This window comes from Caloenas nicobarica, chromosome 5 (genome assembly GCF_036013445.1).
Source record: "Caloenas nicobarica isolate bCalNic1 chromosome 5, bCalNic1.hap1, whole genome shotgun sequence".
In the NCBI taxonomy this organism is placed as follows: domain Eukaryota; kingdom Metazoa; phylum Chordata; class Aves; order Columbiformes; family Columbidae; genus Caloenas; species Caloenas nicobarica.
Genome location: NC_088249.1, coordinates 7,965,607 through 8,037,695, shown reverse-complemented (window position 1 = coordinate 8,037,695; position 72,089 = coordinate 7,965,607).

The following is a 72,089-nucleotide window of genomic DNA, read 5'->3' as shown; positions in this document are numbered from 1 at the left end:
AGGTAAAAGTTTGACACAGTCTATAACCCTTTGGTCCCTGTTAGCAATCATCTAGGGTAATGATTCATTTTGAGCAATATCCAGTACCTAGACACAGGAGATTTGAGGGGTTTGCTTATTTTTTTTTCTTCACATGAACGGAAAGTTTTTGAGTGTCATTAATGAGGATATGAAATGACAGCAACACTAGCAGAGTGAAAGGTGGCAATTTCTTGGGCAACGGAAGCGTCATCAGGAGTATATTGTTTTGTGGATAATTGATCCATAATACAGACCACACAAAAGGCTCTGGGGCTACCTTCAGTTGTCAAATTATGTTTGCTGTTAGCAGAAAGCTGCAGCAAATCTAAGACCATAATTTTGTGCTCATGCAACATTGTGAAAGCTCTCACCTGAGCAATCAAAAATTTACTTCTGAATACCCACAAAATTATGCAATGCAGGTATTTTTCAGCATGCAAAGCTAGGCATATTCAGCCAAATGCTGTGGTGCTCAACCTTATGGGCATGAACTCAACAGAAGATACTGAAGCTCTGGTCCCATCCTACAACACTTTGGAAATTTTCGCTCCATCACACAGAATGTGACAGAACCGAACCCCCTCAAACCAATGTTTTTCAAACTGTAGTCTTATCCATGTGAATAATCTAAGTTGCGTTGGCTGAATGCAAACCATGTATTCCCATACACACAAAACTTCTAGCATGTAAAAATGAATTATTATTTCTTTTTGCATCCCAGACCAGATTCAGGTCCAGTGAATTTAAGTACCTCTGGCTTTAACTTAAAGGTCAAAGGAAAATGAGTAATGAACTAATTCTTAAACAATGCAAAATTCAGAAATGTTTCTGGTGTGCAATGTATGTGGCTGTTACCCTCCTTGTGCCATTAAAGTTCATAAATACAATGTAAAGGAAATGTCCTTTCATCTAATATTAACAATCAGAATCTGAAAAAAAAGACCCTTGACCTTAGCATGAACAGAATTCAAATGAGTAATAATTTCCTCCTATTTTAAAAAAGCTTTCAATAAATTTATTGTTTTTAGTTTTCATGGGGCTTGGCTGGTGTGCTGGGAACACTGCTATTTGCTTATCAAGCTTCTGCCCGTATATATTCTGAGTTAATGAAAAGCACTGTAGCCTGGTGCTGGCTGTGATAGGGCTGTGCTTGTACATGCACTGTTGAAGGGTGGGTGGAATATTCTGTATTTTCTCATGCACTAGATTTCATTGTGGATTTTTTCTGTGTGGGTGAGGGGGGAAGTGGATTACAAAATTAGGACTTTATTTTAGTTGCAATGTAATTGCTTCAGCCTCCTTTAGATGTTTTGAATAACCTTAGAAGTAACAATGCACAAAAGCACAGGAAGCAATATGAGAAGCAAACCTTACCCAGCCAAGTTAAAGTACTTTGGCCACAGTTTACAGAGTTGGGTGCACAACATTAGGCACGAAGACTTCGTACTTGGATCCCTAGAGAGGCTCCTTCCACACCCACAAGTCCCATTGCCTTAGCTCTGGCATCAGTTCTGCAGGGATAAACCCAGAGGGTTGACCACATAGGGAAAAAAAAAAAGTACATAGGATCATTTTCTGCCACACATGTCTGTTCTTACATACTGATGTGCCTGGGTCTGACCGCTGCTGCTGCTTAGGTTGTCCCCTGGCCTCATCCTGTCTGGTAGCACTTACAATCTGGAGAGGTTCTACAGGTGAGCAGGAGATGCTCACGTAAACCATTTTGACGTGGCTCACAAGCATGCCTCAGCCAAACCAGGATCAGAATTTTTCCCATAGTGAGAGGAAAGCAGGGCCTCTAATTTATCTCTTTCCTTCTAGGAAATGATTTCAAGGGCAGAAATTGCATGTCCTTGGGCACAAAACAAATCTAGCTCTGTTCTTTCCGGTGCTGTGGGCAAGTCACTGCCTATCCCAGAGACAGAGTTCTGTTCTTGTTTAACCTGCGGAGAGGCTCTGTGTAACTGATGAATTTGGGTTATTTTCACGGAATTGCTGCATCACTGAATGTTGCAGTTGAGCCTGTTGCAGCCTGGAAATATCCTTGAGACACTTTCACTTACTGATCACATCACCGCGAAACACTACACAGCAGGGAAAATCAGCTGTTATTCTGGGCTCTGCTTGAACGCCAGAGTTTCAGAGGGCGAATCTGGCCTGGGATCTGAAACTCTGTGGTCTGAAGAGAAAGGGAGAATCATCAGACAGGGAAACAAAGAAACCAGAATGTTCTCAGCTTAAAAAAATGTGAAGTGGGAGAGGAAACTGGGCCAGAAGAGAGAAACAGGAGGGCAACCTTTTGTAGCAAAGGAGCTATTTTCACAGCTGAGGATCAGAGGAACCGGCTGGATAAGATGGAGAAAGTGAGATCCCCTGATCCATGGGAGAAGCCATGAGCTGAAGTGAGGGCCATCTCAGGATCACTGACCAAAACCTACCAAGGGCTCAAGAGTGGTGAACTTCGGCACAGAGTTCCACACCGCTCTTTTACTATTTCACTTCAATCTGTTTCTTGTACTGGTGAGAATGAAGGCTGACAACCTTTAGCACCCTTTGTAAAGTCTGGAGTATTCTGCACTTCGGCACTTCTCTGAAGGAATAAGCTGTAACCCACAGTGCTTTGAAGGCTGGAGGTGGGGAAGTGTTTGGTCAAGCAACTGGGTGTGTATCAGGCTGTCCACACAAGGAATAGGACAGCTGAACTGTGAGGGCTCATTTCTGCGAAGGAGAGACTATCAAAATGTGTTAAGTACGGAAGAAGCATCTAGTAAAAGAATAGCTTGGGAATGATCAGACTCAGGAATATGGAGGCACTTGAATTTAAAAATTTGGAACCCCAAAGCTTCAGCTGGTTCCATGGGGAGCTCTGGGAGTTTTATGAATTTTGTTTGGTATAATTGTGATGAACTCTGCTTTCCACCCATAACTCTAACATGTTTGTGCAAGGGCTAGGTTTCACACGAAGAAGACCAAGCAAAACCTATATGTATTTATTTGTGCTGTAGCGGCACCTAAGGGCAGCCAAGAGCCTGAGTAATTCTGTGATAGGTATCAGCACCTACCTAAAGAAAAAAAAATCCCTTGCCTATAAGACAAGTAGATGAAGGATAAAACAAAGATGTGGGGACAAGTGGTGGCTGAGCTGAGCAAGGTGACACATAGGAAGTGGAAGTGTATATTTATTTACTTTAGTAATTAGAGTTTTTCCTGCCTTGCACTTTTGCACCGGTACACCTGTCTAAAGCTGTCCATGGGTACCAGGCTACTTTGTTTGCAAACTATGAATCAGATGTTGCTTAGGAACTATCACAGAAGAGAATAATTTTCCTGTGGTGAAAGGATTATTTAGGTGATCCAGCCTTTCAGAGCATGCACCAGCCTAGCATCTCCTCAGGGTGATCCAAAAATGCCAACAAAACGGGACATTACTGTGTGGATTGAAAAGCTGTTTGAAAGCAAGCTCTTTTCTGACCTATAAGAAACATTCAGCTGGACAATAAAATGTTTTCCCACCATCTTCTATTGCTGTTACCTGTTCTTTCCACAAGAGACGTGAGCTGGGACTACTTTTGATGTGATCAATGCAGTTCCCTGAAACCCGGTTGAATGACTTTGATTAGCACCAGCCAGAGTTCTGGGCCACGGACTTTGAGGGGAGCCTTCTTGTCTCAGAGCTATTGTTAATGCTTCCTGTTTATTGCCGTTCAGCACAAAGCCTTACAGGTCCTGTCCACATAACAAAACAGCCAGAGGAGCCAAACCATATTTTAATAAAGATCTCTTGCCAGGTTTTGCATGTTTCTCATATCAATGACAAGAACTGAAACACTTGTGTCCCCTCCTTCCAGATATTTAAGTTTGACCACTTCACAGAGTGATTTTGAAGTAACCTTATCTTTCTGGATATGGTTTTTATAATGCAGAAGACAAGCTCAGAGGACTTAGCTATTTCTCTTGCTAAAGGCAATATACCATGGAAAGAAATCCAAAGGGCTTGAGGTAGGAAAGATGCACGTGTCTCAAAGGACAGAACCACAGTCAGGAGTGGAGCTGGGCACAAACCTGAAGGGAAGGAGTAGGCAAAGCCAGAGGAGGGAGAAGGACACAGTGCAGGGAACGGGGCTCTGATGGATAGGCAGACTTAATCATACCCGAATTAGTGATGCCTCAGAGTTCGCAAGGAACACCCTTCCTTCCACATGTTAATATTAGTGAGACATTTCCAAAGGTACAAGAGACAGCTGAGTACCTGATGTCCATGATTACTCAGTGGGAATGGAGTAATGAACCAGCATTCACTTTTAATGGCACTGAATGTCATTTGAGCCTAAAAAGAAATATGTTCTAAGACCTGGTTCCAGCTTGTGATGAAAGTTGCCCTTGCTGATGGGCCAAAATTAAATTGAACACATGCTTGAGACAGAAAAACAAGGGGAAAAAAAAAAGAAAAAAAAACCCAAACACAAAAAAACATTAATAGGGCTAGACAGTGCAGTAGTGCTGGTGGGAAGGGGTTCTTAAGACATGTTATGAACTGCACTACAGTTCTCCATAGCCTCTTAGCAAAGCTGTAGCATATCCTGATTACTGAGCTGTGTGAAGTGAGCAAGGCACATGGGGATGTGAATTGCCTGACCAGGGTATATCTGTAGCTATAATACTGGACCTGTGACATGGACATGGACAGAGAGTACATGGACTGAAGAAAACGCAACAGATGTCTCTTAAATGGTGATCTACACAAAGAAGGGGAACCTGTTCACTTGCTCTTCCAATCCAGGAGCTAGGGAAGTCATACTAAGATAGCAGGGAAAGGCTCTGATCAAATGAAAGGACCTCAGACCATGTAAACAAGCTGTAGAACTTCTTGGTGCAGGACGTTGTTGGTGTGAAAGCCCTAAATGGGTGCAGGATGAAGATGCACAAGGTCATGCAAGAGACACATGTTGAAGATTACCGAATATGTCCCAATTTAGAATATCCCAGGACTATGAATGGCTGAGGGCTGGGATACCTGGAGGATCTCATAGTTACTTAATGTGCTCCTATAGTCTTCCTTAGGCATTCAAGCTTGGTCACTGTTGGAAACACTATACTGGACTATATGGACCACAGATCTGATCCAGTATGGCCATTTTAATGGTTAAGTGCAATTAAACATTATTATGTGTGGCTCCATTTTAATGTTAGAAAGCTGTGGCCCCCCTGAACACCTTCAAACTCTAGGCAACATCAGCAAGGGCAAACTGAGGGAAACTGGAGGTAATTAATTTTTAATTTTGTCCTCTGAATGACTAAATAATCTTGAGTGCCACAGCACTTTCTCTTAGCATGTGACTTGAATATATATGGGGATTGCATGTTTTGACACATTTGATTTGGTTTTGATTCAATGAGCTCTATTCTTTGGACAGTTTATCCACAGCTAACATATGCAGAGGAGAAACCGATTTGGGTATGAACCCAGTTTCCAAAAATGAATATACAGGACCACAAGATCTCATCCCCCCACTACACAGACCCAAAACCTGTCGTAATGGCTTGTAACAGAGCCATCTACTGACTCGTGGCTATTATTACATTGAAATTGCCTGCCTCTGCTTCTTGAAGAGAGTTCTCCGAGACAGGCTGCACCCTGACTGTGCTAATGATCAAAATAATGATTCGATATAGAAAGCAGGCTTTTAATAGCAAAGTGCCTGCGAGTAACACAGTCATGGGAATGGAAGCAGAGATGATTCCTTGGCCTGGAACAGAAGGTTGGCTATTGTGGAGGCCAGATAGTGTGATATCTCTGAACACTAGATGAAGAACACAGCCGGGAGAATGGTGCTATTTGATGAGATCTCGGAGCAGATGGGCAGTGTGGTTAATTAAAGGGCTAAGGATAATGTTTCCTAAATTAAAAAAAAAAAAAAAAAGTATTTGGAAAACATTTTAAATTACCATAACCTGCATGTACAGGATCTCTTGGAAGGGAAGAATTGGGATAGTGGAAAATTATAAAAGAAAAAAAAAATCCAATTTCTTTAAAGTATTGGAATATTCTCCTAAATGAGGTAAATACTTTTAAAATGGATTGTGATAAGCTTATGTCGGTGATTGGATAATAAAGTTACCAGCAATGGCAAGGAAATGGAATAAATAACCTAGGAGGCTTGGTTATTCCTATGTGCCCAATCTCCATTAACGTGAGGAAAGCTGATCCACATTACATCAACTACAGATCTGGTGCAGGGAATTTGTTAGCCCAGAGATCTTAAGAGGCTGTCGAAGTTCTCCTATATAGTCTCTGCAGAGAAAAACACAGCACATCTGATCTGAAATTTTTAGTGTTGCTGTTGAGCATTTACACTGTGGTGGTCCTCAGGGGTTTTGGCTCATCATGATTCAGAGGTGCTCAGTGTTTGTCTAACAGCTCTCTTGCTTTTTCCTGCTACTGCAACTTAATTTACTTCTAAGTCAGATAAAGGATACAAGCAGAGGTGGAGATAATGTTTGTTAAGGGAACTTCTTTGATGCCATATTTTTATATGTATAACCCATGATTCAGATAACCCATATCTATCCTTTTAAAAGTATCATATCTTCAAAATTAATTTCTCTTGAATTCTTCTTGGCTGACTCAATCTCTTCTTCATAAAGTGGTTGCATAGCCCACAAATTCCCCAGGTCGTGGTAGAAACTACCTGCTGAAGGAATCTGGAGCGGGGAACAGGTCAGACATGAGTAATGTTGGGATAATAGGAGAGAAGCAGCAGTTCATGTGAGAGGCAGAGGTTGACGCGATGTCAAGGAAGAAGGCTCTAGATTAAATTTCCCTATAGTACTCACTGTTTAACCCTCATTGTTCCTGAAATAATAACATTTTTGGCAGCTAAAACCCAGATTGTACATGTGAAAATGTAGTAGATTAAAGCAAAGCAAAACAGACAAAGAGAAATAGCAGAGACTTAGTTTTTCCATCTGTAAGATCATGATAATACCTACCCAGCTAAGAAAAGAGCTAAAAGTGAATAGTGTCCACAGAGTTGTTGGTAATGGTTAGGGTGAACTAAATGATACTGATTGATGTAGGGCTGCCTTTGAACAAAAACATTACAAAGAGTGTTTAAGACATCTGAAGACTAACAATAGATTAATAGAGTTGTTAGAAGAAATGAAAAGGAAGTTGAAGTATGAGTAATGCAAACAAATTTATATGAAATAACAAAAACCCCCTGTTACGGCCGTTCTTCTTACCAACTTTGGCAGTTAACATGTCAATTGTGCTTTCTGTGTAGACAGTCAAACATTTTTAAATTAACACAGAAGACATTTTATAGCAAAATTTCATTTGATCAAATAATTGGTAAAAATATTTTTCATGCACTGTGTGATTGGCCTGTGGTACTTAGTGTACCAGACATTCTCGAATCAGGAACTTGGCACTATTAAAGTAATTAGCCATGTTTGAGTAAGAGAGCCGTCCAGGTTATATGTGACAGTATGACTGGACCATGAATAATTTAAGAAAATTTGTGATTAAAATGAGAGTTTTGTTATTAGAACCAAAGTATCAGAGTTTCTAACTGAAATTTTGGCTCCATTGAAAATGATTGGGGTTTCTCATTTAATTTGTGGTCCATGTGCCTATTTACACTTCGTCTGAGGCCTTCTATTTGCCTAAAATTTGGGGGGTAAAACTGTGCACATGACATTATTTATGTTATCTTTTAAATCTTAGTTTTAACAGATCCTGGAAAGACGATCTGTGATAAGTTCTGCAGTATTATGATGATTAATTTAAAATGAGGTAAGTTTGACTTAGCCTGTTGGGAAGTGCTTTATACCTTTCTAATTCATGGGAATGATATGGCATTTCTTAACACCTTCTCTGTCTCATTAAACCAAGAGTTTAATTGTACATTACTGAGCTCTTGGAGAAAAATTATCTACATACGCCAGAAGAAATCACTTCTTACTATGCCAGCTGCAGCTGCAGTAGATAGTAAAGCTATTATCATGAGACATGATGCATCTATGGAGAAAAAGGAAATTTTCAATTGCAAAGAGTGTAAAGAACCTTTCCAGAAGAAACACGGAAGTCAGAAGGCCCCAATAAGTTCCTGCAATGAACTCTGTCACACAGAAGTGAACACAAAAAATATATGGTTTTGTGTATTTTTTGGTTTTCCCTGAAATGAGGACATGGATAAATAAGAGAGATATTATTCAGCTTTAAGCAGAAAAACCAATTGCAGAAGGAGATTTCTAACAATGCTTTGTATTCTGGTATGTTCTAGCTTAACTGTCTTCTACAAGTTTACACAGCTTTGCTTGGAGCAACTGACTTCTCATCCTACAACGCAGAGTAAGAAACTTGAGTGAAGTGATAGAAGATCTATCACTGCTTGACTCCTCCTGATATAAACACGAAACAAATATCTGATTCCTCAGCAGTCCTTATTTTGGCTGCTGCCCAGAAGCTGTTGTTCATTTTGGAATTTATGAAAGATGATAGGCCTGACCCATGGAGGTAACTATATACTCTGTAGTAAAATCATGAAATGAATTTTGTGTGCACATTTTAAGTGGAGATGGGTCAACTGGTCTCCCTGTAATGTGAACATTGGTGAGATCACCCTGCTGCAAGAACGGGAATAATATGGCTTACAGCACCTCATGTCATTCATTTCAGTGGGGAGATCAAGTGTGCAGTCAACAGAGGTGTCTCCCGGCTCAGAATACCTGTGTGCATAAATACACACTCACACCAGCTACAGCTGTATTGCATATGGACACAGGCACGTATATTAATGGAAAAAAAAATGTCCTTGTTATATAAGGACCAGCTCAGCATACTTTTACAAGGCACAAGAAACTCTTGTTTAATTCTGAGTGACAGAGCAGCATGAAAAGCACCCATGAAGACTTCTTCCAGTCTTGGTATCTATTAAACTAAAGGAAACACAACCCTGCAAATATTAACAAAAACAGATGAGATGACTCCTAAAGTCTCCCGTCACTATTGGCTAGAAGAGACTCAGCAGCAGTACCCACAAACACTAAGTGAGCATTTGCTGGGGTTGTTATTCATACAGCATCCTTTGGAAAGAAAAAGAAAAAAGAAATCTCAAACATTCTTCCCCATAGAAGTGCATGGTCACCTACTTTTCTCTCCTTCTGGCTCAGTAAGAGCCACATCCAACAAGCCACACAAATATTTGTTTATCTTGAAGTGTGTAAGTAGTATAAATGAAGTGAATGGGATTACTCACATGCTTAGGGTTAAACATGTGCTCTGCTGGATCAGAGCCACAGATCTCAGCAACTTGTTGGGCGGAGCTGTGAACATGTGCTTCACAAAGATCAAAATTCTTTGATCAGATATTGCAATACTGGATCCCTTCTGTAGTGGACATGTCCGGTTGCAAATTTCTATATATTATTTCACCTTATAAACAAGTTTTTTGTTCTGTTATTCATGGCAGGTAAGACAAAATTATCTTTTAACATGCACAATATGATAAACTTTCAGACAAAAGATAATAAAAAACTGTATTAAAGTGTACTTTAACTGTATTTTTAACCCCTTTGACCACTCTCTCACAGCCTTAGCAAATAAGTGACAGTCATTGAACTCAAAATAATGAGAGAACGCTTTTTTCGCTTGTTACCAGAGATAATCCTAAGGTTGCCAGAGACAGCAGAGAACTATTCTCCACATTTTAGAAGTGCTCTTATCCAGACTCAACATTAAAGATAAAAAGACCTAATAGACTGCCAAGTCCTCTAAGTGCAGAGCATGCACCACTATACATGAATATGTTTGGAAAATGATACGGAAACTTTGACATGTCCTTTCAATAAGTATTCTTTTTCAGCCAGCTTGCAGCAAAACATCACATTTTTCAATGGGTGAAAAAGCTGTTTTAACAATGGAAAGGATAGTAGCCCCTTTTGTAAAAAGATGCCTCCCTATATAGAATGGGAAACAACATGTTCAGAGATTAACATTAGTGATCACGAACAACCAGAAAAGCTACGTCACCCAATACATTGAAAATGTATTCTCTGCATGACAGCACTTTACTTAGGCTGACACATGGGTTACCCATCTTTCCTTTTAATCAGTCATACTGTTAGGCAGTATTACCAATGTGAATGATTCTCAGTTTTAAAAAATTCTTAAGCAGGAATATCAAGCACTGAACATTTGGCAGTGCTCACATATGACACAGGTGGAGACGGTGTGCCTGTGCATGGCATCTTGCAGTGGTTCCTGCAGACTGTGCTGCAGGGTGGTAGGTACCACAGGACTGGTGAAGGGGACTGTATCCCCTGCTTATTGCCTGTTAATCCTGCTCAAGTGTGATCCACATACCCTCAGCTGTGTGATGTCAATGGAGTTACATATGCTCTCTGCAGAGCAACTAGTTCAGGCCCCGTCTAGAGACTGTCTATGTATCAGCAAATGATTATACACTGGTTTTGGTAAAACAGTTAACTTCAGTCTATCTAAAGCTACATTTCTCCAAAAAACATACATACCTGAAAGTATAACCAAGACCAAATAAAGAGGAGAAATCCGAGAAAATGTTAACTTGAAATCAACACATTCTTTGGTGCACAGTTAAAAAACTAAAGTGGAGGTAAAAAGCCTGCTGTTCTACTCCAAATGCAGAATAATTAATGCAAGAAACAGTACCCAGTACAACTACATCCTTGGCAGCTGAGTTCTACCACAAATAAACCATCTCTGGCTCAGGAAGTACCTGAGCCATCATACACTAGAGTGGAGGAGGACAGTCTCCAGGGATGGGTCACTGCACTCTTGATCTGTTTTACACCCTTCCCTAACCATTGTCTATGGACTACCACTGGAGGAGGACACCAGGCAAGACAGAGTTTTGGCTGGGCACGGTAAAACTGTATTTATGGTTTTTTCTGGTGTAGTTATTTTAATTAGTCTAGGGGCAGATGTCCTGTAAGAGCCAGGAAGCAAGAAAAAGAGACCTGTAAAGCCCCAGGGAGATTTAGTTCAATGAAGTCATCAGGAGTGAACTACAGAAATATAACTTGGAAAAGAATTGTGTGCCCCCTTCAACAGTCACAGCAAAATTAGTAAAATGCATTTGTTTATATCCATGCTACTGCTGAGTGAACTCTACTTACTCTGCAATATTATGGGCTGTTAGTGGTGACCATCAAGAAACATACATTTAGTTTTGCTCAGTAGTTTTCCTCCAGAGAGGCAATTTTCTTAAGGGCTGAGGAAGCTTCAGGTAGACGGAGGTCACAGGAAAGCGTGTTGTGATCCTGTGTAGCCTCTCCTCAGTGGAGATATCATTCAGGTCAGCCGCGAATATAGCAATGGCCGGTTGTTCTAGCTTAGGCAGAGAAACTAACCTTGAGAAAAGTATCTATGGAAGAACTCTGACTTCCTGTCTGCTGGTCCATTCTGATGGCCAAAGCATCATTCAAAGTTGAAATATTTTGTTCATGTTTGTCATGACCTGAACTGTCATGGACAAGAAGCTGAGGGAACAGAAAGCACATTAACAGACAAAGAACTCGGAGTAAGAGTTGGAAGAGATCATGGGGCTGTTGTGGAGGGATCAACAGGAATGTCTAGTAGGGTGGAGAGGATGGTTGAGTGTAAAAGGTGTGTAACAGATGCAAAAAAGGGTTTAAGAACTATGGGTAATCTGAATTCCTCTCATCTCTGTATGTGCTGGGGAGCACAAAACCCTATACTCAGAAGGAATGAGGTATGTGGATCAGTACTGATGTCCTGGGTTTGTGTCTGTGAGGTGTTTGCATTCAGCTGAGATAAGGGAACTATACACTCGTACATCTTCAGCACCATGAACGAACATGTGGAACCCTTCTCCCATGCACTTGGTGTATATTCTTGGAAGTCATGTCCTACAGCACTCTGTCCTACACCATCAAAGGTGGTTTTGTTTTGATGCTTTGGAGAAAGTCCTCTGCTCGCTGACTGAAAACTCTGGCTTAGAGGGAGCCAGGAACATTCCAAGTGAGCCCTGGCTGTGAATGCAGAGCAAACACTAAGAAATGCTCCAGCTTCTCTGCTGCAGACCTGCTGGATGGCACTGCTGCTCTGACCAGCAGTACGGTGAGGCCCACCCTGCAGGTCCGAGCGCTTTCACTGCTCCTGTCGGCTGGCCGCTCGCTGGAGGACAACCTCACACTCCAGCCTTTTTCTGGCCTGGTCCTGCATGAGCTCTTTAACATCCCAGACCTCCCATGATTTTTGCAAGGAGGGACATATTCCTCTGCTCCTCCATTTTGCCCTTGCTAGGGCTGTCAGTGCTGTATGCAATGGGACAGGACCCTGGGGTCTCAGAGGGCTTGAGCTCCTCACCTGGCACATCCCACAAAGCTCTGCCTGGGATGGGCACTCCTTTCACAGAAACTTGGTGGCAAATGCTAAGTAAAAATCAATCATGTATGGGTTTGCTTTCAGAAATATGGTGTGAGTGATGGTCCTCTTTATTCTCAATACTTTACCAAATGGTTGACACAGCATTTAACAGAGCACTAGCAGGACACTTTACAGGAAGAAAATATTATAAATGTACGCAATGGATGTTGAAAATAGATGGTCTGATTGCAGGACCATCTAGGCTCTGCTGTAATATGACAATATTGAGCAACCACTGCATAGACAATTGGCCTGTTAATAAGCTGCCTGGCAGTATTGCTGCAGCTGCTGGCAGGCCCTGATGCCAACCTGCACTGGAAAATATTTGCAAATGAAAACCAGAGCGGTCTGGTTTTGAGTTCTTTCACAATTACGCTTAGTGGCTTAAAAATGGACCTTCCATCCTCTTCTGAGGTGTATGATTAGGAGGATAAGTATGAGCACTATAGCCTTGGCAGCCCCTCTCCGTTCAGAACAATTAACTGAGAAAACAAGACAGAAAATCAATACTGTCGAGGACTAATGAGCCGAAGCATGTACTTCAAGTGAAAATGTTTGCAGTTTCTTTTTAACATGTCACGGAGCCTCATGTAAGATAGTTACGAAAGGGATGAGTGGCAGAAAGACACTCATTCTGCACTATCCCCACTATTGTGACAAAAGGTAACACAACCAGGTGCTGTGATGGTCTGCTGCAAATCAACCAACTCAGGCACCGCATGTTTTTTAAATTGGTGTTAGAGTTAGGAAGTGAGTTTGGCTTGCTCACCCTTTTTTTCCTGGATTTCTTCTCGGGGAGGTTGTAGATATTTTGCTACTGTTTCTCTCTGCTGCGTTGGGACTGTGATATGGACTATGCCAACCACCAGGGGAGGCTGAGTGCCTTGTCCCTCTGCTCCTTTTGCAAGCATCCGTGTGTCTGCCCGGGAGAGCTGCACATCCAGCTGTGCTGTCAGGGGAGAGTCAGGAGTTGTTGCACTGGGTTGGTACAAAACAGCGCGCAGACGGATTTTTTTTTTTTTTTTAACCAATTGTAAAAGAAGGCCTGCTTGATCCCTGCATCCCTGATCCTCCTCCTGAAATCCTCGCAATGCTGTAAAAGGGCAGACGATGGCACTGCAGCATCGCCTTTTCTCTGCACTGCCACGAACGCACATCTGCAGGATCGGCTCATTACCAGAGCTCCGACCTCCTAACTTCCAGTTTCACTTTATTAATGGACGTTTTGCACCCGTTCTCCCTTGAAACAACATTGTGCATGTCCCTAAATAGCTCCTCGCCATCTTTGGTCTTGGGTGCCTGAGTTACGTACAAACAGAGCCGTATTCCCTTTGTTGCGCCAAGGCAAAACGCTCAGAGCTTCCCCTTAGAAGACTTTCCTTCCCCTTGATCTCTGCATCTTTCCCACTGCAGCTCATCTGTCTTCAGCAGGGACTGTTGTATACCACAGGGGTGGGGTTTTACCGTCACTTTGTACAACAGTTGGTATCTCTCCTGACACCGCTTAACACCACGTTTTCTTTTTACACAGCTACCTCACATTGGCAGCATACATTTGTCCCATAATCACCCCATATGCACAGGTCTTTCTCTGTTTCACTCAATTCTAGCAGATGAGCTCTTGGTCAAAGGCAAGGATCAAAGATATAACCAGTGGTCCCTGCAGGAAGGGTGGGAATGGCACGCTTCCTTCTGCTTCACCTTCTCACTGCAATGTGAGGCCACCCAAGGGCTGTGCTCTGAGTGCGGCTGGGTTGACTGCAGCCGAGTTACTCCAGCTGAGAGCTGGGCTGTGGCGCACACGCATCCTGGCACGTTACAAAGAAAGGAGTCGGCTTAAATTTTAATCTGTCGCTGATATTTTAGACCAGCGTGCTTGAATCAGACTGGCTGGTTCTGCTTTGGGGTTTTCTAGACAGTAGGGAGCACACTTCCTTTATTTTTCAGCAGCTCTGCTGGACATATCCAATAAAATCCTCTGCATTTCGGAAGAGGCGATAAATGAAATGCTTGTGGTGTGGCTGTGCCAGCTAGACAGGGAGCCTGCTATATGAAAAAACTTTATGGCTGCACTTCTGGTGGGGACTGGCTTGTGTGGATTTGTGGCAAACCCTGCACCATGGCCCAGGGACAGGATTCTGATCCCCACGCTCTGGGGCCACCATTTAATTAAATATTGCACAGCTTAAAATCTTTATAGGATTTAATTCTTTGAATATGTAGAAATTTCCAGCCTAATGTACTTACGATTCAAATATATGCAGTTAATTGATGTTTCCCGTGGCTTCCAGATGGTCTAAAAGGAACATTTTATATTGCCCTCATTACTAGCAAGCAAGAGATTTTAGGAAGGAAATGGAGCACTTCAACCTGAGTCAAGTATTTGCAATAAAGCCTATGAGCAGACAGGGCGGTCACAAAGAAAAGCAAAGGACTATATGAGTGTTCTCCTCTACCATTGGTATGTCATTCTTGTCTTGGTCTCTTTCTTTACTGAAATACTAAAAATTGGGAAAAACAGAGACAGGTATAACCAATTTATGTGGTTTTACCTGACAGGAGAAGAAAACAACTGAACTGCCTACATGGAAATTATGAACAACTTTGGCATCCATTTCTCCATAAAGGAAGCTTGGTGGGGGTGGCATTGATCCTGCTTTTGTCTCCCAAGGAAACAGCAAGAGTTTGGTCTGTGCATCCTGAAGGCAGCATGGTCAGGAGGGAATGCAGAGCTGCTCAGGAATAAGTCTAGGGCCCCAAAGTTTTGCCTTTGTGGCTGATACAGGTAGTAGTTTGGTAAGGCCACCTTAGGAGAAGGTTTCTTCCACAGACTGAGTGTCTCCAGGATGACTCTGGCTGTGCTGTATTTTCAGAACATTGCAGTAGGTACTGCTAGGTGTTGTGCATGAGCTGAGGGGTATTTTTCTCAGCCATCAATATCCCTGAGGTTGCCCCTACTGTTTTTTAGAATGGAACAGTGTTGCTTTACAGTCCTTGAGTTGTCTCTTCCTATTGTACGTGGCAGGCGACAGATCTAGCCCTGTGTCACTTAAAGAGAAGCTGTTGCAAAGACAGAATTCCCATTCTAAGCAAACTTTTTCTTTACTTTTCAACTTTAAAGCCTAAAATTCTCAGTGATGCATGGAGCCCTCAATGGACAGGTACCACCCCACATCACCAACACTTTGTCCCACTGAGATCCAGCCTACAGTACTTTCCTCATCTTGTCTTCTGAGGTATTCTTTCTTCCCTCCTCCTTCCAGCCAGCCTGTGAGCTCATGGGCAGACTCCATAACCTCCATCAAAGTGATGAAGCACTAGTGACTTCTTCGCCTTCTCTCGAGAGCTCAGTTGACTCCTTATGGGCAACACACAATGTGAGAACAGATCTACTGAAGCTGATGTGTGCACCCCTCACAGGCCTTGCTTTGCATGGCTGGCTGTAGTAACCTGTTTTTCGCCAACCTGGGATAATGTTGCCCAGACAAGCTTTGTGAAAGGCAGGACGTTGGAAAATCCTTCCTTTCCAGGGTCATTTTATGCTTTGCTCTGTTTTTCTACAAATTCACTCCTTTCTATTTTACTTTCCCCTCCATCACTGGCAATTTCTACCCACTCTCATTTCTTCAGACGTATTTTAGGGTCAGCTCTAAGGCATACATGATTCCCTGGAAAGGCTTTTGTTGCTATGTTCAGAAGACGACTGAGAAGCTAACACTGGGATTAGTGCCAGTAAGATCAAAATTGGATCTTGAAAATCCTTCTTGCTTGTTGCTTGTCTCTGGAGGTGCCTGTTCTCCATAGACACCATTGGTTTTGACCTTCACATTTCAAAGGTGCCTAAAGCTCATTCTTGTGGTATACTCAGAGGCACCTCAGTCTTGACAATGCTCATCAAATTGCTATCTACCCCTTATCTGAGCCTTATGTTTTTAAATTGAGGTTATATCATCTCCACTAACACACCAACCTAGTGAGCAAGGAACAACAATGGGCCTGACTTTTTAAGAAACTACTTTAACTCTGAGTGAATACAGCAGATTTGGCATAAGCTCCATCTGTCAGAGAAGGGATACAGTCAACCAAGTTTGAAATCACTCCTGAAGACACAACAAAGGGAAGAATTTAAATATTCTCAGAAAATTATTTGAAAATTCATTCACATGAATGAATGGTCTAGATGTACTCCATGCCCTAGACGTACTTGATTACCTGCATGAGGAACAGAAATAGCACTACTTGACCTACCTTACCTTTTAAGCAATTCAGTTTAAAGCTTGAGCCTGAGGTCTTAGGTAGTCTCACTGTACACACACTTTTAAAGTGTAAAAATATGTTTGGGAAACAGGGTCATGAAGTGTAATTCAAGCAACAAACCCCAGGAAATACCAGCTAGATCACAGGTCCCCTAAGACAGAAAGAGCCCCAGTTCTTCCCCAGGCAAATGGTTTGCTGTGATTATTTCACGCTGCATTGTGCACAATGAATCACACAACTCTTACACTCATCTGCACCCTGGGTCACCCAGTGGGAATTCCTTCACTGCAGCCATTCAAGACAAGATGCTATAATAAACCTTACTAATAATACTTCCCAGCTCCACTGCAACTTTGTCTGCAAGCACTTGGCAGAGAACAAGAAAACCATTTGTCTGGAGGAGGGTGAAAAAGGTTTGGACAAGACAGTTTGCTCAGCTCTCGAATGTCTTTGCTTGCTATCAAACCATCTTAAGGAGTTTAGTGGTTTTTTTCGATATTATGGTCTAATAAGAACCTTTGGGAAAAACACAAGAACGTATTCAATAGGCAAAAAATCCTGTTTCTCCAAGGCATTCCTCATTTTGTCTGGAGTGTTTTCATAGGGCTTTGTATAGGAAAAAGCATACTCTCTCTAAAGCTTGCAAACATGCATGTTTTTCCCTGATGATATAGACAGGGGCAGGAGAAGTTAGCATCTAAAAGCAGAGACTTTTTTGCTGTGTTACCCTTCAGGGCTCTGATCCTCTCCTGATGTTTCAATTAGTTCCGTTAGTAGGGACAGAGTGGAATTGGGGTTAGAAGGTGTACAGGTTGGAGCAAAGGTTTGCCATCTCTCCAGATCAGTTATTAAACCAGCCTTTTAGCAGCAGCCCATTTATTCAGCTTTTGCTCTTACTTTTGACTGAAGACCTGCTGGGAACCAGGGTGAAGAACCCTGACTTGTAATGTGGCAGCAAGTCATATACACCCCCTCAGTCCTGACTGCCTGAGTGGGAGTTACGAAATGGGTCTCCATTAAGATGCTTCTAATTGAATTGTTCTGTAAGAGGAAGCCTTTGGCTTCAGCCTCGTTTGCTCCTTGCCCTCAATTCCCCCAGTCCCCATGCTCTGAGAGACGCAGAGCACAGGGGTCAATAGCTGCCCACGCAGCCCCCTGCCCTGCAGCCCCCCGGTTCCCGATACAAACAGCCTCCTCCTGCTCACCCCTCTGGAGAGGGGGCTCTGCCTGGCAGAGCAGCTAAGGAGGAAAAGAGAGAGGGGACTTTTTTCTCCATCGGTGTTGGCACACTGGGCAAGATGCTGGTTCTGTGCAGGGTAGAGCTGGAGGGGAGCTGTACGCTTTGCCCCAGCATTACTGGATCTTGCCTGGCATGGGATTTCTTTTCATTGAGACTCTCAGGAAAAATGTCTTTTAGAGCATCTGCAGTGCTTTTCCTATGTTTGTACACAGATGACGCTCATGTCAATGTAAATCCAGGGCCAATGTGTTGAATTCAAAGGAACAACAGGCAGCACCGAGTCAGCAGGTTTGCCCTAGAGGAGAACTGTGTCCCCGGGGCCCGTGTGAATTTGGGTGAGATTCCTGGACATTTAAGACCTGCATCACAGAGGCTGTGCCAGATTATCTGTCCTTTCCTGGGCCAAAATGGGGAACAGCTTGATACTTTAGGGCTGATGAAACCCCTCAGCATGAGGCTGACCGCAGAGAGTGAAAAGTAGGTAAAGTCAGCCACTATGGCAGTCCCTAAAATAGAGTCTGAGGGGAAGGCACGTGGCCAGACGCTGCCGAGCCTTGTCTGGGCTGGGCCCAAAGGGCTGCAGCCAGCTGCTGCTGCCCAGAATAGAGCAGACACACTGGGGCTTGCAGCCGTCACCCAGGGAAAAGGGGGGACACTTGGGGTACAGCACTGTATTTACACACTGGGTGGTAGGGACTGCAAAGTTCGGAGAGTCCAAGAGAGGCTAAACTGGCCAAAGGTTATGAAAGAGGAGACAACGGGCTCCCCTCTTATTGGAAAGGAAGCTTGCTCTGTTTTCATTCTTATAATACAGTGTTAATTTAGCTAGGTACCAGCCACCTCGCCAGTTAGTCTGTTGTCCCTCCCTGCACCAAACTGGACACTTTATCAAGCAGCTGATGGCCACATGGCCCTGTGGGCTTGTGTTAGAAAAGCACTTTCATATCTTACCTTCAGATCCTTCGCAAGCAGGAGGTGTCACTGATGGAGGGTCAGTCAGCTGCACCATGCCTCATTTGCCTCCTCGGATTAACAGCACTTTCCTTCCTCTTCAGTGTGTTTTGGCACTAAGAGACTCAGATGTGCCCCAGATTGCCTGGATTAGGACACAATACACCATGTGTTTTCTTAAAGAAGCCTACTGCCCCTTCCCTGGCTCTGCTCTGTCTCTAGCCTTTTTTAGAGTAAGGCGACTTTATTTGTGAGGCTGCCTTTGTGTTTAGACTACCACAATACTATTACCACACTAAATTTTCTGTCTTTTGGTTTCTAATACTGCAATATAGTGTGGGGCTGATCTCTGATTCTCTGTGTACACACCATTTTTTTAAATTAAACTAGAATGGACTCACCCAGAAGCATTTCCTCTGCCACATGTAATACCCATGTGAACTGTGGCCCCAACTAAATAATCCTGCTGTTGGGTAACTTTCCAAAGAAGCTCTTTCTGGCTTGAAACGTAAGTGCGCTTGAACTTGGTCCAAAGAAGACAGTCCCAACCCTATGGGTTCAGCTGCCTTCTCATGCTTGGCTTGTACAAGCAGATCCCAGCTGGAATTTGGGTCCTTGCATAATACAGCAGCAGCTGCTGCTGGTCTGTAGCACCTCATCCCACTGCCTATTGTGGAGACCATGCTCCTACTGGCCAAACCTTGCTGCACGGGGTCAAGTGTGGCCTCTCCCATGGGTTATTGGTAGAGGCAAGAGCAGGGACTGTTGCTTTCTTGTCTGTGGTTTCTGGAAGCAGGAGCTGGTACATGATGAGACAAAGGGCTGGAGAGCCCAGAAAGGAATGGTTTGGGACAAAGTCCCTCTCTTTCAACAAGCTGGAAGGGACTGTCACTCCTGTTACTGAGCATCAGCAATGGCACGCGTTTCTTCAGAAGGGCATGCTAATTGGAGCTTTTAAGCCATCAGCAGATCAGTTTTATTACAGCTAGACATGGTTGGCACCAAACTGACTGTCTGACTCTGCAAGACAGTCCCAGCCATGACGACTCTGCATATCAAGGAGTAAAACATGGTTGCAGTTAAAAGCAATATTTTTCTTTTTCATTCTAGTTTAAATAAATTAAAGCTGAGGCGACATAATTTTATTTAATCCTGTTTATTAGTCTCAAGTTTTCTTTAATTAAAGCCAGATCCTGACGCTGTCACTTCTGTTGAATCAACCCAGAGTCAGAGGGGTGACACAGGGAATAAAGAGTGACACAGCTTGAATCTGGCCCATAGATTATGAATTCCCCAGGGGTTGATAGTCTCATATAATTTGCCTGTGAAGTGCCATGGTGCTGTATAAACAATAAATAAATATAATTTTTCATCTTTTTAATTTTTATTGTCTTACGGACTTCGATAAAGCAGCATTTGCCTGTGTTGTAAGAGCAATAATGTCCCAGGCTCTCCAGGAGTTACACAGACAATATGATGCACCTGATTTAGCTAATTAACAAAGCAGAAGCCATGTTGTGAATGCGGTGCTTGCTTCCCACTGGCTTCTTACATGCTGTGCCTATCAAAAGAGAACAGCAAACATGTGTAGAGAAATGAAAGACGCCTCTTTGACTGTGTGGACTTTCTCATAAGTGGCACTTTGCATTTTGTAGATCAAGGTCTGGAAATAACACTGGCAGTAATTATGCACATGTGGCATGTCACCTTGATGCACTGGTATGGAATTGAAGGGGAGAACAAATTTACATAACTAATCACTGACAAACAAGATAAAGTGATTGCTATTAGCAAGTTAACTTTTCTCTACAATTACCACCCTATGCTATCTGAGATACCCCACGTAGTATCTCTGTGAAGAATAAGGAAGGCCTGCTGTGCTTCAGATATCACCACACTGCCTTTCTTTTTGTGGCAAATCATAGAACTTCCGCTTAATTTACTTTTCGTCCTTGGCTGTGAAACTTGGAATTATCCCATGCAACGAAGCAGAGAGAACAAGGCTCTCTCCTTCTGGCATACATGTGGATGGAGATAACACATAAATATAAATTGCAAAACTTTGTGGATGGTCTTAAAAACTGGGCTCATTAAGAACACAACACATGGGGGACCCAAAACAACAAGTGATCACAAGCCTGGAAACACTCTGTCTTTGGCCCTGAGATTTTCCAATCAGTAGCTGTGATCCTACCTGTTGAGGTGTTAGCATTAAATTCTGTGAATATCATCATTAAACCAGGTATTCCTTGCAGTGTGTGCTTCTTTTTGGCAGCTGGACGGCTCCTGTCTCTGACACACTTCTTGTTGAGAAGAAGGTGACATAAGTTACTGTGTCTGGAAGTGGATGTATGTGACTCTTTAGATCATGGACGGGATTGCTGAGCACCATACTGTTTCTCTGCTGATGGTGACCTCCCCATCCCCCTCCACATGCTGCTTTGTGTGTCTGGCTTTTCACATTTACACTGTGAAGGGTAATGACTTCTTCCTGCCAATCAGCTTCTTCACTTCAAAGCATCCTGCTTCTCTTTTCCTGTGGCTCCTCTCTTTGATTTCAGTGTTAGGACCCAGACATGGCTATCCAGCAGACTAAGAGCTCACAAAAATTTAGTCTGAGGCCAGTGGCACCTTCTTCTCTGGTTCACAGAACGATCAATGAAGCTGTTCCCTGGAGTGAAACATCTGAAAACAGTACAAGGTGCTGCCCAAGTCACTGGGCTGCATGGCAAGGTCTGGTGAGGCACATCTGGTTCAAGGGCTTTCCTGTTGTGCACTGCTGGGGCTGGGACATTCTGCTCTGCAAAGGCTGTCTGGGCTTATAGGAGAAGTGTCTGTAAAGATAGACTGAGGATAAACAGAAGCAACTTCGTGGAGTCTGAGTCTTTCTTTTTTATTTCTCTGTTTTTATTTATAGCTGCTCACAGAAATGGGACTTTCAAATCCATTCGCTGAAAACAAAGAGAATCAGGCCAAAAATATTTCATTAACTACACCATCATTTTTCTCCTTTCTATCTGGAACAGTTCTTAGAGAAAGGGAAGACAACTGTGCACAATTAGCACAGACTATACCAGATGACTGAAAAACAAAAGTAGAGAAAAGCTCCTGTTGGCCACATAAAGCCACAGAGAGAAACCAGAGGACAAGGCTAGGGTAACACAGATCCACTGCGACTTCAGTTACTAACATTTGTGCCTGAAGACGGTGTTTGTAGAATGTGTCCATCAGGGTAGCCTTGTTCATCTCACCTTCTTGTCTCCTCAAAGGTTCATTCTTCTCTGAGCCACAGTCATGCTGGCAAAGCTCCTCTTGACTGGAGGCTGCAGAAGAACACCAGGGTAAAATACATTATGGTGAGCTGGGAAGTCTGTCTCATCCTGCGTGCTGGACAACAACTGCAAAAGTGTTCACATGCTTGAGGTGGCCTTTTGTGCTGTGTGAGAGGCAGCTGCCCTGCCCAGGGAGCTTGTTGTGGCTCTGAGTTGGGAAGTAGACTCTAAAAGACATTGAGACTGTAAGGAAAGGCCCCACCACAGTCAGCTGTGACCCCACAGGCGTAGAGGTTTTTGTGCACTGGTGTGCAGAAGATCAAGGAGTGTATTCTGGAATGCAGAGATGATGTCCTGACCCAATATGGTCTGGTTGCACTGAAAGCAAAGGGGATCCAGCAGCTCATGTCCACATGGCAACCAAAAAGCAGGAGAAACGGGGCAGGCTGAAGCATTGTAACCCAGAAGAGAAGCAGGATCTTCAAGTGTTTTCTAATCTAGGAAGGGAATTTCCCCCAGGAAGAGGGAGAAAGTTTTATTCAGTAATTTTCAGGGCTTCAGGATCAGTTTGCATAGGGTGATCACTACAAGCATTAAAGTAATTGAGGGTTTTCTGAGGGCTGGGCTCTTGCTGGACTGGAGGAGGTGGGGAAGAGCTTCCCTCTGGACAGCTATTGTCTGTTTTTCTGCTGATTTTGGAGATGAGAGAGTGCTGGAGAGCTAAGGAAAGATCATTAACTTCTGATGGGTTTTGATGATCATTTCTGTGGGGAAAAGCCATATTTGTCTGCAGTAAGAAGGGATGACTTGGATTTACATCAAGTTTATATCAGGAGACATTTTGTCTTTACAGTACAAGGAAGAGAAGAAATGGGGTCTATCTGGAGGACATGACATCAACGGTGATTTAAATGATTCTCTTTGGAAATGACCCCATCCCCCAGCTTCTTGAACGAGCCACTTTGCAAAGCAGGAAAGAAGGCAGCAAACAGATAACAAAATAGAAAGTCACTGTGACATCTGTCTTGCCTATATGCTTATGTTTCGCTTTCTGATCTGTGAGTTTTTCAGGCACAAAATGACTAAATTTCAACAAGTTCAAATCATGCCTCGAATCATCCTATACAGCAAGTTGTTTACCCACTATATTACAGGCAAGTAATTTCAATATTGACAGATTGGCTAAAGCCCAAATTTGATATGCTGCTATTAGCATATTTTTACTGTTTCTGTGCTTACAAAAGAACCAGAATGTTCCTTGGCAGTCAAGGCTAATAAGTATGCAAATCATGATTTGTGCTTATAGGCACACTCTTTTTTGGTACATGAATCAGTATGCCAATCTGGCACTCCCCTTTCTGATCAGAGATAAACAGAGCTGCAGGGATTAGGGTGACAGATAATTTCTCCTGAAAACTGTCTGGGTTTTGAAACATGCAGAATTGTGTTTAATCCCCCTTAGTCTGCACAGTGGATTTGCTATAGGAAAAGCTACTGACTGAAGGGCTAGTACACAGGTCTTTGTGCCAGAACGTCTGAACCCATGAGGCTTTCTACTTTCTTAAGGTCACTTTTAAGCTTATGTCTTCAAGAGCTATGAAAGACCTTTGTATGTAATGATTTAAGGGCCTGAAAGGAGATATATGGTACTAAGGGATCTGTATGAACCAAGAGCATGTGAAACCAGATCTTAGGAAAATCAGTGACCGTGGGTAGCATGCATATATTTCTCAAACTCACATATTCCCTATCTGTGCACTCTCTTCAGTCACGACCATCTCGGTATGATGTATTGCACTTCCTTAGTTGCTCACATCTCTGAATATTCTCTCCGGACTCTTCCTCCCTGTATTGCTGAGCTCCACCACACAAATCAGTGTGACTGGAGCATCGCTTTGTCACATAAGGGAAATAACATCATCTTTCCTGTTCCTTCAGTTCTGATTTGTAACTGTGGGACCTCTATTCCCCTCCCTCAAAAGAGCGCTTTGAGAGTGGACATCTAAAAACTAGCAAGGCATTTAGACATTACAGCAGTGGAGGCCACTGGAGAGCATAAACAGTCAAAATTATATCAGAGGTTGCTAAAGAAGATCAAAAGGAAAACTTCTTTCCTGTTGCAGGTATTTCTTTCAGCCTCAGCCAGTCCGCCATGTCTCCCTAGCCCTTTGTTGTCTGCACCTGACTTCGCTGGAAGTACAGTAATAGCTGCTATTTAAGTCCGAAGGTATAACTCTTTTATCTCTACTAACGCTCCTTTGAGAGCATCAGCAAAAGGGCTGCTAAGTGTCATCCCTGTTGAATGCAAATAGGAGGCTCGCCTGTGTTTGAATATCAGTGTGCTTGATCTTGAGTCAAGCCACATAGTGGATGATTTAAGAGCTTCTTTGTGTGTGCTGATACTGATAATTCCTTTTATAATTCTCGCTATTGTCTTCTCACTTGGAGAGCTTGAATGTGCAGCTTGCTTTCTGTTGCTTTTTTGCCCAGAGAAATAAAATGAGCTTACTTTGTTCTTTTTTTCCTGGGTTTTCTTGGGTTAGATGCAAGCCTTCCTTGGCAGCTTGGACACTCTCTGAACTCACTGGAGAAACTTTCTCTGTAGAGCAAACTGGATCGTAATACATGGCGAAAAAAAAAAAATATAACCAGGGCACAGGAAGCCTGTTGCCTGCACCCTAGGGGAATGCCAGCTCAGATGATGCGTCTTTAAAAGCCTGATACATGTTTCCAACTGCCAGGGTCTTGCTGAACATCTAGCAGGGCCATGTGCCATCTCAGGACCATGTAGGATCTCACCGGGCCTTAGCTGTCTGGTGTGATTTTTCAATTGGTGAAGATCTAATCTTGGATTTACAAGTCCTGATCTCAGTTTTCTGCTGTGTGACAAATGTACTGGGGCTAATCATTTAATCTCGGTGGCTCCATTTCCCTTCTCTAAAAGGAATGCGTTTTGTACTTGCTGTGAGAATAAGTAAAGAAATTAAGGCACTCAGATATGATTTAAAGCAAAAAAAATATACCTTATGCTGGAAAATGTTCGAAGGGAAAAAATGAAAACCCAAGATAAATGGGAAGGTAGTGAAAATATAGAATCACAGAATCACAGAATGGTTGGGGTTGGAATGGACCTCTGGAGATCATCTAGTCCAACCCACCTGCTAAAGCAGGTACAACTAGAGTAGATTGCACAGGAATGTGTCCAGGCAGGTTCTGAATGTCTCCAGAGAAGGAGACTCCACAGCCTCTCTGGGCAGCCTGTTCCAGGGCTCTGGCACCCTCAAAGTAAAGAAGTTTCTCCTCATATTCAGATGGAACCTCCTGTGCTTCAGTCTGTGCCTGTTGCCTCTCATCCTGTCACTGGGCACTGCTGAAAGGAATCCGGTCAATCCTCTTGACATCCACCCTTGAGATATTTATAAACATTGATGAGATCTCCTCTCAGCTTCTCTTCTCCAGGCTGAACAGCCCCAGCTCTCTCAGTCTCTCCTCATAAGAAAGGTGCTCCAGACCCCTCATCGTCTTCGTAGCCCTTCACTGGGCTCCCTCCAGTAATTCCTTGTCCTTCTTAAACTGGGGAGCCGAGAACTGGACACAGATACTCCAGATGCAGCCTCACCAGGGCAGAGCAGAGAGGGAGGAACAACCTCCCTCGACCTGCTGGTCGCACTCTTCTTAATGCACCCCAGGTACCATTTGCCTTCTTGGCCACAAGGGCTCGTTGTTGACTCATGGTCAGCCTGTTGTCCACCAGAACTCCCAAATCCCTCTCTGTAGTGCTGCATCATTGAGATCACATAAGGAAAAAAAGATGAGCTTCTGGAAAAACAATACATGCAAAACTATGCCCACCACTGCAGAAAAAAAAATTGTAAGAATGGATTACATCTGTGGAATTATGGGTTAATATTCTGATTTATCTCATGTCTCTTAGATACATAGATTTACAAATGGCTTTATAAAGGAGTTATTCTGCTCATCATGATTTTAACAAATGTACACAGGAAAATTTGCAGCAGAGTACCCAGATGTCTACCAAGACAAAATAATCACGTCTTGGCTGGTGTCAGGATGTTAAGACTTGATAGAAGGTGCTCAGTAGCATGGAACCCAAATGTGGCCTTGACTGCATGTCAACTGCACTTAAAGGGCAGCCTTGAGAACTGCCCTAAACTGGGAGTCTTTCATGTTCGTCCCGTTCTCCACCCAGCTACTCCCACAGGCATGTCTGACCATGACTGCTTAGGCACAATCTGAACTCTCCAGGCAGTGTGCTCTGCTCCACTCATACTTACAGATTGGGCATACAGAGTCCAGTTTTGGGGCCATTTTACCAAGCAGTATAGACATATTCTTTGCTTTTAAGTGCAGTATAGACATATGCTTTGGCTCTAAGTCCTATACATTTCCAATGGGCTTCAGCAGGTTCTGGATGAGAATGCTAATCCATTCCATAGCAGCAAAGAAGAACACATCTACATCTATATTTAATTACACTTTGTATTGCAGAGATGATGGGAAGTGTAGAATCTGCACTGCTGGAAGGAAGAAGAGAGGTTTAGACATCCATACTAAGATTTAAAAATGGAGACAACACACTTCCTGAAGACTCCTAACTTACAAAACATTTGCCACTCATGAGAACATTGACTTTCCAAGTGATAAGTCAAATTCTGAGGTAAGTGCCAACGCTTCTAATGAGAAATTCTATTCAATACTTAGACCATTGACCACATACACGAGTAACATTTTGTCAAAATGGAGCTTCTATTTCTGCCAAAGATCTAACTGTACCGGACAATACATGGGCTCAATATCCATAACAAAGTAATCTCTGTGCAAGCTAAAGGCTGAATAAAAAGGTCATTCCCTATTGCCCTGGTTTTATGTAGTTCTCAAATGTCAATTAACATTTGACACTCCTGTGCAGAAAACAACAGTGTAAGAGAGATGTTATCAATTTTCCTGCAGGATCTTGCAGTGTTTTACCAAGGATAGATAATGGGGTAAGAGACATTATTTTATGTGTTACACATGGAGTAGAGCTATCCAAGAGAAGGATCTAGGCTTCCTTTTAATAAAGATGTGCCTGACACAGCAGTGAAGCTAAGATAATCTTGTTTCATGCAAACAAGGTAAAATAATGAAGTTTTTCAGGAAAACTATTCTAGACAGATCTTCCATTTGCCCACATTCCTGATGGAAGGAACATGGTAGTCTGCTGATTCTTCAGAATCAGCATTTGTAAATGCTTCCTGCAGATATTTTGTTTGCTTACATAATGACAAGGGTTTGCCCTGGCTGTTATAATTAGTAACTTAGGAAGAAAAGAGCACAAAAATGTATTAAGGTGTATATCTTAAAGCTTTTCACTCTTTAAAGAATTAATATTGGGTCAGCCACACAAAAAAATGCCTAACTCTGCATCATGTATCAGGATCTATGCTCAAATGGCAAATTTAATCTCCTAAAAATATTAGTACAGTATGGATGTCAAGAAGACCTCAAATAACTGCATAAATAGCTTATGTTAATATGAAGAAAATCATACCTTCTAAAACTCATACCAGATGGATTTAGAACCATTCATGATTTTGGCCAAAGGGACCATTTTGATGATCTCAACTGACCCTCTTCCTAACAGGTGAAAGAACCAATCTCATAACCTCTTTCGGTAGCACAACACTGTTATTTGTGTTACGTGTTTGACAGACATGTAACTTAGACTTCAATATATCAAATACAGTAAGATCTATCATACCCCTAGACAAGGTATTTGAACAGTTAATTAGCTTGACAGTTTCTATGTCTCATTTGGAGAGTGACCTGGCCCAGTTTCGGTTTCCAACAACTGGCTCTCAACATGCAGTTCCTGAAGCCTGCCTGACACTTCCCTGGGTAGATCTTTGTGAACTGCGATCAAACAAACTTTTAACTTCAGGTAGAGGTAAACTAAATATATCTTGGGTCTCTTGGAGGAATTGTCTTACATTGAGAGATATTTCTAAATTTTAAGTACTCCCAGAGATCTTTTCTGACCCCTTTTCAATTTTTCAACTTATTTTGTGAAACATGGAAGACAGGATGGACTTAAATATTCCAAAAAGGGCCTTGTGAGAGCCATTCACAGAACTGAAGTTGTCTCCTTACTCTTCTATGAAATCATATTGCTTCCCCTTACTTCTTCGCTACTTAAACTAATGGCCACAGCATTGCACCTGGAGTACCTCTAAGTGCTCCTAAATTGGTGTGAGCCAATCTACACTCCAGCATACACCACCTGCAGCCAGCAGAATGGGTGGAAGGCAGCTGGAGGCATTGTATTAGCCTAATGGAAATAGACTCTAGTTATTTTAATGTTATTATTGAGTAATTTTTTTTTTTTAAAAAAAAATTATTGCACAAGCATATTTCACGGTCCTTTTCATCTCTTGGTAAGGGAAAGGTTGTCTTCCAATAGCTAAATCTTTGCGAGGATCATTATTCTTTCCACCATCGTTTTGAGCAATCTGTGATATGAGAGAGACCCTCATAGAGATTTTTTTTTTGATGTTCTGCACACTTCTTCTCATCAAGATCGACAGCCTCAGCACTTTAAGCATTTTTTTAGTCATTCTAAGAAAGACTAGGAAAGACTGGTGAGTAAGCTATCATTACAATGTTAACTTACTTGCTGATTTTAGTCATGGCAACTCTGATTAGTTGTGAGCAAAGTAGTAACTACATTAAACAAGGAGTCTTTTGCCCAAAAGAGAAAGGTTAATTTTTCACAGTTTGCCTGTTGCAGTAGCTAAGAGTGTTCCCCATCCAAGTCCCCCATCTGTACACACACTGTGGGATGTTGCTATGCAAAGAATTCCTAATTCAACAATATATTCTAACATATGCTCAGCTTTGAAAATGCTTGAGGAAGTATTTGCTGTAGCAACAGATAAAATATTAGTTCATTGAAGCAACAGTTAGCAAAAGCAGGATAAAGAAGGGTGAGATGTGTGAAGAGACAAAGTGAAATCAAACAAAAATAAACATTTGCCTCCTTGGGAGCAGGCTTCTGTGGACTGATGTACAGGTACTGGATTGGGCACCTGCTCCAGAGGAAATGTGATGAGAGGCAATAAGTAACAAATCTGAGACCTCTTATGTGATGACCTCCTAAATTTACATACAGAAAATGCCTGTTAGTAGCAGCATATTGTCCCCAGAGGCTCTATTGCTCCTCACGGTTGAAGCTATTACTGGTTGAACAACACAGGGCAAAAAAAGGGAAAATGTTCCTTAGAAATGTTACTCCCAAGTGGCTATTGCTTTTAAAAGGTGTTTGTTAGTCATACTGAAAGCATGCTTGGGAAAAGCTCTTAGAAATCATTTTCACAAAGCAAAGAATATCTGTGTAAATAAACAGTGCAATTTTAAATCTCAGCTGAGGCTGGAAACAATTCAGAAATGGACCAGATAACATTTAAAATGCAGGGGCAATACACCTTTTGGTAAAATTCTTCTCTAGTTTGCCTGTAAGAGGATCTTCTTCCTTGTCTGTGATATGAGCAGCTGCTACCATTTCATCCTAGGGCTTCTCAAATTTTCGAAGTTCTGGAACATATTTTGTCATTCATCCATAAAGACTCACAACTTAGGAAAAAACAGAGCTGCCTCTAGCCCATTGGCCATGAAATCATTCTCTAGTGATTCCAATCTCTTACAGCCTTGTTAAATTGCCCAGGCCAAATCATTTGTCAGACTTACCCAGGAATAAAATTATATTATGCTCTTTTCAAGTGTAATCCAGATCTGATGGCAGCATTCGGTGTTCTGTACTTCTCCAAACTCAAATCGGAAAACAAAGCTACCATCATCTTTAGAGATGGGAAATTACTGTAGTGAATTTTACATTGGCTAAAATTCGCATATGGTGTCTAATTAGTTCTGTGTTCAGTGTTTCCTTTCAACATCCTCTGGATCCACATATCTAGATCAACATTTTTTCATATATTTTGTGTAGGGGTCAGCTGCAGAAGGTGGACTTGACCTCTTCCCAATTACATCTGCATTTGACTGTAAAAAAATAGAAGTTATGCCACTGCTGTTTCTCTTTTCTTTATTCTCTTCCCGCACCGCGCCCCCCCCCCCGCCCCCACTAGCAGAAAGGGTGTAAATAAATGGGAAAACAACCTAAACAGCAAAGCACATTTTTCCTGTAGTTAAACCACTGAAAATCAGCATGAGAGCAATTGGGTTTGAGATAGCTAACCATTGCACTAACTGGTGTGATTGCTTGTTGAGCAATAAAGCTGCTCTGCTGCCACTGCTCCTTCAGAAGCAGCCTCCAGCTCCTGGTACCAGAACCAGCCATGATCAGGGAACACTAGAGATTCCAAATTATTTCACATCAGATATTGGCTAACACTTCATCTGGAACCTGCTTCCCTCTTCTTTTCCCTTGTTAAGGGTCATGAAACCTTGGAGAATTGTGTACTTTCTTACTTTTAAACAAGATTCATCTAATCAAAATGCAAAATTAATAAGTTGAAATGTCTGTGCAAGCCTTCCCAAGATGAAATTCTAGCCTCATTGCAGTCGGTCTCCCACTGACTATACTGGACTTAGAACAGCAGCTTAAGTCACAGGTTTCAAAATATTTTAAATGCTTTCTCAAAAGTCCTTTGGCCTGGAAAAAAGAGTCAATGGTTGGAGTAAAACCCAAGCCCCGGTGCAGCCACACACATCTGCAGCAAATCTGCATTACCCTGCAGCCAGGACAGGTGCATGGTGCTACAGAGAGCCATGCCTAACAGCCTCTCTCCATATGCCACGTTCTACAGCCACCACAACTTACATATATGGTTTTCTAAAAAAGACCAAGAAGTACAAATGAGTGCAAACAAGCTGGGTGCACCACCTTTCAGCTGCTGTGTCATGTATTCCCATCTTCAAATAGTTCTTCCTTGTATTCAGGAAGCATCTCCCAGCTTGTGATCTCCAAGCAACTTGAAAGCACTCATGATTTCAGGACTGCAGAAATCTCTTGGTGCAGTTAAGTATAATTACTACATCACTGTCTCTTCCTCTTTCTTCTCCAACCAAAGAAAAAAAGGCAACAAACTCATCATGAAGTTCTGCCACCTTTATTTAAGTTGAACAGCTCTTTTGTCCCTGAGTAGTCATCTGGATTCCTCCTGGCTGAATACTATACTGCTTAGTTTGAGAAAGAGGAGCAGATGCTGATGTTAAATGATTTGTCTCAAGACTTTATAAAGAGACAGAGACAAAACCTACTGGCCCTCAATTTGCTCATCTGAAATTGTTGTTAGAGTAAGTAATCCATCTAATAGGACTTTTCTGCCAGGCATTGGCAGTAGTATGGTTGGCAGTGGTTTATATAACTTTTCACAAATCCATCATATTAACTCAGTCCAGAGCAAATTTGGGTTTTTTTGGTATGTTGGTGTCTCTTTTCTAAACTTGTGATGATGAAAAGAAGTTTCTGTGTATGGCTTAAAGAAAGAAAACTTGCTTAAAGAAATGGTACTGTTGAATTCTCTGTGGTTTATCACTATTTCCAAAGCAGGAGCTCTCTTTCTCCACCTTCCTAATCAGTGCTGCAAGTGGTGCAAAGGAAAGCTGGGCTGCTGCCTGTGATGAATTGATAACATTCACATACAGACTGATGATGGGTTTGGCGGTTTTGATGGATTTGGTCCTCCTTAAATCTGTAAACACTTATTAATATTTTCCTCACAAATGTCTAACCCACAGGTAACATTCTTCTACTAGAAGTGTTCTCCTGGAAGAGCTACACCTTTTCACAGATTTTCATGGATTATGAATTCACCTTGATCAAGTTCCCCATTCCTCCTTCAAAATGCATTACAAAACAGGGGAAAAAAATGTTCCCATATAATTTGCAGGAGCACATTATACTTACTCAGTGCTGCCTAACAATTAGTGTCACTTGGCATGTTACTGTCTTTTTCCTTCTAGAGGCAAATTCAATAGCTGTTTCAACAAAACGGGGGTGGTTTTGGCAGCTACGTGACCCAGATACGAGCCTCAGTTTGAGTGTATTTTCAGCATTGCTAACTTGGCTTATCTCTGGGTTGGGAATCTGAAGCTCTGTGTAAGCATCCAGCTGCAGTGGATCCAGGCAGCTGGAGTCCTGGCTGCTTGCTCAGGGCAAAACGTTAAGGGCCAAGCTGCATAGAAAATGCCCTTGGCAACCACTCAATGGAGGGAGGAGATAAAGCAGTAATAGAGGGCAAACCAGATCCTGGAAATAAGGAAGAAAAGAAGGCTTTGTTGCACCTGAAGTGGGTTATCTGAATAAAATGGTTTGGGTTTGGTTTCCAGCTTTGCTCTCAGCTCAGCAGAGTGCGGGGCAAACAGGCATAACAAAAACCTCCTTTCTGTTCTCTGTCCTGGAGCAGGGAGCTCTGCAAAACCTAGAATGGATTAAAGGAGGTGTTAACAGGGGGATTCACACCATCCTGCTTTCATCACCTCTTAGTTTGGGGAATGGCAGTGTCCTGTCAGAAGGTGATTTAGAGCAGGGCTGGGTGTTGCTCTGAATGTCTGTGTTCTGCTGTGCCTACAAAGGACTCCACAGGGACAGGAGCCAGCAAGTCAAGTGCCTCTAATGGGGCAGTGTGTTCATTTTCCTGCCTCCAACTGCTGCCTCTGCCAAGGATGTGCCAGTGTGCTACGCAGCCTGCCTTATCCTCTCCCTGGCTTGCTCATTATACTGAATTTTGTAGGCTGGCAGAAAGGTGGTTGTGCCAGCTTGTTGTCACCTAAGAAAGCTCCTGTGTCGTGGGGACTCTTTGACAGCTTCATTTGGGCAGCTTTGTTTGTTCTCTGTGCCATATTAGTAGCACAAATGGGTGGAAACTGGACCAGCTATCCAACCTCCAACATATGAACTGGGATAAGCCAGTTAGGGTAACATTTCCCCTGCATTTTGTGGCCACCGCAGGAGGTGGGGGTTGGCATGGCTCAGTGCCACCTGCGTGTTACTTATTGTGCTGCAGATTGTGTCCGGCAAAGCTGAGGAGGAAGCCTAGCAGGTGACAACAGTGCAAACAGACTGAGAGGATGACGGTGGAGCTGGAAAACATGCCAGGTATTTCCAAATCCAAATGTCTGTAGTTAAACACATCAGTCACAGTGACTGGGCTGTTGGCCGCTGGCTGGTGGTTCTCAAACACAGTTCTTACTGTTCCTCTCTGGGTCATTTTGGGTGACCTTTACCATGGTCACAGAGGCTCTGTATGAAGAATGCACACAGCCGAAGGGCACAAAATTAGTATTTACTATCTAACATACACAACTGACAGCTGAGAATAATGAGCTGCTCTAGATGAAGCTGCTCTAGATGGTCAGCACCATAAAGTACCTGTGGGTAAGGGTGGTCTCACACTGGCCTCAATTTCGCTGCTGGCCAATGTGCCAGCAGTTGGTCGAGGCCCCACAGGAGCCCTCAGCACTTTGAGCCTGTTCTTTGGCACTCTTGTATTTTTTGATTTAGTCCTGTTCTGTTGGGTTGCTCCCTCCCCAGGCATATTTCTGGCAGTGTCTAGTAGTGGAGCAGAAGTGTGGACAACCTGAATCCGGACTGGAGACCCAAAATCCTAGGGTACAGCAGACTGATGACTTTGGGTTTTGTCCACCATCATAGACACTTACTGGTCCTTTTAGTTGCCTTGTACGTCCCAGCCAGAACATTTCCTATATCTGTTTGCTGCCTTTTGGAGCAGTCTGTCACAGACAATATCCCCAAAAAAGACTTCTATAGACATTTGACCTAACTAGTCTATGAGTGACCCCAAATAATCCCATTAAGCCACAGTGGACTCTGCAGATTTCCCTGCTGGGCATTCTGAGCACTGGTTCTGCTAATAAAGACCAACCAGTATGTTTGTGTTCATGCTCTTTTCTGATGTTGTGCTGTAAGGTGAGAGCAATCTTTTGTGGCTAAGTCCCTGCCAGCTGCTCCACTATGTGAGGCAATACAATTTGCTTGCATTCAAGAGTAGAAAAAAGTTTTGTATTGACAGCAATGTAACCATATGGCTTTTCTGGCCCGCAAGCACCCTGCCAGCTCAGTGACTCAAGATCCCCAAGGATGATCACAGGACCGGGCAATGGGGTTTAACTGGAGAGACAGGGGAGCCAGTGGCAGGGCACAGGGAATGGCTGGTTGCTGAATATGTGGGAGACTTCAGGATCTGAGAGTTGTGTAGGATAGTTGCACCTCTTCTTCCTCTTTCCTCTACGTGTCTTCCATTGTCAGGCGAAGAGCACCAACTGCTCCAATACAAGTGAGAGGCATGTGGACGGGATGCATGTGTGAGAATGAGGACTTGCAATAAAGTGCATCCTATCCAGCATGGAGCTTAAACAGGAAAGTCCTGCCTGAGGGATGGCTTAATTTAGGTGTGTGTTGCCTCTGAACGGTGTATTGCCAGATACAGTTTTACAGGAAAGTGATGGAGTCTTGACCTGTTAGTAACTAAGAGAGCTGGCTCCAATCTGTTAAACTTTCATCACCCTGATTACTGCAGTGCGCAGGAGGTGAGGAGGTAGCCAGTTAAGGAAACAGGCCTATCATGCAAGACGTAAAGAATTATGTGTACTTATTCATATCCCCTAACTAATTACTTCAAACCACAAAATGAAGGAATTGATTTTCCAGAATACTTAGGCAGAAATTTACTGTGCTTCTTACTTTTTCTTGTTTAAGCAAATGGAGAGAAACAAGCTATAAAGCGTCCAGTTCTGCTGCAGCTATTTTACATGTTGAAGAATTGTTTAATCTCAGAAGCTGAGAGAGAACATGGTCCAATCAGTTCAAAGAATATATCAGTTACGTATCTGGTTGATACAGATAAAACTTATGCACATACGTGCATACTTATCATACTTTTCCAGCTGCAGGTTCTCATTAGGTTTTCCCAACCATGTGACACCAGTTTCCATGCTCTCCCTTTTCTCTATCTGTGTCAAGAATGAGTAAATTTATTCACTTAAAGTGAAGAATTCTCAAGATTCTTAAAGTGAAGCATAACCTTTGGGGTTTTGCTGGACAAAAGCCAAAGATGTGCAGTGTTGTCCCTGTCTCATCACTTACATGAGACATACACTAGTAAACAAATAAAATAAGTTCTGTCATGTGCTAATGGCATTTCCCCCCCCACCCCTCCAGTTTGCTAGCTCGTGTGTTTTCCAGTGCAGATGTTTTTGAATGCAAACAAGGAAAAAACAGCACTGAATTGGTCAACATTTTGGTTTGCGTTTCATTCCAAAAATTACAATTTTAAGAATGATTTCCCCTTAAATCTTGCATCTGTGTGTGCCTTGGCACCTAAAATGGCACCATTTGTGGAGCCCTGAAAGGAGCAGAAGTGCTGACACATACAGTATCACTCCAGCTATGGGAACATGTTGTTATAATTAACTGCAGGGATTCTCTTCATTACCGGTAAAATTATGATGTATTTTCCCCCTGTAACCTGAAAAATAGCTCTAGGGTTTAATTTTTATCCCAACCCTTACTTTTCTTTTCACATGCATTAAAAAATAAATACATTTTTTTGACTCTGATCCTCTGCCAAAACTTGTATAAGCAGCATTTCATGAAATAATATGTTTCTCCTAATTTATGCAAAGAATGGAAAAGCACTTGCACTACTGCTACAGATGGCTGTGCCCTGTCTGTAGCAGCCACATAAACACATTGGTGGAGATCTGAAACTTCTGCGCTCTTGTAACACATCTGTAACACCTAACAGCTCTGTTGGTCTAAAAACAATGGCTCTGCCACCCTAAGAATAACGGATGGACAAACTATTTCTTTTACATTACTGCTGTGTTTTCCAAAGCCCTTTAGAATTCAGTGATGTACAAGCCTTGGCTAACCCTGAGAAAAACTGCTGAAAGTCTATACAGATTGTTTGTCGAACAACCCTGTTTTCCAGGCTTCCCTCCCAGGCTGCCCATGTCAGACACATCTTGCACTGCACAAGGTCGCTAATATTAGCTCCTGCCCCTAGTTAAAAATGATCAGCTGTGAAGCTAGACAAGAGGCTGTGTCGATGTTGAGGGGAAGGGATGGGTGTCCTGATGGAGAGAACATCGGTCCATTCAAGTCTAGAGACAAACGGCTTGCAACGTGACAGCCATAACACGACATCCAAAACACAGGAGGCTGACCAGGTTAGCCAGCTCCTTTGTGAAATGGCTCTTCATCATATTTCTTCCTCTTCAGCAGCAGCTCTAACAGTTTTATTCTGGTTCTTAAACAGATATGTAACGGAAAGAAGATCAACTGAAAATGACCGCTGCAGTCCTGAAGATCTGGAAAGGCTCTAGTATCGTGCAATATTTCAACATACCTCTTCCCTACCTCTAAAACATTTGTGGTTGCATTGAATTCCACAGCATCTTGGCTGCATGCGTCTCTAGCAAACACAGCATCTAAGCAGTGTCTCTCATGAGCAGATACCAGCTGCCTGCTTGAGCACATTTCACGGGATGAGAAAGCACAGGTTGCATAAAACATCTGCGGAGTGTCTCTGGGTAAGTTGCTGATAACCTGTGTTTCAGCCCATTGTTCCTGCTGTTTGGAGAACGTCTGCTACGCATGCTAGAAATAAGAAGTCTATTTATGCACAGAGAACAAGGGCTCTGATGAATGGCAAAAAATATAATTTATAGGGAGGTAACCTGAGAAACTGCACTGGAATCCTTCCTCCCATAAATAATGTGCCTTTTAACCTGATGTTGAACATCCAAGTCTTGTGCTGAAGCATGTTACAGTGAAATTCCTTGCTGTGTTACCTTGGTGGACTTCACACAGCAGAGGCAATCCAGGCTGTGTAAAGGCTTTGGGTGGAAATGCAGAACCAAAACACAGAAGAGCCCTTCTTTGTTGAAAATTGCTCTTCAGGAAAGGGCCAAAAGAGCCTGGGCTAAAGCAGAGGCCCTGTGGGACTTTCTGCACTGGGCCTGCAGTTTGTCAGAGCCCGTGGCAACAGCCCAGGTGCACGAACTGCCCAGATCTCACGTCCTCACAAGCCCTTTCCGCCACTGTTTGTTAATCTTCTTTTGTAGGGCTCCTCCCAGTTATAAGCTCCAGCTCTGGCTTCTCATTAATTGCCACTTAAGAACTGAACAGGTGGTTTGGACAATTAATAGCCTAATAAGTGAAGGAGCCTTTCACCTCTGGGTAGGAAATTCAAACCCAATGCACAGCAGTAGTCTGGGGAAGTCATTAGCACCAGACAGCTCATCGTTGGCCAGCTGAAATGCAGCAGGTACCCTCATTCCCCTCCTTTCCACACAAGGCACCGTGTCACCAGCTACCATGTTCCCTGTGCTCCCACAGCCACCGGCGAACAGACGGATCCGGGTGATGAAACGGATGCTCCTGGGCTCCATGGCACCGTGCTGTCCAACACCGGGGGTGACACCAGCTTGTTCCAGCCCTGCGCTTGAGATGAACCCCGGGAGTCCTGCGAGCGTCTGCAGGCCAGACAGACCGACATGGGCTCGTGCCCAGCACGGACTGTACTTGAGGTGGATGGATGGGGTCAATCGCCTTGGACAAATTAAAAAGCATTTTCGTGGAGCACCCATATTCAGAGCGGAGCCTTATTTCTTATGCAGCTTAAATTACGTTCTCACTTGGCATTACTTATTCTCTGTGACCCAAATTAATATCTCAGCTTTAATTATCTTAGACTGAGTGCAGAGAGAATTCAGTGCTGGTGGAAGCGGTCGGATTCACAGCAGTGGAAATGGAGACCCCTCTGCCCCTCACAAAAGCTGCTTGAAGGGCTGCTGCAGAGCCACGCACCCCTTATCTGCCCCTAGCTGGGACAGGGCTCCTTCTCATGCCAGCCCCATGAGCAGGTTCATGTATGCACTGTCTACCTGGGGACTCTGCCGACAGCTTACAATCTCATTCTTGCACCTTCAATGCTGGACACGTGAGGATGCCATGAAAAATTCAATCATTGTCTCAAAATCCAATTTCACATTTTAAATGCATTTCCATTCTGCCCTCTGCGCCCCGCACAGCTAACTGCAGGTGGCCGCGGGAAGCTGCAGCTGTATTTCACAGGGAACTGATGCCCTTGGTATTCAGGCCTGCTCACTGAAGAGGTGCAAATAAAGCCCAGAAAGGTCCTAGTTAATCCACACTTTTTCAGTTTGGACAAGTCTGCACAGATGGGAGTCAAACTGGAAGATTCCCAAGTGCCTTCTGTACCCCTCTACCCTAGTGAATGGCTTTGCAGCAGAAATAATGCAGATCTTTACTTCAATTCACAGAGCAAAACTGTCATCACCAGTGTCCTTAGCTGATACTGTAGACAGTGATGAGGATGGAGAGGTTAAGATGAGGACACCCGTTTCATTCTATTTCTGGTTCAAGTACAATAAATGCCGGTCAAAGGGGAGGGCAGACGGTTCAACATGGTGGCATCTCTAAACACTGCAGCTACATCCGACTGGGCTCATGAGTCAGATGTCTTCCTAGCATGGCATCGGACAAATGTCTGAACTGCAGTCTACAAAGAGTCCTTTCTTTCTATTTTAAGAGCTGTGTGAACTGAACTAGAATACTGCAGCTATTTTCCATTATGATTTATCCCTCCACGCACTTAGAGTCCGCCCCGATAATGCAGCAAAATCCCAAGCTTGGAAAAATCCTCTTCTCATGATCAGTGACTTCTGGAGAGAAATTCCGAAGCAAGGAAAAGGCGTGAAAAGAGAACAGAAGTCAGTGGTGCAGGCAGAGAAAAAACAAACAAACAAACAAACAAACAAACCCAACAAAAAAAAAAAAAAAACAAACAAGTGAAGGCAGATGGAGAAATAAATGCGGGAGAAGATATGCCCAAATCCATCATTGGAAAGGAAAGAAGATATCAAGAAGTGCAATTGCAGGTGGAAGAAGATGTGGAAAGAAAAGAAGATTGGCTATTCAAGCCATCTGAAAATGCACAGTGTGTCACACAACTCCATAAAAGAGATTGGGAACAAATGACAATCTGACTTCAAAAAAGCTCATGGTGCTCCGTAGATCAACTGGACCTGACATGGCCCAGCCTCAATGGTAGGATGCCTCTGGCCCCAAAGAGAAAGGAGCTTCAGGTTAGACCCAAAAGCCTCTTTGGTGAAACCTCCCTCCCAGGGTGGTCACTCTGCTCCCTCAGTGTCAAATATCTCCTGGCTCTACCAGAAAATCAACCAGCCTGGAAGGAAGGAGGTCTTCTCCACTGGCAGTCTGCATGACTCCAGGTCTTCTCCTCTGATTCTGTTACAGAAATGAGCTTTTCCCTCAGGCTAGGCTAAAAACCTGCAGGTTTCTCTCTTCCTAACCTCTGAATTTTATGGAGTCACTTAAGAAGTTCAGAGTCTCTGACACTTTTTCCTGAGGCAGGGCATTTAATTCTGCAGTACAATAGTCTTTTGAAGAATTTACAGTCTGCTGAAAAATGACCCATTCTGCTTTAAAGGCAGGAAATCAAACTTCAGGTGTCAAACCATGGTACTTTCATTCACTGAAAGCAGACAGAGCATTTCAAAAGATTCACAATAAAGTCCAACAAATAACTTTTTCTCAGAATTTGCTCATAATTGACTGAATTCCAGCAGAGGAAAGAGATAACAAAAGGCTGCTCATCTCTTGGCCCAGGCCAGCAGCAATGCTGTAGGCTGTATCCAGAGAAAAAATCACACAAGCTCTGTCCCTCCAGGGCTGGATTTTAAACATTAAACTCTTGTAGCTCTGCCACCACTGAAGCACACCCATGGGGCCTTGTTCCAAGTTTTTCAGTGCGTCATTTGCCCCCGAGGGAGCATTTCTCGTTTATATTTCAGAGAAAAAGTTACCTTTTTTTTCCCCTCCCAATCAATTCAATAACATAAATGTCCTCAGTGCAGAATTTCTAACGTTGACAATACTGTACATCTTTACCTCTCCAGGGTATTGCTCTCTTCTTTGCAATAAAATAGGTTTACTACAGTGGGAAAATTCTCAACCTTAACGTATACACAGCAGCTTTCTCTTTTCTTGGGAAGCAACAGAGAAATACACTAGCAACTGTTCCCATTCCCCATATTTATTTTATTATTCACACAAATGCGAATCACTAATCAGCATCCATCTTAAATCACCATAAACTTCCTGACTAGCTGGCTTTGTCTTTTCTCTAGGCAGCCAGCCCAGCTGGTTCCCACAGGTACTAGCAAAATAAAACCCCGAGAGAGAGATCTAACATTTGATTCTTGCAAGCAAAAGCTTCTAGTATTACAGCCTGATAAAGCATCAATCAGTGCTTGGCAATGTTCCTTTCTTCTGCTGCATAAGTCCAACCCCTCCCAATCCGCATTCCCACCAGCGGGTAGGAACCTCATTGAAATATTGACCAAAATAAAAACCATTGGCATCAATACGTACTGTTACCACGAGCTATGATTTTGGTCATTCATTATTACGCACAGTGACATTCAAAGCCCGGTGTCAGTGAAGGGTTGTCGTGACAGTCTTCAAGGCTGGTCTGTCCCTTTCAACAGGGTTTCTGTACTCGGGCAGCATGTAAAGAGAGGAACACGTCAGCTGAAGAGCTGCACTGACAGTAATGGCACCGCATCGATTTTGACTCGCTCAGCTCTTGGTTCCTAATACTTAAAGAGATGTTGTTGACATCCGTATCACATATCTGGGGCTTTCTTTGTTTACCTCTTTAGGTCATACTTGGAGACAATGTTTGTCCCTAATTCAGAAATGGTTCACAAGCCTCTGGAATACATTCACTCGGCTTCTCTCAGAGGGCTAATGATTGCTCTAAGGGTGGGAACTGAAACGTGACTGGTGTCATGGAGCCCATCCCCATCTCACATGTTTTGTATGTGACAGAGAAAAAATCTGGCCTGGGATGGTACTTGCTGGTAGAATAAGGTATTTTAGGTATTAGATTTTCTTTTCTGGGACCAAACAGCTTTTGAGAGAAAAGGGTCACCATGGGCCAAATTGCATACTGTCTGCTTCTGCTCCGTTTGGTTTGCCTCCTAGCCGCCGTGAATGCAGTGTCCAGAAAAATGACTGACAGCAAGGCTGGAAGAGAAACAGACAATGGGATGCAGAATAATCTGCTGTTGCATCTGACACCCGGGGAGTGCTGTGCCACACTCTGTGGGCTGTGTCAGCTCCAGGTGAGCAGCTATGCCTTGGTTAAAAAGCAACCTTTCACCTGTGTCCTTTAACAAAAAAGATGAATGTCAATAAATGCAAGGAGTAGCAACCCCTCAGACTCCTGTCTGGAGCCTGACAAGCCGCTAAGTGCCAGTTTGGGTCTCTTTTTGGCCTTTGCCAGGCAGGAGGAACTGAGCATGTTAAGAGGCTGAAGAAGAAGGGCATGCCATGCTCAGTGTCCTACGCACTTGGAGAGAGGTAGAGGTTTGACTGCACCTGAATCCAGGTGAGGAGGTCACGGTGAAGAAGAGTGTTACTAGAAGATTGCTGTGGGTTTTATTTATAATCTGGCCAACACCACCAGGTAGCCACAGACTGAGCCATTCTGTGCATGGCAGAGCATATAAAAAGTTGGAGGTTATCACTAATGGGAGTCTCCCGTGCAAAAACATAGGAGGAAAGGAGGGGCAGAGCTACATGTCTTTGTGCAGTGAACACAGACGGGCAAAACCGGGTGACCCAGAGTGACCCGCGGGCTGCTGCACTTCAGCTCAAGCCCCACAGGACCATGAAAGCAGAACGATGCAGCTCAGGTGGTGTGGAGAAGGATGCTGATGTCTGCTGGGAGATACTCATGGTGGTGGCAGGGGTGGTCTCCCAGCAGATTTAGCTCACAGCAGAGTACGCACTGCAGATTGATGTACATTTCCCTCCAACCTGCGTATAATTTCCACCTTCAACCATTTTAAAGCCAGGAACGAGTGAGAAGTCTAAACTCATCTGGCTTCTGTCCTACTTTCTTATAATTCTGTCTTGAAAATGTTAATATTCTGAGCGTTCTGGATGTTTTCTGCAGCCTTTTTTCGGCCAGAATGTGCCATTAGTTACTTTTGCTACTATCTTAATGAAATGGGTTTTCACCATTCAATTTAAAGTGTGAAGGACAAATGCAGCGAGGAAGAAATACAAAATGGAAGAATAAAAGGGCAATCATGTGCTTATGAATAGGAGTCTGATGTTTTACAAGTACTGTTAGAGACATGTATAATGCAATTTATTCCACCGAATACAAATAACCATACTTTTGAGTACTAAACAAGTGAAGTTAAAACAAGGCTGTGGGTGCAGCAGATGGAGAGCTGCACTGGCAGTCAGGAGACTTGTCGGTCCTCTGCAGAGCTGCCACCGATCTGCTGCATGAGCTCAGGCAGGTCCCTCACAGCCCAGAGCTGCAATGGTGTGTGAGCACTGCTGTACTGAGCCCTGCAATGCCAAAATGGCATAGTGCCCTCGCAGATGAGCCCTGATGGTTTTAGCAGAGGCAGATCCTCACTCTCAGCATCTGTCCCCCACCTCTGCCAGTGGTCTGCGTCACTGGCCAGGACATCGCTCTGTTGGTGAAGTCCCAAACAGAGGTAACCAATATGTGTATGCGCATCCCAACCTGCCATCCCAGCTTTGGGACCAGCACTGTCAGCAGCCAGGCGAAGCAAGTGGCAGGAACTGGTAATATCTCAGATGGCTGCAACTTCACTTGCAAGATATCATCTATGAAAACCATAAGCAGGAACCTCAAAAGTGATAGACAGGGTCAAGACTCTCTCAGCAGCCTGCAGGATGCAAACCCCTGAGGACCAGGGTTTAAAAGGCATTTAAGATCCTAATAAAGGATTTTAGCTACTTCCAAAGCATGTTTCTCAAAATGCTTCTGAAACCAGATGAAGCTGTAAATCATATAAAATTTAAGCAGCATGTGGTATTACAAGGTGTAAGCACCTTTCAAAAGATGACATCCATTCATTCATGTTTGCCACATGTGCTCTCAGAGCAAGTGCTGCAATGCCACAAGCACAGCTCACCCTGACGGTGCCCTGATCCCATTTGTGCACGGCCATAACAGCAAGTTGTATAGTATTATCATGAAAGTCCAGGTTTACCTCTCCCCATCCCTTCTCCCATACCCGAAGAACACTTAAAGATGAATATGCAGATATTTTGGTGCAGGACACTGGGAAAACACTAAGCCTTTTCAGGCTTTATCACAGACAAATGTTTTTCTTCTCACAGTCATTAAGCTGTTTGGGAAAACACTTTGCTACTCATCTTCTAGAATGCAGACATCCAATCATCTATTTAATTTGCAAGTCTGTTTATCATAAACTTACAAAGATTTTTCAAAAAGCGAAGGAGCAAAATCGTTAGATGTTTCAATAATCACTTCACGAGAGAAAAAACAGAAGTGGCACAAAGGCTTTCTCTGTGATTGAAGAAGAAAGATGTAAAAAAAAAAATAGGCTGGTAGTTCTTGAAGAGTTGAAGCAATCTTCAGGAGTCTAATTAGCAGAAAAAGATGCCCTTTCATTGACTTCTCAGTCAGAAAAGATGCAAAAAGAAGATCTGTCTATTCAAGATCACAAATGGGACTGAAGTGATGTTATGCACACATTCCTTGGAGCATTCTGGAGTATGCACAGTTCTTCAAGATTTTACTAGATCTGCGTATTTTTGGCCTTTAGCAAGATAAATTATGAGATGGTGGAAATTGTACATTATATCCTGAAGTAGAATATCTATTACGTCTCTTAAGAGTGACTTAATTTTACAACTAAAATTAAGGCTGCAGGTTCAATCAGAACAGACAGATTTTGCAGCTGGAGCCAATGCTGAAAGAATATTTACATTTTTCATCTAATTGTGGAAAATACCTAGAAAAGCTGCTATTTGATAACAGTGTCAGGTTTCAGCAGAGACCATGACATAGTGATAAAAATTCCTCCTTACAATTTTTTTTTTGCCACACAGTGCACAATGAGTACTTTATAACCTCAGCAAGCTGCGCAGAATTAACGTGATTCTAAAGCTTTATTTGTTCAAGGAACGGGTGCATGGCTGAGGGCCCAGAATTGGCAAATTTGACTTCCATGGTTAATTGTATTATCACTTTGTGTTATCACAGCGATTTTAAAGCACTGGCTAACTGGTTCCTACAACGCAACTGTTATATAGGTAAATACAGCCTTCCCCATGATCTGCTTTTGCTACCCGGACTGCACACCTGTGCGTGGCTGTTTTAACCTGGTCCAACACAAAGTTGGTGAAGGGTTTGGAGGCGAAGCCATATGAGGACCGGCTAAAGTCACTTGGTTTGTTCACTCTGGAGGAGACTGAGACCTCATGGCGGTTACGGCTTCCTCACAAGGGGCAGGTGCTGATCTCTTCTCTCTGGCGACCAATGAAAGAATGCGAGGGAATGGCAGGAAGATGTGCCAGGGGAGGTTTAGGTTGGACATGAGGAAAAGGTTCTTCCCCCAGAGGGTGCTGGAGCACTGAACAGGCTCCCCAGGGAGGTGTCACGGTCCCAAGCCCAACAGTGTTCAAGAAGAGACTGGACAAGGCCCTGAGGCACACGGTGTGAACTGTGGGGTGTCCTGTGCGGGGACAGGAGTTGGACTCGATGATCCGTGTGGGTCCCTTCCAACTCAGGGCATTCTATGAAGACCCTGAAAAGAGCAGCTCCCCGGCTCCGTCCCTGTTGTTTGCTCCCAGGTGCTCTCTGAGATGGATGCAAAGGTCGGTGCAGCTACACGGTGGGAGCAGAGCCAGGGGAAACCTCATTCTCCCTGTGTCCGTGCTCCCAAGTGCACCCTGCAGCTCCTGAGAGATGGGGCCAGCAGACCAGGCACAAGAGTCCCCTCACCCAGCACCCCCAGCACCTCAGTTTCTGCAGCACCGACCAGCAGAGATGGAGAAGGGGCTGGACAGCAAATGATTTCACGGTCCCTCCCTGCTGCGTTCGGGTGCAGCCAAACACCGAGGGACTCAGCAAACCGCCCGGCCTGTGCGGGCCTGCGGCTCACAGGCTGTGAGTGAGAAGGATTTGTTTTCAAGGTCAGTGGAAACCTCAGGCGCTGGATGCAGCCCAGGAGCAGGCTCTGTGTGGGCACACGTGCATTTATGTGCTTGCTGTTCTTCCTGGGACCCTGCAGCACGTGCACTTTGGTGAGCTCCCAACAGCGGGCAATATCAACTTCAGCAGACTTGGAAATGAAACAGAAATTACTCTTGGATAAATTATTCAAATATTTGTTTCTATTTAAAGGGACTTTATGGACTTCTCAGTTAAATAAAATATGAAAGTGGCATGATAAAGCATGTAAGCATCCTTACCCAAGCTGGGCAGGAGCAAGGGAACAGGGCTGAGTTTAACACCCTCCCCTTGCTTATAGTTACAGGCCAGACACCAAATCACATACTGTTGCCTCAGGCAAAATGCTATGTTTTATCTTTTTTTTTTTTTTTTTTCCTGATTAAAGGCAGCATGATGAGAGTCTTTTGAGGAATATCAGCAGCTTCCAGCTAGCTGTTTGTTTCAGGCTTAGTCTGTTATAAAATGTTTCAAATACTGATAAAGGTATCAGTGTGCACCAAGATCTCAGTGATGGGGCACTCAAACAAGATGTGTCCGCTTGTGTCCTGGCATGGTCCAGCCTGCTGCAGGGAGAATCTCCAGCGCCTGCCCAGCCACAGTTCGGGGCTGCAAGCTGGGGGACATCCCATGCTCAAATGCTACCCGGAGCTGTGTTTTGGAGAGAAAAGAAATGAAAAGCGTGGGCTTGAGCTGTCCCATATTCTTAAAGTCAGGGAAGGGGCTTCAGCCTAGTTCATTTCCCGTTATAGAAATAGCCATCATCTCTTTACCCATCAACTCTTCACACATAAAAGGGGAATGTGTTTCTTCTTTCCATGTTCACCTGTGAGTAGGAAGGTCACCTCATCTGGTCTCTTAGCATATGAAGATCCAGCATCTTGTACACTACCCAATTTCTCTTACAGCTGGTGGACATTTCTGCAATTTTATCAGCAATATATTCAATTCCACATGGCCCAATTTTCTCAAATGTGGCTGGCTTGGCTCTGGTTCATTCTTTGTACAAAAGCATTAGCTAAACTGCTGGTGGTTTTCTTTCACATCATATTTATTATTTTTCCCCCTTTTTTTTTTTTTTATGGTGGAGGAATTTATATCAACACCCCACCCTCCCATAAATATTGTTGTTATCTGTTATTAAGAGCATATGTCTCAATCTGGTACACCCAATGCTATTGCAGTTCTTTTCTAATTGTTCTTTTGCAGCAGAGCAGAGAATAGGATTTTAAATATGAGCTTTGTTTCATAGGTCATGGGGTGAACTCGGTTAGCAAACCTGGGTGAACAAAATTAGTTGGTTCTTTGTTATAAGTTTGAATGAGATAGATTTATTTAATTATCTCTCACTGGACAAGTATTTTATCTCCTGGAATGTGTGGCGACTTGGATGAATGCTGTGTATCAGATCTTTTGCACAACTAAAGCTGGACCCTTACTCTTTAGACACATTAAGAGTTGAAGATATGTGGCATCATGCTGGAGCTTTGTGTTCCTCAACCTTTCCCCATTCAAAGACTTTAAAAGCTGTAGGTTGGATCTCAATATTACTGCTAAAAATCAGAACTAAAAAATTAATAATAAAAATGCAGCGGATGTTAAATCTCTCCCTTGCAGATCAAACTACAAACTCTCGGAATCTGTGGCACCAGGCATTAATATGGGAGAAGGATTTGCAAAGGTGTGAGAGCCATCGCCTGCCATAGCTGAGATGGCCCAGGAGAAGGAAGATGGCATCTCTTGGGGCCAGATACCTGTCCCTGCCTATGAGTGTGGCAATTTCTGTCCAATTTTGCATTCAGAACCACCCTCTGAGAGGCTTTTAAAAGACACACAAAATCCACACACCACATTTCTGGCTATACTCTAATTAGCGTGCTATTATCCGACAAATTCCTTCCTCTGTAACTGGCTGTGCTCCTCCTTGCTAATTAATTTTCCCTAAAACCAGTTTTGTCCATTGGTACAGACAGTGGTGTCACGCCTGCTGGCTTTGTGCAGAAGGGGCAAGAAACCAACCCTAGATGTGAAATTGCAGTGTTTGCTCTCCTTTTTGGATGTTTCTCCTCTGCTCTTGGCACAAAACTCAATTTTAATTCAGAACACCTCAGTCTGGAGGCCTAAATCCCTGTGGATGGTTGATGGAGACGGGCATTTTTTGCTAAAAGTCGAGCAAGGGTCCTGACAATTGCCCAATGTGTGTCTCCCAAAAGACTGTTATGTATCTCAGCTCTCCAAATGGAGACAGCAGCGTGGAGCAGAGCTGTGCTCCTGAACAACCAAAGCCTCTAACATCATGGGAGCAAGTCTCATGTTTTCTGCAGCAAGAGGGTTATAGGATGCAAGGGAAAGCACTTCCCAGGGTCCAGAGGGACTTGGCTGAGTGCAAGCCTGGAAGGAAGGATGCGGTGGACAGAGAGAGAGACGGGGCCATAAATCCTCCTTATTTCTGCTCTGCTTTACTGAATGTCTTTGTACTTTCTCTGTTTCAGAAGTCAAGCATTTAACTTGTGTTCAGTAAAATCTGTCTTTCCTGAGCTGAAAGGACTTATCTCATCCTGAGTCCCCACGTAAGGGAAGGTCTGGGCATGTTCACTGTGAGACCCTGGCCAGTGTGGGGTCCTGCTGTGCACACAGACGCCAGCCACCCCAGTATTTGCTTTGCAGAGAGAAAGGCCTTGATTTTGCAGCTCCTATGCCTGCATCAGGCTAAACCAAACCTCTGGAGTGCCTACATAGGGGTGAATCTCCCTGCATGCAGGAGACCACAGTCATAATGAAGGTTTTGTTTGAGAGAAGACTGTGGGAGCAAACCTTAACCAGACAATAAGCGTGCAAAGCCAACAGTAGACATGGTGCTCCTGGGATACAAACACTTCAGCTGAAAGGTTCCTGAAGCCAGGCAGCCATGCTGACAGTTTGCATGTCCTTTAACAGGCAAAAAGTGGGGATGCCTGGGAAAATTGGCAGCTGCCAGTGAGAAGTGTGTGAGGTGGGGAGAAAGATGAGCAGAAGCATCATACTCCTCAGACAAGCTCCAGGATGGAGCCACCTTCCCTCTCCCCACAGGTAGCAGAAATAAAACCGGAGAGATCTACTCTGAGAAGGCTCAGGGAGATGAGAGGAGCACTGCGGCTGCTTCTGCGGCTGCGCAGCTTCACCTCTCGGAAGGCAGCAGCAGAGCTGCCTGGCTCTCTTTGTGTGGCAAGGGAGAGAGATGGCAGAGGGAATGAACATGGCCATGCCCTCAGTGATTTACCCCTCATGCACTACTTAGGAGTTAGAATATATGTCCAGGTGCCAAGGAAAAGGAATAATGTAATTACTCCTGCCTTAGCTGCAGGCACAATGAATCTACCTGTTGTTCTTGCAGAGGGCATCAAATTAAGCAAGGCAGGGACTAGGGAAGGAAGGAACATCAAATATACACATCAGAAACCTGCCTATAATGTTGAGGAGCCTATTGCGTGGCTGTTGAGAGCCTTGCAGGCTGATTAAGCTCTTACCTCTGCTTCTTCCCAAAGTCCTTTTGAATCCCCTCCCGGTGGCAGTAATCATCCCAGGCTCTCCTAGGAAACGGGTGAACTTCACTTGATTGCAGCCGGGCGCTGGTTCAGCCCACTCTGCCCCCACCACACCCCGTGGAAAGAGGTCGTGTGAAATCAGGGAGAGAAAAGCAAGCCAAGGTGCTGCAAATTAATTTGGCGTCGTCTGTCAGTTCAGCTTTGATGCGCCTCTGTTTCCCTTTCTCTTCTCTTCGAAAGCCTTTCTAGAGTCTGCCAGCCATGCCACACAGCAGCACCAGGACCATGCACCCTATAAACAAAGGGCTTTGTATCCAGACCTTAAAAAAGCAAAACAAAACAAAAAACAGAAATCCCCAAACCTCTCAGATTAAGGCTTACAGCGTTTGGCCCTGGGAAGAAAACAACTGCACCCAAAATACTGTCCACAGACTGTTGCTAGTGTAAATGGTAATATATGTCTGTGTCTTAATGGTTTTTTTTCAGACACTCATAACTCAGCAGTAGGACTTATTTTTCGTAGATCTTGCCCAAGTAGGGTGTCAAGCTTATTTTATTATATTTCTGAGGATCAGAATGTGTAAATAAAAGAAGGGAAAAAACTGACACTGTTGATGCCATTTGGCCTTTTGCATTTTAAATAACTATTAGAGTGGTATTTGAAATTTTCTGCTGAGTACATCCAACATTATTTTCACCAGGATCCCCTAAGAGTTCTTGCTCCATCCAGTTTTGTCAGGCAGGGAGGCACAAGAAAAATGTCTGCTCTGCCATATGTATTTCAGGAAACCTGAATGAGAAATAGGAGTGAAAAGAAGGGAAATTCACAGTGACTGATCTGGGTATTTTTTTCCCCTTGTTTCTCATCAGCAAATTATAGAATTTTGTTCAGTTCATGCATTAAAAAGGCCTTTTTAAACCTCAAAGTGTCTGAGATACTGTAATAATACTAAAAAACGTTACACAATAGTAGATAGAAAAAAGGATAAGAGCTTTTAATATAGAATCATACAAAGCCAATGGACTGTGCACAAAAAAGGCATTTCAGTACGAAGGCACTCTGTCCATCACTGGGGCAATCAGCCCTCCAGCTATTTGTTCTGATGACAGCTCCAATGAAAGCAGGGCTTTTTGGGAGTCTGTGATTTTTACCACTGACTTCAGCAGAGCCATGGTTTGGCTGTTGAAGGTTTGAGGTTAATCGGAATGAGAGGTGAGCAGCGGAGGTGGGAACATATTGGTTGGCTGGGTGGGTCAAACAAACCAGGAGGAGGAGGTCAAAGCATCTCTCTGCCAGCACTGAACAATTTGGGATGGCAGAAGCAGGGAACAGTCTGGGTGGTGCAGGGTGTGGGGCTGATGAGTGCCAAGGGGAGGCCAGCTGAGGGTCAGCAAGAGCAACAGAGAGTCATGCCTGGCCCTGACACAGCATCAGTCCTGCAGCAGCGAGGAAAAAGCTTCATTTCCTGCCCTACTAATTAACAGAGTTGAGCCCATTTTGTGCAAGGCCATCCCAAACTTGATGGTATCCAATCACCTTGCTGATATTCGGTGTGAGCAGTGAATTTAAACTTGCGTGTTGATTCCTTGGCTATTCTGTCTCACTTTATTCTGAAGTGACCTCTGCATGAGACTACGCACAAGCACAAATGCTTCGCTCGAAGGGCCATGGCTTTTTTAGCAGTGTGAGATACATGTGGAGCTTTGAAAAGGCCAGAAGTTCCACTTGCAGAGTCAGGCTTGTATCAGTTTCACTCATGTCATGTTGTTCTTTATGTTGAATAACGAACTCGTTCTCCTCCAAGCCCTGCAAACTCGTTGCGAATGCACGCGTGGACTTGCTCAGCTGTGGCAGGAACAGAAGGGCTTTGGTTTGAATGAGAAAAATGGTGAGTTCACCGGAGGCTTTGGTTATCAGATTCATGTAGTCAATCAAAAGCTGGACTTGGAAGGGCTTATGGGAAGGATGAGTTGATAAAAATGGGAAAGGAGGCAGTGGGAGTGCAAGAGGGGAGGAAACATTTGATTTATGATGAAGCCAAGGCAGCTCATCTGAAAGAGATAATTATTCTTCTATAACTGGCCAGGGAATGGGGGATCCATTATGAGGATGAATGGAGACAGCAGAAGCAATTTGTCAGACTGACTTGTTTGAGTGAGTAACTTCAATTCCTCCTTGTCTTCTTCTAAGTGATTTTTCTTTTATTGTCATATAGGAATGTGTTTTACATTTCAAACTCTCCTGATGCTTGCCTGAGTGAGGGAAGAGAAAAAGGAGGACTTTGGCATGAACATCAGCCATGTTTTTTGCAGCAGTGCCCACTGGCACTACTGAAACTACATGTACACTCTGTCAGCTGTTCCCAGTTTTGGGGGATTTCGTACTCGGCTGGAAAAGATTCCTTCCCAAGGAAAATTTGTAATTCAACAGGCACAGCCCAGGAGCATAATATTTAATCTCTCTTCTTCCATGGGTATTCTTTATTTGTATGTTTGATTGAAGTGAACAAAATTTGTTTCTAAAGCTTTCACTTTACAAACCTAAAGCCACATGGTATGTGCCTGTTATGCATTACTCTTATGCACTTCACATTAGCTGTGTTTTTTCCTGAGGTTCATTTGTGAGGACAGTTCATCCATATTCTACAGTGTCAAATACTTCCACTTCCTTTTAAGAAGTGAGAAACACCTCCAGGACTGGGAATGAAAGCCAGACATGGGGCTGGATAGATACGAAGCATAGGGATGGAGGTGAAGCATGGGAAGAAGTCCCGTGGCTCTGCACCTGAACATGCTTGCACCACCCCTGATGGCAACCAGCCCCAAAGGTGTCCCTTTTTCAAAATCTGAAATTGGCCAAATGTCACAAAAAAGGCCCTTCAGGGAAGATGTTGACAGAACTCATCAGTGTGGTGTCTCTTGTATCTCAAAGGCCCATGAGGATTCAAAGCCATTTTTTCCCTTGAACTCCTCGAGGCTCGTTGACATTTGCTGGACAGGCCTGGCACACATGGACAACCCAGGCTCCCGATGTTGGCTGCTTCCTTCCTGACATAGGCTCGTGGCTAGTCCACTCTCTAGGTGAGGGATCTCCACTTAATTCCTCCCTCTGCCCAAGCAGGTACAGACAAACATCCCTGACTTACAGAAGAGTGTGTCAGCTGCCAGCCAACCTTCCCTCACTTCCAGGTTTTTGGAGAATATGTCTGTCCCCATGGCTAGGGGTCCTGCCTGCAAGGTGGAAAAGAGGGGCTTGGACCACTTCAGGTGAAGAGCAGAATTGCTCCTGGCTCTCCTGCTTTGGAGGTGCATCATTTAAGACTATTACATAAAATTTTACACAGTGATACAAGGGAAAAGCATATTTCCTCATTGTGTTTTAGAAGAAAAGAGAGGACTCAGCTCTGCATTTTGAATGGAAGAAGTCCTCAGGGGGACTTTCTCACCTCTGGAGACCAAGTGACCTGAGAAAGGGGAAGGAGATTTAAGATTTGTCATTTTCCTCATTTATTCCTTATTGCTTGGTTTGAGGTAGCTCCCTGTTCAGCATCTTGGGTGCTTTCGACCTTTTTCTGAGACGCCCCACCATCCCCAGGTTCTGCACAGGGCTCTGTAGTCTGCTCCACTGTGAACACCAAGAATGTAAAAGATAGTCACTGCAGTGCCTGATTTTTCATTGATTTAGTCTTCTAGTGACTTAGTGAGAATTTTAAGAGCATCTAATAGTATGGCAGTTTTTGGAAAACGTCTCCTCTGGCATGAGCCTGGCTTTGAGTAAGAGGAGAGCCTTGTCCTGCTCTGGATATTGCACATGGCCTTGCTGCAGAGCCACTTTGCAATGACCCCAAAGAGGTACCATAAGTCCTTTCTTCCAGCTATTTTCAATGCCTACTCCTCGTTACACGCTTAAATTAAACTCTAGTGGTTACTCAAAGAGTAATTATTCCACACCCACATCAGTCTTGGCAAGGAAATGCAAGATTGGGTGCCCTTATGGATTTCTTTTGAGGCTCTGGCCAAGCTCACGAGCACTGTCTTCTGTCCCCAGACACATCTGTCAGTCCCCTTTAGAAACCTCCTTCTTGCTTATCTGTAGTGTCGCCACGATTTCCTGGAGAGAAACAGGCACTTCTAGGGAAAGAGATTCATCTGACCTGCTCTGGGCACCTACCTTATGATTAAATTAAGTACATCCTCAAAATGCCTGTTGGTCTCCACTGGCTGTGAAAGGTGACAAGCTCGGATGCAGCCAGATTACCTGGGCACACCTGATGTAACTTCCCCAAGACCTTTCCTGCAGGAGTTTGAAGACTGTGAAGAAATAGGAGAAAAAAATGATGCAAGACGTTGTCACCTTCTTTCTCTTAGGTACAGTACCCAGGAGGCAGGGCAGAGGAATGGCAAAGGGGCGGGAGTGATTTACTTTGTCCCCTGGCTGCCGTTTAGATAAGTCATGTTTCTTGTACCTTTTGGCTGGATGAGCTCATAAGTGCAAATACTTGCAGCTTCAAATGTGTCCATTCATTATTGAACAGGAAAGGGTAGCGGAGCACTTCTGTCAGAGGCTGGAAATTATAAAAGAAGCCATAAATGGTGCTAGTAAAAACCAAGCTGTTATCAGAGGAAGAAAGGCAGGCGGAAGCAGGAAGGCAAAATCCCTGCATTTATTCCTCTTGAGACACAATTAAAACCCTGAGTGAAGGTTTTTGGGAAGGACCATGTTATTCCCTCTGTTTCACGTGCCACACTCATAACAAATTTATTAATTTGCTACCGAAGGAAGTCTTCCATCCCAGGCTAATCTACTTGACTTAAAGTTTAAGACTAATGAACCTGCAGGCCCCCATTCTGCTTGTGCACCAGTGCAAGCCAAGACATCTTGACTGGTGTAGGAAGAGTGATTGTGGTGCAAAACCTGGCATGAGGGGAAGGAGAGAGCATCGCCACAGAATAGGGCATATTTGTGCAAATTCAGGCTCAAGGTGGCTCAGAGTGAGACTGGCCATCTGGGCATTAGCTGGAAATGTTCAAAGTTGTTGATACACACCCAGAGGGAATGCCCTCTCTTTTAAAGACAGCTAATTCATTTTTCATGATGGTTTGGACTTGGACTTTTTTTTTGTCCCAGAAACTCTCGGGCATGTGGTAGAACAAAGCTATTAGAGGTGACGTGTGATTTATAAAGACTATGCCTCTCTCTCAAGTTGGGATATTTAATTTGGAAAATAAAAGCCAGCTTTATACGGCAGATTCTTTTCATTCCTCTCTCTCAAATGTAAAAACCAAAAATGCAGGCCCAAAGCTTGTAAAGATTCAGATAACCCACGAAAAATGGAAAGTTTCTTTCTTCAGCTGAAATAGTTCCTCTTTATCAACTCAAATGCACTTTTGTTTAACATGTTTAACCAGATCAGCACCCACGGCAGCCTACAAATGAAGACACCAACCACAGAGCTTATGCCTGGAATCCCTAAGACATCTTTCCCTTTGATAAGACTGACGCAACTCATCCTTGGCTTAAAATAATCATCATCATGCTTCTGAACACTCAAGGGTTGAAGATTTTAAAATTCCCTGAATGGGGATGAAGTTTTCTGTTCATTGTCGGAGTTAATCTTTTTTTATTAGGGAAGTTAATGTGATATTGATTTTGTGTGAGGAAAAAATACGCTGTCATATTGCGATAGATGCAAAGGGTGAAAAGGGTTGGCAAAAGGAGATTAGTTTTATTTATTCATTTTGAGAACATTTCCAGCAAATCTGCAACTGCCCAACACATGAAGTTTTCTCTGTGAGGCTAAACATTTTACACTATTCTCCTTGCAGCTACAAGTCTCTTTCTTTCCCTTTCCAAACACATACATAAGGGAAGAGTAATGTTATTCCTTGCTATGAAGTGTTACAGTTAGGTAGCAGCTGTGATGGTATCAGCCAATATGTTGCTTTTAATGATCTCACTCATACATTATGAATGAGGAATTTGCAAGGCAGGAAAACACAGAGAGCATAATCTTTAACTGTTCAGTTGCTAAAGAGCTTTCTACATGGAAGTTACATTCCCTCTGAGTTTTTCTGTTTGCAGTAATAATTTGGCATTACACTTGGCTTTAGATCAATGTAAAGTGGAGATGTGGGCAAACTGCAAGCCATGTTAATAGGTTTTTACGAGTTCAAAAAAACCCCAGCCTTTAGATGCTGTCCACTTTGTTACACCCTGATAAAATTAACCCGTTAATTTCAAAGTAGCATTTTTCCCTACCAGCTTGGTAGGAGACATCTCGTGAGTTTTGATATGTGCATTTAGCAAATGGTGGTTCTTTGGTTTGTGCTGCTTATTTTGCAACCCCTTTCTGAGGTGGCACCAGAAAAGAGCAAGGTAAGGGCTCCATGACTCCTCCATCAGCCACTAGCTCTTCGTTACTCATGGTTAGACTAGCTCTTTGTTATTCAGGAGTGGACTAGCTGTTCCAGGGATGCTGAAACACCCAGCCTGACCAGCAATGCCAGGCGGACGCTGGTGGATGGGGCCTCATCCACAACATGAGAGTCCAATGACCCCAGAGGGACTTCTCGGCCCCATGTCTGCTCAGCCAGGTGCCACTTTCCCTGGCAGACAGGTACCATCTCTTCTCGCTGCTGAGGGCTTTGCCTTCACTCTCATTTTCCTCTCTGTCAGTTATTTCCCTCCTTGCCCTGAAGAGCCAGGAGCTGACTGGAAAGGCATTTCATGAGATGCTCCAGACAACTGCATCATTTTGTTCTTTCCTCAGACCAGAAGGGTTGATATTTTAGCCCTGATCCCCCAGAGACAAGAGCCAGCTGCAAACTTCTCTAATGCAACAGTAAACTGCTCTGACTTGTGCCCTGTCCTTCCTGCCTTATCGCTGCCGGACATGAAAAGATTATTGCCTTCTGCCTTACAACAACCTTCTGGGTCCTGGAAAACTGTGAAATCCCCACCCCCTACAGCCAGGCTTCTGGTTTTTATGTCCTTGGAGAGGTTGTTGCCAGCTGACCTACACCATGTCCCACCACAACCACACCTGTGCAGGAGCCCACCACGAGCACTGAGGGCTGTCAGTAAATTACAGGCAGATATCTCTTCTTCCTGCCTACAGGTTATTTTGCTAAAACATAGAGCACATTCCAAATTTCCTTAATGGAAATCAGTCTCTTTCCAACCTTCCACTTTAATAGTTCACCGAATATATCGGGATATATCCCGTTTCCTTCAGGATTGCAACACTCTCCTTGCTCAATGAAGGATTTGGAAGATTTTTGCTTGTTAGTATTCTTTGCATAACAAAGGCATTTGTACGTCCTCCAATTTGGGGCTGCTGGGGTCAGAGAATAGGGGACACAGAGCTTGTTCCCATGCTCCTCACATCATTCAGCCAAGGTCAGTGGAGGCAAACACGGCAGAAGAGGAAGAAAGGAAAAGTAACTCCACTGAGGAAAGGAGATGCTTGGAAGAGCCTTGGCTTGAGCCTGAATTTTTTGTGTGTGTGAACTCACCTAAAATACAAATAGGTATGACAGGGAGAAATGGTGCAGCTAGTGCTTTGCAGGAAATTAAATCAGATAATAATTTCTCTCACTAATTTTAGGAAACCATGACTCTAGATGCATTTCTGGATTATATTTATATGCAAATATTTTAATATGGACGATATACTGGAAGATGGGTATTCACTGCCCTACCAAAAAAAAAAAAAAAAAAAGAATATTTACTTCTCCTTCAGGAGACAGTCTGTGTATGGAGGGCAGCCAGAAGGAGAATCTCAGAAATGTTGATTTTATCCCTTGTAGGCAGGTACGCTGAGCTGCTCCTGTCTTCACAGCACGACACACACTCAAGAAGAAGGAGAAAAAAATAATGCAATCACTTCCCAGCAGGGTTCCCTTGTTCTTGGCATAAGGATTGCTGAAGACAGGATGGGAAACACAGTGTGCAAAAGAAGGGCAGAAAAGGAGCCCACAGTTCCTCCTGGTGCTGCGCACGCCTGCAGAGCATTCTGACGTACATCGTGTGAGCACCTAGAATAATACACGGTATGGCTGGCTGCTTGCAAATGTCTGGGGAGACAGCTCCATGGCTGATTTGCACCAGCTACTCCGGGGCAGTCACCCAGTCTACATCTGTGTCCTCTCAGACCTTGTCCCTGCTGAGAACACCCTGTGTCAGACCATATCCTCCCTCCCCACCGGCCATTTGTACCATGCCCGCAGCAACCCTGCAGGGATGTCCTCACCGGGTCTCTACCCCTTCGGGCAGCCCATCTTCTGCAGCCAATATCAGGTGGAAATGGTGGCCATGAGCTCCTCTGTTGGTGGCCCTGAAGCCAGGTGGGATGAGGTGGGGGCACCTGAGCTGGGTTTGCTTAGCATGGCAGCTCCACCTGGTGCACAGGCAGGCTCTGGGAAGAGGGGACATCCCTTCCTCAAGAGGATTCAGTCCTTCCCTTGAGGCTGAGGAGCAAATAGAGATTGCTACACAGGGATCATCTGCCATCCAAAGTTTCTGTTGAGGTCACCTCAGAAAGTCAGAGGATGCAAGTTTAGGGCTATGCCTTAAAGAAATCCACTCTTGGCTACAGCACCCGCTCCGTCCTCCTTCAGACTCCTTGCAGACATGTCGCCTTATGACTAGTGGCAGTGATCCAAGGCTAGACGTGATAAACAGTGACCGTTCTCCTTCTAATTCCTCTTCACTCTCCTTTCTTTTATTAAATCCATCTGCCTCTCACTTGACACTCTGAGTGAGAAAATTATTAACTTGTTTATAAATTAATATACTTATACATTGCTTTCACATTCTCTGCTTTTGTATATTCTGTGTCTCTACAACCTCCATGACTAAAACCGTCTTTAATTAGCGGACTTATTCTTCTAATCCCAACTTTTGACACCTTAACCTGCATTTTTTTTTACCCTTCACTATTACAGTTTGATGCCTTCAAGGAGAGGCAGCTGCCTGCTTTCGGGCACTATGCTAATATTAAATATCAGAAAAATGGCACTGTTTAATTCCTCTTGAGAGAAAAAAAAAAATCTTTAAATGAAAGAGACAGGACCAGTAAGGAAAAATTTGTATAGCACTGCATACCATCCCACCTACTGTCCCCCATGAGGCTGTGCAGTGCATACCTGTTGTCCCTGATGTGTAGACTCCTTGTAGTGTAATGACCTAATAACTCAACCAAGAAGAAAAAAGAAAAAAATACATGTGCTGAAGTTTTCTCATTACCAATAGATATCTTCAGGTTCCTTTGATGGCTGCAGCACATTTCAGTTCATCTAATTGCACTCTCTCTGCCATTTACTTATGGCATTATCTTATGTTTGCTTCTCCTTCACAGGGAAAATAAAATATTTTCTCAGGCTGACAGACAAGGATTCATGTTCTGCTCTTTCAGTAATTTGGAAAATGAAAATATACTGCTCATAGGGTGTGTTTTTTTAAACAGATCTATATTTTATCCTTTCATGTCAGAAGCGAGACAGATTAATGGCTTCTGGAATTTATTTCCAATGCTGATTTTGGTTCCAAAGTTTCGAGAAAGACAAGACGGATCTGCCGTCCTCTCTCCACTGGGAAAAGGAAGTGGCATCTGTTCCCGCTTTGTCCTTAGAGCCGCCAGCGAGGGTGTCTGGATCAACCATCCATCCTCTGCCAGCACATGTAGTCAGCCAGCAACACAGGCCAGAGAGCCATTTTCTGTTGCTGTAAATGAGAATTGGCCTAGAAGTGCTCTAATATGTGATAAGGAGCCAACAATCCCTCAGTTTTCTGAGGGAACAAGAGAGTTTTAAATCATCTTTACTTTGCTTGTCCTTGGGACTTGTGCTAAGCAAAGCTTAGCTGGACTTAAAGACCTTGGCTTACAGCTCTGTTGTTACTCTGATTTCTGCTGTGCTGGGCATCCCCACGTAGGGATACACAGCAGGTATGCACAGCTTGTGGCTTTCTGTTCTAAACGGTATTGATATGCTAAGCTTCACATGTGTTTCTTACAAGTGAGCTACTGCTTCTGCCTGGTCCTGCTGCAAACTGGAAGATCCCTGCTGTGACTGCTCCATCCTTCTACCGAGATTTTGATCAGATGCAGGTTTCTGGATGGCATTTTACACGGTATTCTGGAGATTGCTAATCCAGAATGGTGATTTTCCAGTTACAGACAGCACAAGGCGGTTATAAGCCAAAGAGGGGCAACTTTCCCAGAGCCCTCAACCAGAAGAGGCCGGAGCACAGGGCTCCATGGAGAGATGTGGGCAGGAGCAAAGGCGGCTGCTGCCTGCGTTGGAGATGTTATTTCGTCCTCGCATCCCTGTTGATTACAACATGCCACTGAAGCCAAATCAGATCAGCATGGTGTTTGCTCTAGTGTGATTTTCTATGTGAACTGGAGCAGGAAGAATAGAATACCTGAGCTCCAGAAGAAACAGTTTGCACTGACTTTCTGACACAACAGATGCCGAAGCCTCTCTTGTTCCCACAGCAGTTTTTGCATTTCCAAAGTTTGCAGCTGAGCCGGAGCATATTTTATGATTCAGACTTGATTAAGCTCTCCAAATGATGGTGAATTCACACCTTTCTGAATGAAATTGTTCTAATTAACTCAACGGCTGAGAGTTTCTGCCTTATTCTTTATCTGAATGTATCTTTCTTCAGCTTCCAGCTGCAAAATCTTATTATGCTATTGTCAGTGAGATTAAGGTTTCCCCTTCACACAAGTACACAGGGTAGCATTAATCTGCCCAGCTTTAGACATCTGCAATGCACGTCTATATCTCCTTTAGTTGTCAGTGATCCTTGTATGGTCAAAGGAGAGAAATGGAGTCTAGTATGATGAGAATTACCTCCCTTAAAATAGATGTTTAGCACAGATCGGATGAACTACCCTGCAGAAGGGCCTCTTTCTTTCAGACTGGATGGTCAGCTCAATCAAAATATAAGGGAGATGAACCTTTGCAGACCAGAACCTCTTCACGTAGTGAAGCTATTTGTACGGTGTTATTGTTTAACTTATAGACGGAAAAAATCCCCTATGAAACTGATAGAAATGCTAGGCATCAAGAGTACTTCCTTCGAAGATTCAACCCTATTCTTCACACTGTATCTGCAAATGGCGGCTGGTGACTGGAAATTACTTTAATCTCACTGCAGAGAGTCAGCGCCATGTGTAGTTGTCACTTCTGTCCCATATCAGCTTTCAGGTTTGTGCACGTGCAAATTATACTTGTTTCCATCTTCCAGTGTTTCAGGATTACCTGGAATTTATCTTGCTTCCCCTTAAGTAGGTTACATGGAAGAAAAAGTGTTGATTTTTAAAAGTGAGGAAACTAATAGGCTAATATTTCCTTTCTTTCATCTGATCTGACTTAGAAATTACTTCTGCCTCAGCCATGGAGGAGAGTAGACTATCAGGGTTCTATCCAAATAGAGTTCAAAGTCTGGTTTCTCACTGTATAGAGAAATGGGTTAAAATCAATAAGATTCAACTTTAATTGATTTCCTATAGCGAAGAGTCTGCCCTATAATATCTGAAAGCCATTAGTCAATGTCTCTTTGAAGTATTAAATTTATTATGAAAACCCTGAAGATATTCTGTTTTAAATCCATGGAAGCTTATGTGCTTACTGGATTATAGCTGTGTATTAAATATAACATTCACCATCTAATGGATCACAGCCGCATTTTCACACTACTATCATTATTACAAATCTCATCTTCCTCCCGCACATCCACACAAAAGGTACCTATAAAATGCCTATCTGGCATTATGCCCACTTAATTATCATCTCAGGGATTATTATAATGGGAACAGGGGGATCTCCTTTGAGAGTACAAGGCGTGTATATAATAGCATTTCTTTATGCTTTAATGTTTAGGACCTTCTTTTGAGAGCAGCCCTGTGCAGAAGAACTTGGGGGTAACTGGTTGATGAAAGATTGGACCTGAGCCAGCAATGTGCACTTGCAGCCCAGAAGCCAATCATATCTTGGGCTGCATCAAAAGCAGCGTGGACACCAGGTCGAGGGAGGTGATTCTGCCCCTCTGCTCCACTCTGGTGAGACCCCACCTGGAGTCCTGCGTCCAGCTCTGGAGCCCTCAGCACAGGACAGACATGGACCTGTTGGAGAGGGGCCAGAGGGGCCACAGAAATGATCAGAGGGCTGGAACAGCTCTGCTGGGAGGACAGGCTGAGAGAGTTGGGGTTGTTCAGCCTGCAGAAGAGAAGCTCCCGGGAGACCTTATTGTGGCCTTTCAGTATTGAAAGGGGACCTACAAGAAAGATTGCAACAGACTTTTTAGCAAGGATGGTTCTGATAGGTCAAGGGGTGATGGTTTTAAACTAAAAGAGGAAAGAGTCAGGCTAGATATAAGGAAGAAATTTTTTACAATGAGGGTGGTGAAACACTGTCCCAGGTTGCCCAGAGAGGTGGTAGATGCCTCATCTCTGGAAATATTCAAGGCCAGGCTGGACGGGGCTCTGAGCAACCTGAGCTGGGTGAAGTTGTCCCTGCTAATGGCAGGGGGATTGGACTAGGTGACTTTTAAAGGTCCTTTCCAACCCAAACTATTCTGTGATTCAATGATTCTCTGATTGCTTGAGGTGCTCCAGGTGTCTGCCTAAAGGGTCCTGAGTTTGGGATGTCGTTAGTGATTGGTTATGCACTTCTCTATGTTTGCATCTAGCCATGAGATTTTCCATCCCTGTGTTATGTTTATATTGACTGTGCCTCACACAACAAACCTTTTGGTAGCTCTACTTGTAGATGCAGTTAGTTTCTAAAGAGAAAAATGGTGTCACCATGCCCAGACCTTTTCAGGTCCAGCAATGCTTAGACTTTGTCGTCCCCAGTTCCACACTGAAGCCTCTACAAACTGCAAGCCAGGCAAAAGTGTGACTCGGTGAATGTCCCTCACCTACGTTTTGCTATAGCAGAAAGCAAACAGCATCTCAGTTTGTGACTGCAGGCTACGTCTACTGATTAAACTCGTTGAGTGTAAATAGTCCTGGCAGCTCTATCAGTGGGATGTCTTATGGGGCTTCAGCCAACCAGCATGGCAGATAACTGCGGGGATTTCTCTCCAGCACGACGCACCGCTGCTCTTGTGGGATCCTTGCAGTCAGTGTGTGCGAAGGCATGGTCAGATGGCAGCGGGCAGGCTAACGGAGAAGGCAGGGAGGAGCTGATACTGAAATTGTACCTTATGGGAGGAAAGACAGAAGGCAACATGTTGTTGAGACCTGAGCATGTCGAGGAGGAAAGGGGAAGGCATCAGGACAGCTCCTTCTCAAGCACGATGGTCTTGGTTCTCAAAAGACAACATTGTCACCATGGGATCTGGGACATGGTTGTGGCTCTTGGCTATGAACTCCAGCCACATACTGGCTGTACTGGGTGAGAGCCACCCTCTGTTGCTCTTTGGCAGAAAAACTGGGACAAATGAGCCGTTAAGAACAGGGCTCGCATATTACCTTATTTCATGACATCTTCAGTCATGATTTCTCCTGAAAGTGGAGAAGAAACTTTTGTGATAAATAAATATACTGCACTTCAAAAGCTCCTGCAGGGTAAATCTCCAAATATTTGTTCTACTGCTGATGAAATGTGCCCAGGTCCATTAACAGAGAAAACAATTTATTCCCAAGAAATAAAACTGCTGAATGATGAAATTTTTCATCATTCATCAGTTTAGGTCATGGGCTTTGTGTCAAATAGATTGCCTTTCTGTTTATGAACTAGAAACAATGGGTTTTTCTCTTTATCCTTTTAAAACTTCTTTAGTAATGTTATGAATTGTTAGAGATGGAGCTTTGACAGTTCAAATTCATGAGCCCAGGAATTAGTTTTTAATTCCTTTTCTTGCCTTAATATCTTCAATAAATCAGAGATTTGTCTCCTATCTTATTTATTTTTGGGGGGAGGGGAGGTGAATGAAGTTAGAGGCAATGTTTATAGCTATGCAAGAGTCTCAATGTGGAATGAGCAGGGCACAGTCAAGCACACAACCAGGGAATAAACTTTCTCTTTCATTTCCTTGCAATTTTCGCCCTGGAGAACTTTTGAGCTGGAAGAAGTTTCTGTCGAAGTGTTAGAAATAGGGCATTTCCCAGGTGGGCGTAAACTCCTGAGCACAATCCTCTCCTCCTGCCTGCGGTGAGAGCGCAGCTTGCTCAGCACCGCAGGGAGCTGAGCCTGCCCATGCGTGCGCTGCACGGTGCCGGGGCTGTGAGGAACACCATGCTCTCTGATGGGACAGAGTTCGGGCTACCAAATCCACACTTTTTGTTCCTGCACATGCAAGCCCTGACAATTTCTCAGCTCTAGTCTTGCACCTCTTTTTCAGGGGTAGTTTTAACCAATCTTTTTGAATTAAGGTGAAGTTGGAGATACGGATACAGCCTCACCCGGAGCACTGTGTGCAGGTCTAGGCGCCACAGTATAAAAAGAATATAAAGCTACTGGAAAGTGTCCAAAAGAGGTCTACAAAGTTGGTGAAGGGTTTGGAGTGGAAGCCGTATGAGGAGCGGCTAAAGTCACTTGGTTTGTTCAGCCTGGAGAAGAGGAGGCTGAGGGGAGAGCTCATGGCGGCTACAGCTTCCTCACAAGGGGAGGAGGAGGAGCAGGCGCTGATCTCTTCTCTCTGGTGACCAATGAAAGAACGAGAAAGAATGGCAGAAAAATGTGCAGGGGAGGTTTAGGTTGATCATCAGGAAAAGGTTCTTCACCCAGAGAGTGCTGGACACTGGAACAGGCTCCCCAGGGAGGTGTCATGGTCCCAGGCCTGACAGTGTTCAAGAAGAGACTGGACAAGGCCCTCAGACACACGGTGTGAACCGTGGGGTGTCCTGTGCAGGGACGGGAGTTGGACTTGATGATCCTCGTGGGTCCCTTCCAGTTAAGGACCTTCTATGATTCTATGATTCTATGAGATGTTGACGTTACTCCAGCGCCTGGAAAGGCAATGTGGCTGTATTGAGAGCATGAAGCTAGGGAGAGGCATTACCAGAGTATGAGACTGAAAACTTGGATCCTCAGGGTTAGATATGGAAAAATAAATCCCAGTGAAGGGGTATACCATTTCACTGGTATCCTGGACATCTACGCTGTTTGATATGGAAAAAATGTTCACAGATGTTTCTCCCATCCCAAAGGCCTATTCAGATTGGTTTTACTCCTGTACTTCATATTTATTCTTAATGAACAGAGAGCAGAAATGGTTGTTCTTCAGGAATAAAACTTGTCCCACAGAGCTCAGAAACCTTGCGCACTTCTTTATGAACCACTCCATCCCTTTCTGAGCTTGCAAGTACCATGTAAGGAGTGTATAGGCTCCAGGGGTGGGGAAGGGGAGGGATGAGAAGGAATTTCACCCAAACAGGATAGATTTGCTCTTCATTACTTGCTCTTGTTTAAAAGTTTGCAGTTGTTCAATCAGGACTGAAGCAGCAGCACCTCTGAGTAATCACATCAGTAGTAATCACATCTTGATGAAAAGTGCTTACAAAATCATAAAATGAAGAAAAATGTCAACAAGTTCTAAAGCCTGCAGATCATATTATTCTTCTGGGTTGCCTGTTTGAAGGAAGTTTTCGAAGTCCTTGAAGAACAAACAAAATGATAATTTTCATTTTGAGAGTAATTTATTTATGTTTTTAAAATTAAATTTGGGCAAATACTGAACTGTACTATCACTTCAAAATATAAAAGTCAACATGCCTCATTTTAAACACATCAAGACAAGTCATGTTTATTTTCTTCTCTTGTTCTGGTCAAAGGGCTCGTTCTTTTATGCAAAATGATTTTTCATATTCCAAACAAAATTAGATAATTTGTCTGATACAAGAGTTATTTTTAGTGACACAGTGTTTGCCTGAAAATATTTCTCTAGTGCATAAATAAAAGCATTTTAATAGTGAGTAGAAGATAGGACAGTTCCCTACAGCCTAAATAATTTTACATATAGATGTAGGCAGTCGCTGACTAGCGCAAACAACTAATTTCAATTTCCTTTGCAATTTCTTAGGAAAGACCAACATCTTAGACTTTTGAAGCAAGTCGTATGATGAACTTAGCAGGTTTCATCCTATTATATAGAGTGCTTTAAAAACTGGTTTTCTGACTTAGCAAGAAACCCTTCTTTGCAAACCGAACCAGAGTATTTCCATTAACTATTCGGACTATGCAAAAGATTCCTAAACACTATTAGAGGTTTCTGACCTTACTGCTTGTTAAGGCTTTGATGGGAATTGTAAAGTCTGGGAATGATAAAATCTGGTGCTTATAATGGAAGCAGAGGAATGGAGATGAAGTGTTTGGTGTTACTCAGAAAATGAGAGACATTGTTGGGTGTGTATTTCTGACTTAAAAAACAGAATTGTCAAAATGTAGATGCAAGTCTGCAAAGAAAAGAGAGATTTGATGTGGTGGGGAGCTGAAAATCTCTTCCCTGAGAAAAATCAGCTTTCTCCATGCTTAGATGCCTGGGCAAGAGGGCATATATAAATACAATGCAAGAAAATAATGTATTGATTTTTCCATTAAATGTTGCAATGCATGATCTGTTGTTCCAGGAAAGGTTAATCGTGTTGCCCAAAAGAGAAACATGTTATTATGTTCTAACCTATTCCTGAAAGTATGAAAGTGCATTTAAAAGGTATTACCCTAGGCTACAACAGAACGTAGGAGAGGCTAACTGTTAACTTAACATACAACATGATGAGAAACAGGTGTCAGCACTTGTTGGAGCACCAGACTCTGCCAAACAGGGTTTAGCAGCAAGTTTATTTGTCAATGTGCCAAAGACATCACCAGCCCCCTCACTTGTCACCCACCCCTGGTTTCCAGCATACCAATGAGTTTCCTTCATTTCTCCCCTTCCTTGGAGTGGTAGCGGAAGTTAACAAGGAGTAAAGCAAAGACTTTCAAGCAAAGAAGAGGAATTTAGCAGTTCACCTTGCCATGATTCATCTTTGCTGCACCCTCTGTTTGGCTGGTGCTAACATCCTATGGTCATCTACTACACAAGCCATCCAGTCAAGTAAATCCCCTATTTGTACCTCCTGGAGAGAAACAGACGCTTGTAGAAGGCAATTCATCTGGACTTAGATGCCTGCTTTAGGATCAGATGAATGACCCACTAGCGAAACCTCAGAAGCAAGTTTAGAACAAGTAGTTCATTTTCAGACAGCAAAAGTAGATGGCTTAGCTTAAGACTAAGATACGTAAATTCAGGTGATTGTGTATGAACCATCTGCCTAAACCACTTTTACAGTCAGGCCAGTTGTGGTCAATACTATCCATAGAGTCAAGGGAGCTGAGCATGCACTGCATCTGCTACGGTGTGGGTTAGATCCTTCTCCAGGCTCCTCTTACTGTAAACATAAGGGTTACGAGGAAAAACTGATCAATTCACACATTTTAAAACAAAATTGGGATCAGAGTGGTTTATTAGTTTGTTAAAAGCATTTAATTAATCAGCAATCAATGAAAGAGACATTCAGGGTCAATATTAGCAAAACAACAAATAAAAACCAAGAAGAGACACTTATACAAGGGTAATATATCACTACAGACTTCTAAACACCTCTCTATAACTAAACCTAATATTCCAGTTTTGCAGCCCCTCCCCACTGAGTTGTATGCACCCCCCCAGGCCGTACGGGCCACAAACACAACCTCCCCAGGAAATGTGGGTTCCCCTGCTTCACACCCCTTCTAATGGAGGTGTAAGTGCTCCAGCTTCACGTGCACCTGTGCTGCAGCCTACAATCCACTAACACACACTGATGAGAAAGCCCCCATGAGTTCCCCTGCACACGCACCCCAGGCGAAGCTCTCCCACCCTTGGGCAGGCCCCTGAGGTGTCTAGAACCAGTTCACATGTCTTGGGCTACCTGAGACATAATGGGAAGGCTGGCGGATATGACATGGGACCCGTGTGACATTCACACCATTCCGGGAAAGCAGCTGGAAGTCAGACAGGATATCCCAAAACATCTCAGGTGACAACGGACGCCTACATCTAGGCAGACGAAACCAAGCTACATATTCTTCTGGTCTCTTCACAAATGCATCAGCGTCTGCTTTCAGACAGACTGTGATCAGTTCTAGAGGCTCAATCCCATGATCCCATGAAAATGTTCAGATTTCATGCCTTGCTGCTTGTGTCTACAGGTGTTCTGCTCTTGAAGATGTTTAACGGCTTTCTTCCCTTTCCCTACAGTTCATTCTTCACTGAAATAAAAAGGTAGCTCTGAGGCCTCCATGCTCCAGTCCCTCCACCAGCTTTGCCATTAAGTGCAATTTTCCTAAGAGCTGAGGGGGGAGTGATGGAGAGACGGGAGAAATATCCAAGTGTGCAGGAAGCCTCTGAGTGCTGAGGCATGCCCTTTTTTGAGAAATTGTTCGTATGTGAATTGATTTCTGTTTCAAGGATATCAAAGATGGCCAGCAATTAACCATTTCCAGGAATTACTGGCTGACCCCTGCAGTGTAATGCACGGGGAAGACATTTTCACTGCCAAGCCTGCTGTTTCATTCAGTGTTTGGGGTAAGGAGTGCTGATTAGCTAGACAGGGTCAGATCCTGGCATCAGTGCAATCAAGTCTTATCACCACCTGCCCCTTTCTCCTGGGGTCTCTGTGTGAGGGGAAGTAGCATATGGGAAAGGAGACGTCACTAAGCTCTACTAGGGTGGGACAGAGCAGCACTGAGAGAGGGCAGCACATCCTGACCTCCCCAAACCAAAACCCAGTGTGTCCCTTGAGCCACTGAGATGGATATTTTATAAGAGCATCCAGGCTGTGTGTCCATTCTTTGCCTACAGAGACTATCCCCTCTTGCCTCCATGTCTTCAGCTTTCATTCCTCCCCTTCCTCAGAGCCACCCATTTCTTCTCCATCTTTTCATCCATACTTTTTCAGAAACATTTACTCAATTACTCGGGGATTAATGGTTGTCACTCACAGTGGGAACATGCTCCTCACAGCTTCCTGCAGATATGTCTGGCAGAAGAACACTGTGGGTTCCTCAGGAATAGAAGGGAGGAAGGAAGTCTCCTGCTTAAACAGATATGACCTCAAACTGGGAATCTGGCTGGGTTCGAGTTTGATACTGAATGCTGCGGAATGGCTAAATCAGCGTCTTTTTCCTGTTCCTTTTCAGATTGGTTTTGTTTCTGTAATGATCCCACTCAAAAATACCATTGAAATCCTTTTCAACTGAAGAAAAAAAAAAGACTTTTTAATGACAAGGAAGTTTTGATGGAACAGTTTCTATTTTCATTCCTTCTAAAAAAAAAGAGCTAGAGCAAACTTTTTAAATTTGCGATCAGAAATTTAAATACATGATAAAAGCACAACATTTTCAATGACATTTTTCTCTCTTGTCATGTAAAAAACTTATATATATATACACATGTATATACATATTTATATCTTTCCAAAGCTGCTCTCACAAAGAAATACAAAAGGAGCTTTCAGAAACATTGCAGCTGATTTTTCTTTTTCAAAGCTGAAATGAGATAGCGCTCATGGGGACAGCTGATGCTGAGCCTTCTCTCTCAGGGTCCCCAACAGGGGAGGAAGGATGGTTGCAAAATTTACTGCATTAGTCTACAAGCTCTCTGTGGAACATTTCCCATCACTTAGTGCTGGAGTTTCCCAGGAATTCAGGTATTCTGACATGCACTGGCAGTGAATGGAAGAGGTAAATTAAGAAGAGACCTATTAGGAAGACCTAAATCCACAAAGTATCTTGAAGGCTGGGAGGGGGAAGTGGCCAGCACTGGTGCTTACAACACCTGAAACTTGTCTGCTGGTGGCATTGGAGCAAAAGCAACGATTTACTATGAACTGGCCTGTACAGAACTTCTTTCATTTCCTGAACATCTCCCCCTCTCTCCCGATGTCTCCTCCAGAACACGTCCCACATACAGTCCTGCCTTTCCAGCGACAGAGCTCAGACTCTTGGCCAAGTCTCCACAATCACAATTTGGGAATTGCAATGTCCTTTTCTATGTTCTTTACCATTTTCTCTGCTTGGCCTAGAACAGAAAAAAAATTGTCAAGCATATGTGATACAGGTGTATCTTCTCCTCCTCCTGATAACACAACAAAATTGCCTATGGGACATTTATATCTGCTCTGGACCATTACTACCCATCTCCCAATTTCCTTCTGAAAATTGGCCTGTCTCAGTTCTTACTTTTCTTCCTGGCAGTCCTTCTTTAAAACTTCTTCATATTGTTCTTAGGGATGGATTTTTCTCTGGTGCTTTTATATACATTTATAATTTTTCTGTACCTCATTAACTTCTCATTTATATTGATTGCTAGCTGCTTTCCTTTTTTATTTTTTTTCTCTCAGTTTATTATATAGTGCTATTTTATTTCCAGTTGCCGCCTTCCATCGCTGAACAAGGATGGCCTTCTGCCAAAGTTCTCAGCTTGACATCAGTCAGTCTGCCGAGAAGCTGAGACTATTAGCCGCCATCCTCACCAATATTGTCTCCTCGTTTCTTGCTTTCTCCCTTTCCTCCTAGTCAGTCTGTCTGTCTCCAGCTACTGTCTCATTTCCTACTTAGACTAAAAGCTCTTCAGTCAGAGATTTCTGTCATTGCACAGTATCTAGCAGGGCTTGGTCTGTTGCAAGAACTCAATAACCCTAGGCTATAGATGAATGTTCACCAGAGGAAAAGCTGTAGCTGCTTCAGAAAGTGCCACCCTCTGGTTGCAACTCACAAAGTGACCATGCGACCGTGCCCAGACCATTTCAGCATAGAGGAAAGCAGAGTAGCTGAAACCCCTGCTAAGGTGCTTCCAGTAACCCTATTTCACTTTGCACTGGGATGGATTGGGGCTGCTCACGTGGTCGGTTGACCAGGGTGAATGAAGCAGGGTGGTGAAGAACAGTTTTATGGGCAATAAATTCACAAAACTTCTTCAATTATTGTGTGAGCAAATGATTCATTGTACATAACATTGCTCCAACAAGGGATAATGAATTAAACCTGGACACAGGACACTGCTCCCTTTGGCCCAGGATTTCTTTGATCACTTTTCCCATGGAGGAAGTGGGAGAAAGGAGAGTAAAACACCTTCATTCTCTGGTTGCGTTAGAAGCCAACCTGGTGATGTGAATACCTGTTTCCCTTTCTCTAAATAACACACTGCCACATGTCATGATCAGTGGCTTTGACTAATGTAATTATTAAATCCTCAAAAGTTGTACTTGTGTTTGTCAAAACAGATCAAAGTTTTGCCCTGTCAGTCTCTATGCAAGCAGTGTGGCTCTGATAATACATCAGTTGCGACTTATTATTTAACTGGTGAGAAGAGAATGGAAGAAGAAAAAAGAAGGTTTATATGTGTGTAATGCTATTTTTCAATTAGTTTGCTTGTGGTTTTCAGCATTAAATTGGATAAGTGAAAGATGGTGGATAGGACCCATCTGCCAGGAAATTGCTAGCATGTGGCCATCTGTTGCTGTCCTGCATTTGATCAACGGTACAGAAAGTGTGTTGGCTAATTCATTCAAGTCCTTCTGAGGTACACACCCTGCCTAAGAACATACATCCTAATAAATAAAATCTCAATCAGTAAAAAGCAATTTGTACAAATATTGAGTAAAGCCACTGTTGTGTAAAACAAATATGAGAGACTCTTCCCCTCTCATTCTCTCTCCACTCCCCCTCCCCATGTCTGGGATCATGCCTGAAAGAAAATCGACTCACATGCTCAGGAGGAGTCCTTCCCACACATATAGCAGATCTCGCTGGGGTTGAACGACTAGACACCACGGAGAGAACAGACCAAATTCTTGGCAGTTTTAAACTCAGTAATGACAGGACACTTTCACGAAGACCCAGTCCATCAGTCTATCAGAGGTGACACATATTCCTCCTTTCATTTGGGACCTGCCGTCTCGACTCTGCTTGTAGGGCACCTGCTAAATGAAAGCAAATCCCAGCAAGCCCTCAGGCCATATCAGAGGCACAGCCAAGGCCGGCCAAGAAAAGTAGTGCCAGGCTGGAGACCCTGTAGTCATCTGCACAGAGAGCCAAACCTGAATGTGCGTATGCTGACCCCAGCTTACGTAAAGGATCTGCACTTGTTAAATGTCCTGTCTCTGGGTTTTCCAAAGAAAAAGGCTATTTAAAAAAAAAAGAAAAAAATTGGCTCATTTTGAAACACAAAAGGATAAAATTTTCCACATGACCCAAGTCCATTTATCACTCTAGCTTAAGGTAGAAAAATTAGGTATTTTATTCTTTTTCAGGATGGTTACAATTTTCAAAAACTCATACACTGTTTCCCCTCCAGCCCTAAACCTCAGAATCTTCTATATGTCTCCTCTGTTTCACTCCCAATCTAACCTTCTAGAGCCGTCTCCAGTTCATATGGACCTTTCCATGTCTAGCAGAAGTAGATAGTCAGGGCATCCTAATACAGGTCCACAGGACTTCCAGGGAGTCAGATAGTTTCAGATTGCAATGAAGTAGATGTAGGTGGGCTTCAAGAAGGCAGCAAGTTGTCAGACATAGGTAGAAGGCTAACACTGGAGAGGGATGCACTTACAACAGCTAGTAAGCTCACTGGAAGTCATAGCAACTATTCTGAACTGCTTGTGTTTCAGGCATCAGACAAAAATATTAGCCGGTATTCAAATGTTCTATGACATTATTCTTTTCTCCAAAATTTTATCATGGCACAACATCCCCTTGCAAGGGGACCAAGGTCAGGCTTCTAAATCCTTTGAGTGAACAGCTAGAAGACTGAATATATCACAGTATTTATTCTCTAGAGGCCAAAGAATAAATTTTTGTGCCTGCCAAAGAACTTCTTTAAATCATCTTTCTCATTTTGTGGCTGTTTGGGTAGCACATCACAGCTTGTTTCTCTAGACTCATCATTGCTTTCATAGCCTTGATGAGGCTTATGATTGTTTTAATACACCAGATCCTTGGGTAAACCCAGTGGTACAATCTGAGGCTTTCATTAGGGATGTTACAACTAAAAATAGAAGCCATGATCAACTTGCTATACTGCATAATCCTCTTGTTTTTCTTTTTCTCAAAACATGCTTTAAATGTGGGGCTTTTTACAGTATTTTACTCTAATGGAAAGTTCATAGCCTTTGTCTTTCCTTTTGTCATGCTTAAACTTAGGGGAGCAACAGAAAGACTGAACAGCAGCAAGAGCTGAGTTAAGAATGTCATCCTCTACAAAGCAAAATCACAGATTAAGTTGCTTCCAGGGAGAAC